Below are 72,089 nucleotides of genomic sequence, written 5' to 3' on the forward strand. Positions count from 1 at the left end.
GAGTCAGTCTTCTTAGAGAGATAGAGTCACTCAGTCAGTTTCCTAGTACTGTGATCATAACAAACAGCATCATCTGCATACATTCATGTTTGAACTTCAGGACCGGCTAAAGGCGTGTCATTTATGTAGGCATTAAACAGAAAGGAGCCTAATATGGAACCTTATTTGCAAAGTTTCGAGCATTTTCTTGAATTACAGGGAATGTGTTAGAAACGCTGAGAACAACAACGTCAGTTTTATCAATGTTAAGTTGCAGACTTTTGATGAGACATCTAACAATTAGTGGTGGAAAGTTAAAATGGTATAATCAATATTTCTGTAATTTGTATCAAATGCAATGTATAGTGTGACAGCCATGAACCTACAAGAGAAAATATTGTCCGACTGCAGCTCCCATCATGTCTAGAAAGTTTCAGCTCATCGTGTAGCTGCCTGGCTGCAACTTTACTTTCACTTTCACCACTCTCATAGTGCCATTTTCGGCCACAGTAGGCAGCTGTTTTCAGAGAAAAAGCTCACAAAATCCCAAGTAATCTACCTGCTCTGCACTAAACAGCAAACAGACACTGTTAGCAGCTAGCTTGTGAACGTAGTGGTGCATTTAGCAGCTAGAGCCAGATATTTCCCCTGGGAGTTAACAGACAAAATCAGAGCTAAAAGAGAATACATAATGGATTTACACTTATCAGGAGGACAGAAACATGACAAATAAATGATAATGTATATAAGACTGATAAGATGATAATGATAAGACTTTCAACATATCAACTTAAAGATAATATGATGATATGTAAATGTTCATACAACTTTTTTTCTCTGCCTTGAAGTGGCCAAAAAACAGAAACAACTCTGTGCCAGCCCATGATGGCGGGTCATTGTTTTCACGGAAGCGTCCTCCGGTTCCCCCCATGTCACCCAGTGAGTAAGCCTCTCAAGGTTGAGCTGCTACCCCCTCTCAAGCCCGCTGAAAGCCACCACTATTGCTATTCACCACTTATACTGCCTAGCCACTTCCATGTTTACATGTGATGTTGGAGGTGGGACCTGTGAGCCTTATTTGTCCATCCCTCTTGTACAGTATGTCTATCAGTGACAAGGGGGTTGGTGGAACTGCATCTGAATCCATCCTTCCAGCGAAAGGTCATCACCTCCTCATTCAAGTCAAGGGTCATTCGCCTGAGGGCTTTCCTCCCCCTCCTCACACTGACAGAGATGAGAAGCGCCTTCACAGTTCTCAGGAAGTCTGACTGGTTAGTCGTCTGCCATGGCGGTCAGGCTCAGGGGGCCACTCTGTCTGTGCAGTGGCTCACTCACTGGATTTGTTATACAATCTGCATAAATTATGAGGCGGTGGATCTCCCATTCCAAGAGGCTTCAGGGTGCACTCCACTATGGGCATTGCATCCTGTACGGCACTTTTCAGGGGTGTCTCAGCAGTCATACATCAGGGATTTATGACTGCTAGTTCAGTGTCCAATTCAGTATGTGGTACAGTACACTGTCTGGAGGGGCCCCGTCTGCAGAAGACCAATGTGTTAGTAAGAAACCAGCTTGCTGGTACAAATATCTTTTCTCAGGTACCAAGGCGGACACTCGTGGGGTAAACCAATAGCGAACTCTATGAGAGAGTTATATCCAGGTAACTACTATTTGTTACAGGTTTAAGCACATTTAACAAAAGTTTGTACATTTACCCAAGTACTGTACTTTCATGTTTCATAATTTTCTTCATTATTCTTTTTTTCCCTTCTACTTAATACTTGCACTGTTCTGTATTTCAGAGGGAAATATTTAACTTTTTACTTCAGTATACTAACTTGACAATTGCAGTTAGTCTTTGCAGATTTTATACACAAAATTATGAACTAAATAGGTAACTACCAGGTAACTACTATTTGTTACATGGTCTATTAATATAGATTATAATATAAAGACTGTCCAGCACTATTTAATATTGCATGAATTGTCCACATTTTGCCAAAAAAATAAAAAATAAAAAATAAATGCTTTGTTATCTTGATGAATGTGTAATGATAATCAAATCATATAATATACAGTTCTGCAAATTGAGATCTTTTTACTTTTGACACTAAATGCACATTTTAACAATATTCCTGCTATAAGGACTTTTACTTGTAGAAGAGTTTATTTATGATGTGGTACTGCTACCTTTACTTAAGAGAATAATCTGGCAATTTTTCCCATGACCAGCAAACAGCAAATGCCTACTAGAGGCTACTGCCGACTTTCACCAGCAAGTGTATCATCAGCAAATAGAGAGGAATGGGCCACAGTATTAATATCAATAAAAGAAAATTCACATGGAAAACAGAATTGATCTGCACATACAGTAATAGGCGTACTGGTCTGAATAGACCTTCATGAATACTAATGTCAGCAAGCACTAATGGAGGAGACGTCCTGGAGCCTCCAGACGCAGCGGGGAGAGCTCAGGGGAGGGATTGGCAGAGCTGAGCTTGCTCGATGCATGTGCACATGCCCACTGGGGATTTGCCTCCACCAGTGCACTTGGTGATAGCTGAGTTGATACACCCCTATAATGGTATTAAATAGATGCACATCCCTGGTGTCAGGGCCAGATGCCATGCCCAGTCATCCTCCAATCAAGACCAAAAGCAAACAGACAAAGTATGATAGAATGTGGAGGCTGCCAACTGAAAATAATTAGTGCTTATCAGTATTTGTAGGAAGAACATGTTATATCTCATCAAGAGTACAGTGAATACCCAGACCATTAATGAAAGAAATATCCTTTTCCCTAAAATTTGAATAACAATAGAGGCCATCTTTGCTGGGTGCTGCAGGCAGCTTGCATTGTGTCCTGTGTTTGATTTGGGACACAACCAGTGTATTTACATAATCTGAATTAAATGTAAATCAAGCTGTTTCATCTCTGTCTCCCTGGATTTGAGGGGTTAAAGCGTGTGCTCAAAAACAGCACCCCTCAGCAGGGGGAAAGAGTCTTCATTGTTGAAAAATCTGGAGTTAAAGGCCTGGAGCATCTTCTTTTCAGCAACCTCTGCGTTTTTCAAATTTAACCCTGATGCCCCCTGAAGGTAAAAGGAGTATCCAGTTTGTATTTACGATACGATTCACGTAAATGAGGCAGTTTGGCATTAATCCTTGCCTAATTAAATGCCAGTCTGCTGAGGCAGACTGCTAAGGGCCAAAGCGTAATACCTGTCGAATTATGGGAACAGCTGGAGCAGCCTGCCTGTCAGCAGATCAGCCACACATTATTATCCTGCTCATTTACAGAGAGGCTAAAAGGAGACTCCCAACTATTACATTAGCCATCTTTATTTCTGTTGCTATTCTTTCCCAATTAAGCTCTGCCGTATGTGAGGACTCGACATCCGTGTGTGACTCATAATTTTGTGACATATGAAGTCTGTTGCTGGGTGTTGTAATTGGAAACAGCAAGTTCACTGATGATGCTTGTCATTTCTTAAACAGTGTGGATCATGTTCAGCACACAGGACACTGCAGTCTGTCTGAAAGCCTCTCGTCCTGCCACAGCAGCCAGAAAATGGGGATACCTCTAATCGCTATGCATTCATTAAAGAAAACCTCATCAAATTAACATTGAAATCATTATGGAATGAATAATGAATAACGCAGAGCTGTTTGCCAGGGGGAATTTTCAAAAAATCAAAATTAAAAGGCTATACGTGGAGGTGAAAAAGAATGGAAACATATCACTGTGATGCTTTGCTTTTTTTCTCCCCTTTGATTTAACTTCAAAGATGCAGAGCCATACTGTAGCTTCATTCAGTTTCCAGCTTTGTAAATACGCAGCATCAAGCCAAAAGTGTTGTTATTCGTGAATGCTGTGACCTACATAGGAACATTTACAATTCTCCCCTCTGTGATCAGCAGCTAATCAAGCTTGCCCTAGTTAGGTCCTATTGCGGAGCGCTAGTGTGTTGGCAGGGAAAAATTCAGCCTCTGTAAGATTTTTTTAAAAAGGGGAAAAAAAGAAAATTTAAGAGGGAGAATATTATTGATATTGATAACTTCTTATAGAAAACATGTCAGCTCAAAACAACACACATTGAGTGAGTAAAGAATACTCTTTCTTGTTTCTTCTTTTTTAAACACTTATTTGTGTTCCTCAATAAACCTAAATTGCTTCTTCTATGTGATTCCTGTTAATTCTTCTATATTTTCAATTATGTTAGTGTGAACTGAGTCAGTCATCATAATAAGAAAGCTGTTAAAACTCATGAGTTATGTAATTTGCTCTATATTTTTTAAGTGAAACCCCTACTGGCTGCTATGTTGTTATATATTTACGACTGTGTGTTTGTATTGTTCTATTGTCTCTTTGTAATGTTTCCTATACATCAATAAAAATATGTATATAAAAAAAAATAAAAAACGGAGTCAGTCATCGGCATTTTAGACTTAGGTTTGCATGTAACGCCACCTGGTGGATAATTTGAGCTGGTGCATTTCGCCTGTGAGTCATATTTACATTAAACGACTTCTGTACAGATCTTCTATCAATTAAATGTTGGAGCAGCATTTGGGTTGTTTTTTTTGTAGGCTTTAAGTCTTTGAGCAGTTTATCCTAAAGAATTATTAATGTCCTCTAATAAACTTGTATTTTGTACAGCTAACTTGGTAGTAATCAACATAAAAACAATTTCCAGTTATAACATAACTCACAGCCACACTGTATTATAAACAGCCACTGAGTGATAAACACAACTGGAACACGAAAATGGCAGCAAGGAGGATCTTTCAGTCTGTTGCTACACTCACAATACTGTCGGAGGAGATTTTAAAGCATTTCCAGGCTTCATATTCTAATCAGTTAATTTGAATGAATACTGAAACCTGAGACTAATGCAGAGTCAACAAGTCAATGAAAGAGCCTTTCAGTTAGTGACTATAAAAGGCAGCAATTGTTAAGAGTGACTGACATAAACATCATGCACAGTGTGGCTGTGCATGATGTTTATTGCAGACTGATGTTTTACCAGCAGGATCAAAAGTGATCCATTTCAGTGGATACGAGCAGACAAATGGCAGCTCAGACAGTCATACAAGGCAATATATGAAAGAAACACAAGGCAATATAAAAAAAGAAACATAAAGAGGATTGTCAGAGGAATACAAATACATAAGATTACAGTTAAAGTATAAGATATGAATGCAGAGACCCAAATTTAATTTAATAAACAAACAGTGTTCTTGGATTTCATCCTTTGCAGCCTGCAGTGTGTCTGCCAATTTGTCTTTAATTGGTTCATACAGTCTTTTTCCAAGTGTTCTAGTTTACTTTCATAACACAGAAACATGCATATTTCATTTTGATATGCAAAAACAGTCATTACTTGTACTTGTTAAACTGGATACACAGATATTTCACTGGCAATGTGATCAACTCTTCCACAAGGTGGCAGAATACACCACAAAAAATGTTTTGTACCAGCAGCAGCAAAATCTCATTAGGCGACACACATCATGGCCTCAGCGCCTACCTTCATATAAATATACATGGTTTTTAGGTCAAATGTTTCATATGGAAGCTAAACTAAAGCAATGTCCTGTCCAAATAGCTGGTAAAACGTAGTGAAGACTTGAACTCATTTCAATAAATGCAACATAATAAAATATTGCATTGTTGTTTTCACTTAACATTCTTCACAGATTTGTGTTCATTTTCTGGTGAGGTCAGAATGGAGAATCGAAAGGAAGCAAAGATGGATTTTAAAGAGATATTAAAAGGTTTATTACAACAACTTATCAATTCAAATTTATACAGAACTTTCACAAGTAACAAGTACACATTCAACACAGTATCACACCCCTTTTAGCAATGAAACCAAGGTAAAACAAATAACCAAAGCTTTCATAAACTTAGAGCCACCACTCAAGTTGAAACAACTTGTTTAATGATATTTATCTGACTGAGACATTATCGAATTAACAGTTAAATTCTCGCAGAGAATTATTATCTCATGCAGATAGCACATAACAGTACATAAATAAAAAATATTTTAAGAAAACAATGTTAGCATCTTGTAAAACTACACAGTAGTAAGCCAGTACGGACTAAGAGAAAAGGCAAAATTGACTCCATGGCATGATTTGCTTCCTATGATTATTTCAATGAAGAAATGCTCACAATTCTTACAAGTAGTAGTGTTTACTCTAATATACAACCTCTTTAGGTTACTTGCTGAACAGCTGGGCAGCATGTGTCACATCTGAATGCTTTAATTTTACATGACATGTCACTGAGAGGACTATTGTAATGATTGGCCTTGTGATCAACAGGGCTCAGCTACAGGATCCAGACTATCCGATAAAAAAACAAAGTACATAACAACTAGAAAGATCACATACAATGTATCATTGATGTTATTTACAATGTTTTCTAAAAATGTCATCTAGAATTGCAATTGATGAAAACAGCATTATGTCCCTAAGTGTTCTGCATAAAGCCATAAACAGTCACTTATAAAAGCAAGACAGTACACAAAGCAAGATATTTCATCTACTGAGCAATTATGTTCATGAGACCCCTTAATCTGAGAAAACAGCGATCAAATCAAGCTAATCGGCATTAAAAATGTACGGAAGTAATTCATAGAAAAACATTAATGGCACTGAATTAAGTCAATGTCACCATGATTGAGTAATGGAAAAGGTACTGCAATCACTGCTTCAGGAACAATCAGACTACAGATGGAATGTTAATGAAATAACACGCATTTCTAAAACAGCCGACCTCCTTAAGACTATTTTACAGGCAGAGGTAAGCTCAAACATTCAAACTGCACAATGCAACTACAGCTGATCTCACTCACAGAAAAGTTGTCAAATTTAAAATCAGATTCAGCCATTTACATTTGTGTAATGTGACAGTATTCAAACCTACTTCTAAAAAGCTGCCAGTACTTTAACGTGTGGACTGTCGAACTCTAAACAGATAAATCAGTCCTCTCTCAAAAAATGTGCAAATTATTTTTAAAAAGTAACAGCTCTTTATGTCACGTCATCATAAAGATAGTGCTTCTTAAAAGTCATGAAAACAGAACAAGCAAAACAAATCACAAAATGCGCCACAACACACTTTGGTAAGATCTCTAAACAATTCACGGATCAACCTGCAGGCTGATCGCTGTCAAATAAAAAAATAAAAAGATTAATAAATAAGTCACAAATAAATACAAAAACATTTTGTGTTTTACATATTCACGTTACACTTAAAGTGCCTGTTTTTTTGTCTTCATCAATTTCAGAGAAAACATTGCATTTTTAAAAAGCATTGCCTTTGGAGGACAAAATGGACCAAACAAACGAAGCAATAAAGAATAAATTAAAAACGGTCTTAAGTGAAGCTGAGAGAATCCCTTTCCTCTGTCTGTGAGAGAGATTGAAGAGGCAACGGCGCTCCAGTGATGAAACCTCGGCACAGTTTGGGATGATCAACTCGAAGGCTGGGTGGCGCCCCTCCGTGGCAGGCTCTCCTCTGTGCTCTCGTTTGATGTGGTGGTGGCGGCTGCCGCGGCGCTGGACGGGGCGGAGACGGCCGGGATTGTGGAGGAGGAGCTGACCCCGTTGGAGGTGCTGATGGAGCTGTGCTGGATGGCCTCGCTCTGGGGGCTGCCGGGGACAGACATCTCCTCGCAGCTCTCCTCTTTGTCAGAAACTGTATTGGTAAAGAAGAGAAAAAAGCAGCTGTAACGTTTTCTGTTTCCTGCTGTTGTTTTAATTACCAGCATTTACCTGCTGTAATCCAGAAAAGCTCAGGAAATGGTTCGTCACGTAATCGAATGTAAAACAGCTATTTGCGTGTGGTGTGTGCAAACCATTTCATTAATCCCCATAATGCCACTTCTGCACCCCTTCCTTTAATTAAAGCTCCAATGTCAATTTAAACCCACATCATAAGGATACATTACATTCTGGGGCATGTGGCAGTGTTTCCCATCCCTAACTGCATTCTCATTTGTTTTTTGTTACCTTGCCAACTACTGCAGCGACAGATGATTACAGCACCTGATTTTAATGATGCTCACACTGGAGAGTAGGGAAGACTTGGAGTCGAAATGCCACCAGCTGTTAGGCAGTTGCATTGAATTAATTGGATCCTGATGGAAAAAAAAAAGACTCTACTCTCATGCTCTGTTTCATAAAGGAATAAGGAGCACAATGATAATTAATATTGCTAATGATATGAAGTCACTTGTTACGGCACTTTGTAATTAATGGTTGGGTTTTTGAGAAGGTAAAATATGGATTCCATAGCAATAAGATAAAACTGAAGTGTAATACAAATGTCTTCTTGACAAGATTTTGACCGTGTGATTTAGTGTAAGTGAATGTCAAAGCGCTAAACTCCCTTGCTGCTTTACTATGCAGAAGGTCAACCTCTGAATAAATCAGCTCGGTGGTTTTGTTCCATTTTTCAAGTAAGCATTATTACTCCTAACGACATTAGGGGCTGGCTGGCTTGTACATCACAATACTAAAAAATTCTGCTTCCCCGGGGCTGCCGGAGCTTCTTTCTGCTCTCATGGTTTCTGAATTCGGCGTTCGCTGCAAGCAGATGGACAGCTCAGTGTGCCAACTGAAAGCATGTCCTGGCTTGTTTGCGGGGCAGTCTGGATAATGTCCTCCCACCTGCCATGGCTACGCCTGGGCAGGACGATGAAGGGTATTACCAGGTCTGGAGGGCAGTGTAGCCTTACGGGACATGTTAACACTGAGAAGCTTGATGAGGCCGTTACAAGAGTGAGGGCTGTGGATCAGTCAGAGTTAAATAGTGTGCTTTACTAATTAGTAAAACAGATCATTTCATTCTCTTTTCACACCCACATTACCCATAAGTTTGCTTTCCTACCAAACCTGTCCTCGTGAGCTGAACTGATGTACTGGGGTATTTGGATGAGGTTATATATTTTTTTTCAAACAGGGTAAAAAATGCTGCCAATGTCTTTTTTTTTTTTTTTTTTTACAAAAGGTCTAGAAACACCAGAACAGAAATGAGAAAGATGACCCAATTCATCCACAGCTCCTGCTAAAAACAATTCAGACGACACCAAATGAGACTGGGCTCTGACAGCCCACTCTAGCCTGGAACCCATCAGTCCCATAATGCACATGACGTGTGTCAGTGGGCTGGTTAGTTATAAGGGATGCATAATGAACAGCCAAGCTTGGTGGACACCCCACAACGAGAACGCTCCACAGTCTTGTCAAGCTTGCTGCTTTAATGGACTCATTTCAGAGGCAATCATTGTCAATACAAGTCAGTGGAGGCATTTAGAAAACACAGTGGAGAAGTGGCTTGGAGCGCACTCGTTCTCATCACATACTGGCTCATCTGTGAGGGAAGGTGAGTTATGACCATAAAATCAAAATGACAGAACCTCAAGTCTTTGGAAACGAAGAAGTATGGGTGATATAATTCTAAACGAAATCATGTGACCAACAAGCAGCAGCATGGAGACGACACCAAACAGGCTGACAAGAGAAAATTTAAATAAAGTGGATGCAAATGGTTTCCTCTATTATATTAAAATATTCATAAAGACTACATTTTTGTATGTCTGTGTTACAAAATAACCCAAACATTTGGTTTCTGAGAATCCTTCCTGCAGCAAACAGCTGACATTTAGCATCATCTAACAAATGTTCATTTCGGTGTCAAATGAGGAGAAAACAATCGCTTGTTCGTGGATACCACCTGTGGCCCCTTGAAAGGATTCGGACATCACATCACACTGCCAGTGAGAATTTGTCTCAAACAACACCTGCTCATAAATATCTGAACTTTTGCAAAGTTTCTCAAAAACAAACAAAAACAAAAAATGAAAGAATGGGATCTCATATGTCAAAGGCTCTTTCTGTTTGGCCGTAAGTAAGACGTGCTTCTGGTGGTTAGCTGGAGCTCGTTTCCGAAGCGTTTCACTGGAAGCCTCGGGCTGAGAATAATGGAGCATTACTCACTGTGATAGCCAGATTTCTTCTGCATGGCGGTTACAGGGCAATCTTTATGAGCCAGAAGAAGCTGCTTCAGCTGAGCCACTTCGTTTCTCAGCAGGGTGACTTCATTCTTTGGGAGAGAGGAGACATACAACAGCACTCAATAAAATGGTCACTCTGGAGCATGCAGTTGTGTCAGATAGGAGGACAAAGAGACAGCATGTGCATATGGTTCAAATCTGACAAAATGATGTCCTCCAAGTCAGTTCAGTTAATTACAATAGGATTTAAATTATACTAAAATCTTATTGTTTAAACTAGAGCCTGACTGATAGTCGGTTTTCAAAAGGGACATCGGTATCAATATTTGAGAGTAACAAAAATCCAATAACGATATAATGGCCAGTATAATTTTTTAAAATTAAATAACACCAAACTCATATGTATGGAAACATTTCTGTTATGGATCCCCTTTTTCTCTTTAAAAGAAGTGGAACCAAAATATTACCTAAATGGGACACTAAACCGTTTAAATGAAATGTATCAGCGCTCTCTTGTGGACAAACTGTGCAAAGGCAATATCTCAAACACATCTTTACAATTTAAGCTAAAATCTGCAAGTGTCAGCTTCCTGATTTAATGGTCTAGCCCTAGCTTGAAGCCACAATTATAAATGTTCGCATGTCAGCACAACATCCCAAAAACCTGCATGTATACAGTAAATGCTCATTAACGTACATACATCCGAAGGGCTTGAATGTAGCTTTGTGCCCTCTCTACATGTACAGCTGTATCTTTTATCAGAAATGGGATTTCAAAGGTAATTATTAATGGTAAATAAGTAAGCCCACCTAACTGCAGAAAACCTCATATTTCCTCGCTGAAAAGTATCAACATAATGGATGTATTCAGAATAAAGTATGATGCACTTCATTTATTTACTTCATTTATTTTTTTCCTGCACAATAATTATAGACCTTCACTGGCTACTGACCAGCACATTTGTCAGAGGTGAGCTGTTCGGATTGTCACTGCAACTTTGTAGATGCTGCTGAGATTTACAATCTCGTGCCATCACAGCTCCCAGGGGAACTGAAGATTTCTGCATGTCGTAAAAGAGAGCCACATTACGCTGAAGGTGACTTTAAATGGATTTAGAGCGGCCGGGGGCCCGCAGAACACCCAATGGCAGATTTAAGCTCCTTCTCTTCTCCTTTAAAGGACTATGGGCGGCATAATCTATTAGTCTAAAAGCAGCCAATTTATTTGATTCCATCTGTTTAGTCTTGCTGGTGTTGGCAGGGCTGAGCAATTGTAAGACAGATTTAAACACAGCTGGAAGAAGCGTATGTATCATATGTAGCCAACGCGATTTTCACTTCACTTCCGCCATGACTGCTGCCATTTAAAGCAGATATAAACACAGGCGTTCCTTTAAAACGGTCTCTCCAATCCGCTCTATAGGGAAGCACCAAGTCAGAAATGCCAACACCTTTTACTAAATGCAGTTTCACTGATTAGATGTGAAAAAACAGGGAACTACATCTTGGTTGACTTCTAACCCCAACCCACAGAAGGAAAAATGCATTCCCCTTTTTACTATACTGTATGTCAGTGCTGTTACTGATACAAAAACATTTACTCATCACTCACGCAACAGTAACATTGAACTGAATCACACCTGGGATTTTATACAGGGCCAAAACTGGACTTTTGAGAATTAAACTTGTATGTAACTTTGTGAATTAATCGAAATTGAGCAAATGGGCAATGGGTGATGCTGGGAGCCCTGTGAGCTGCTTGGTCTGACACCTCATTAAAAAGCCAGTTACGGATATGATGTTAAAATAATTGTGCATCATTAGAAGCAGTTTCACTGATCAGCTGGGCCATGTCAGCATGGGGCTTTTTACAAAAACTACACTGCTGATTAATGCCTTCATATAAAGCGTCCTTTTATTCTCTGCCACATGTTGTTCCGTTCTTTGTAGTTAACTGCGATGCTCTTACTGTTTATAACCCCATTCACTCACCTATCCTTCCCCTTTCATCTACCTACATTTACATAAAATCACAGACAGCGCACCCGTGACAAGTGGTGATAACTTGTTTTTGAACCCGATATTAACGACATGAACCCATTTTCTTCCACCGCTGTCTATCCCCTCCTCCAGCCTCCACATCTTACTCTGCTTTTTACATAGAAAAATAAGACAGTGAGCAAATAAACACCACATCTCATTTAATTGTCTGGAACACCGATGTGCCGCACCCCCGGCTCACACTTATCAACAGAGACAGCAGATACATGAACTGTTTCGAACTTGTCAGCATCAGATCCTAATTGCTTCCAGCTAAATGAAGGTTCAAAAAGACACCTTTCCCTAGGAGATTTTTGAGGCCATTCAGTAAACTGCTGAGACAGAAGCGAAGACACGCTTGTGTGCGGCTGACATCTGGAGGATACATCTTTATTGACAGGGACATATCGATGTAAGGGGCTCACACACCGCTGCTGTCACACGGCATCTCTTCTTAATGGGCTTTAATGACTTCATCACCACAGAAGGGAAAAGTCTGCATACACAAGCTTACACCCACAGCACACGATGATAAACAGACATAGTCATGCATACATACACAAACTGACACATATGAGCACAAAACCAGAGATAGATGAAGTTATGGTTGTCACATGCAGCGGATGAGGGAAAGAGGTAAAGATCACCTGAAGCTGTCCGTTCATCGAGTTGAGGTCGTCAGCCTTCTTCTCCAAGGACTGGACCCACACTTTCCTCTTCTGCCTACAGCGAGATGCTGCAGCCCTGTTACGCTCCAGGAACTTGCGCCGCTTCTCATCGGGGTCTTCACTTGTGGTTCTGCGCCGTCGACCCCCTGTGCTTGGAGGGTTTGGGGCAGGGGGCACAGGGGAAGCCTGTAAGGCAATAATAATAATACAGGAAAATAACTAGCAGAACTAAAACCACCAATGCATCTGTAATCTACTGCTGACATCACTGTGCAGCACTGAGCTGTTGTGGTTACATACACACAATACTGCAGCTACAGTCACAAATCCCATTATTTTCTCAGTTTAGTTGCATTTACATGCAGAGCAGGAAAATACTTTCACCTACTGACCCATTTTTAAGTGTTTGTTTACACTTAACGTGAGGTCATCTTAATGTGTTAAAAACAACTCCCACATTATGCTGCTTTGCTTACAAAAGACTTCGATGAAAGCAGAAATTGTTCAGCTATTACTGAAAAAGCTAACTAGCACACTGATGTATCTACTCTATCGGACATTGTTTGAACAGTTTTATACAGCATAGCACTGAAATGATACATACATTTTTATTTTACCTTCCTTAGAAACAAAACCTTCTATGAAATCCTGTTTTCATTTTTAACAGATATTTAAATGTATCCAAACAGTATCTGATCAAATGATTAGTAATCACTTTCATCTCACCATTTAATGAAAGCTTTTTAGGACTTGATACTTTTTGATACTTGATATTGGTATGGCTACTAAAAGAGTACCAATGTTCAATACTGCTGTAAATAGGACACCAATTATTCTTCATGCACATGTAGCCACAGATTACAAACAAAAAAACACCTCTTCCATGGATTGCTGGTGGAATACTTGTCCGAACACTTGAATACTGTGAATACTTACAGGTGTCTCTGTGGTGGAGGTGGCTGGCTGCTGTAGAGAATGGGGAGAAGGTTCTTCAGTTGTGGGCAGGTGAGGAATTGGACCTGGACCTGGAGTCATAGCTGCAGCCACAGCTGGGGATGGAGTTGGGGTTGGGGTTGGGGTAGGGGTCGGGGTCAGGGTCAGGGCTGGAGAAGCAGGAGCTGCAGTGTGAGTTACAGCGGTGCTCTGGACTTCACCACCATCTCCATTGGTTACCTGAGGAAACTGCTGGCTTAACGTGGCTTTCAGTTTCTGGGAAGAAAATCACCATGAGGGAAAACAGTTGGGAAAATTAGATTCAAAATTCATATAGCACATACTTTACACTGTACTGTCAATTTGAAATGTTGTTATGATCTTGGAAGTAATAGTTGCTGTTGTTAACTGACACTAAAATCACAATAAAAGAACCAAAATAGTTTATTTACATTGATTACTAAAATCTTTTTCTAAAAGTACAAATAATCTAAAATTGAAATCAAGTCATCCAAAACTAATTTAAACAACACTTAAATTATACACAGGCCTACTCAGCCTACCTCTAGCACGTGCAACACAAGTATTACAGATTGTTAATGAGCGAGCAGTGTTTGACTTCATTTTACAAACAAATCATCAAGTAGCAGAAGTGCTTAGCATCTTTAAACAGCTGTGGGAATTTTAAATGAAATGAGAAACCCAACACATTTCAAAACACAACTCTACTGCCTATAAGAATACAAAGGAATAAGAAGAAAGAGGTGCCTAAAGATGGCTGACAACACCATACCTACTATGAGTAATCAGCAGTTAGTGAACAGACTGTAACATCTTGCTTCAATGAAACTACTGTTTAGCACAGCAGCGGATTACAAGAAAACAGAAGCAGTAATACTGATGTTTGCTAAGGACATATCCACCCTCTACGTGTACTGTGGCATTCCTTTTGTCCCACAATTTGAAATAAAACTCAAATACAATAGGATTCTAAAGTTAAAAAATTAAATTACCTGGAAAAAAAGAAATCCTGCAATAGCAAAGAAAGTTAAACAATTTTTTACAAATATAATTAAAATAAACAGGGCAAAAAAGGAACCGTCAACGCACTCCTCGGATTTATTTTGCATAAATTTAGGCTGAAATCTTATCTGATACCAAAGCCAAGGGACATCCACAGCACATGATGGAACCTAAACCATCCAAAAATGACTGTTTTGAACACTATGGCTCAATATGATATACAAATCCATTCAAAGAAACTACTTCTTTACAGATTGGTGTCCATGATTCACAGGCCAATTCCTCTAGCATCAAACACTGAGCAAACAAGGTTAAAGTGAATGAGCCTTTTCGAAGCAATAACAACGTGACAGGGAATACATTTACATGAGGAAACTGAGGACCGCGTTATTCTAACAACTACCTTTGCCAGACCAATCTATCTACCAAATTAGTTTATCGTGTAATACCCTTCCAGAAGCTCTTCTGGCAGAAACAAGATATTATTCTCTTGGAATGGCCCATAGAAAGAGGGAAAAGCCAGTCAGATTCATATTTCATCTCTGCCATGGAAACCTCATCAGTGTAATAACCCTCCATCTCATGGGTGTTATTCAACCATCTGCTACTATATTACTTATCTTTATTTTGCAACTAATTAACAGCATAATCTTCTAAATTCAGCAAGTTAATTATCATTATTGTGGTCTTTGCAGCATCATCAGTCCTTGTAAAGTGCCGTCTCTGTGCCCCCTGAGATCCAGGGTGGGGGCGGGGAGGAGGCAGGTTGAGTGGGGGTCTGTTTTCTTGACGCGGGCTCATTAGGTGTTTGCTGATGAGCTGAGTGCAGTGGGAGGCACCGGGAGTAAGAGGGGGGATGCAGGTCAGGCAGGATTCTGCTGAACAAAAGGTTCCATGCAGGGTGAGGCCGACTTAATGTGCCGCGCTGAGCGTGTGCCAGGATGCCCCCAGCTGGCTCTCGCTGGTAGCCCCCCTCTGGTTGGCCCCGGTGACAGCGTGCTGAGCACTGCGCTGTCTCCGTGTTTGTCATCTCCGTACCCCATGATCCCCAACAACAAACCCCCTCTCCCTCCTCCTTCTCCTCCTCCTCGCCAGTCAGGATCAATCCTTCCCTCCCAACACACACACCTCCTGTCCGCAGTTTATCTGTTAATTTCCTCAGGCGTAGCATGCTGCGAACACTTACAGGTTCTGTGGTCCGTGCTTCATCACGTTGCCACTGATCTCTCTCACAACAATTCATATCCCTGCCCTTCAACTATTGCTTTTTACACTGAAGGAATTTCTTACAAGACTGCTGTGATTGTGTTCTCACCACAGAAAATGTTGCAAAATTCTGCCTTAATAGCAGCAGGATTATTCTAAATAATCTAAAACAAATAGCTTTTCAGGCCTTTATATGGGAAAATATGGATGTAAAGTCCATTAATGAAGGGGTGATTAGCAATTAAAATCTAACAACACACCATACTGAATACTATACAGCTGGTCTTTTATATAGCGCCCTCATCTGGTCAAAGAAAGCAAATATTGTCAAACTCTCTCATTACTTTGGTTGTTATGATCTCCCTCAGATGGGGAATAACACACTCAACATGGAAACAACATTTTATGAAAAGAAGAGATAATAAATACCAGCTTTGCCTCTGATTGGGCGGGCTGTGGCTGTGGGGAGGGAGGTCCTGGGATCCCGGGGACATTAGGCACTACGGTGATGGGTCTGACAAGCTGACGGCAGAGACACAGAGACAGATCAGCACAGAGAAAATTAGTCGTCACCAGTAAAAAGGCAGGCAATACTCTCTGCAACACAAACATACACCCACGGCAGGCTCTCAGAGTCTCCTCATATCTCAGTCTCATTAGGCTGGATGGCCTGTTATTTTGTGGAAGCAGCGCCACATGGAGATGCAGTGTGCACGCTAATGAACCTCTGCCTGCCTGCGTGATAGCATATGGGAAGCTGAGGAGAGGATGGAGAGACACGAGTCTGAAGGCCAGAGCCAGGCCTCCTCTCACAGCCGACAATGAGACAGAGGGAGGTGGGGGAGAGCTAGAGAGGGAGGAAAAGAAAAAGGGGGGGTGATCGAGTGAAAGGGGGGCCCACTGGTGGCTTATGTTCTCATCTACTTTTGCCCTCCTTTACTTGTCAACGGCTTTCCCAATCCCCACAGACTGGGAAGATAGAGGCTTTCTCCCTGCTGTGCCGCTATCAGGAGATGATCATCGCCTGCTCAGTGTTCCACACTGACAATCAGGACTACAGTGAACAAGACAAGCTTCCACATCGGGGAGTTCAAAAGATATTGACAAGACCTTCACATATGTATTTACAATATGAGACACTGTCATGAGATGCATTTATAATTAGACAGCAAAACACATTAGTACTGTCATCCGTCTGCTCTGACAGAAATCAGGAGCGTTGATTCTAGCTGTACAAGGACAGATACGTTTTCCTTTTCTTTAAAAAAAAAAAAAAGATTTCTTTATTGCCAATTTTCAGCACACACATACACTGAAATGAAATTGCATTTGATCTGCAGTTGACCCATCCTATACACTAGGAGCAGTGGGCAGCCACAGTGCAGCACACATGGTACAAACCCCAGTTCTTTTGGTCAGAGGCTTAGACAGGAGTATTAACTCTAACAAACATGGCTTTGATGGTGGGAGGAACCCGGAGCATCCGGCAGAATCCAACACAAACAGAAGGAGAACATGCAAGCTGCACACAGAAAGGAGACCTGGGACGGCCGGGGTTTGAACCCAGGCAACAGTGCTCAACACTGAGCGTCCTTGATGCCCCTGATAGCAGTAAAGTATCCTGGACCGGATCCTGCTGTGCTTCAGCCAACTCCTGTGTCTTTGCCACAGAGACACACAGTTGTTCTCTAAAGTCTATTATTTCACTCAAGCTCTACAGATTTGAACTGACTGCCAAATCTGCAGTGCCAAAGTTGTAAATACTCCCTCTGTCCAAGTAGAGCAAAGAGAATATGTGGCATTAATGTATCACTATCGTCCGAATGTTACTTGAAAGGAACTTACCGATGTAAACAACTGTGTGTAAACTTGGATAATGCAAGTAAACAGCGTTCTTTCCATGGAAATAATGCACTGAGTGTTAAATGCATCATCTGTATGCATAGAGGCGATATTTCACACAAAAGTCACGTTATTTTGCACACAATGGACTAAAAAAGTAATCTAAAATTACTCACCTTGAGAAAACAACTGCTTTAGTTTCTTCAGATCCTTGAAAACAGCAGTTCAAACAAACAATTCAATCTCAAGGTCCATTTATTAGTTGTTCTGGAGCTTTCTGACACGATTGAAAGCTCCAGAACAGCTATTAAATGGACCTTGAGATTATTTTGTCAAATGCAGTTTTCAAGGTTAAGAACAAACCCTTAACAAACAAACTCTAATGTCAGCACGGACAATAAATCATTAAATCATAAAAGTACTAATAAAAAGGAAATCTAAACATTCATATGAAGATGTGTTATGATCAAAAGCCACAGAACAACTAATAAACTGACATTAAGGTGAGAAATACTTTGTTACTAATTTAGTTATTAATGACATCCCACATTTGTTAAGAGAGTAAAATGTGGCTGCATGTAATAATTCTCTGATCGTATCAATCAGTCACCAAAATATTAGAAAAAGCAACAATAAAAGGCTGATTTCAAATTTCAATGTATTTAAATTCAGCTTTAACTTTAACACACTGAGACACACTGATAACAACATACAACCAGAACACTCACAGGGATTGTAGTTGGAATATGTACACTTGAGCTTGTTATAGACGCAGGTATAGCGACTGGCATGGTCTGACCGTTAGGCAGCTGTAAGAGCACAGGGAAGGTGCCAGACATTGGGCTGAAGGAGGAAAGAAAGAAAACCAAGTAAGTAAAATATTGATCAATTGATGTGAATTGATATGATAAACACACAAAACAGAATCTGTTACAAACTGATGACAATGGTGGCAACTAATAAACAATATTTTGTCTTTTTCAGGCAACAACTGATGGGAGAAAAGCATTGAACCAAACAGATGCAACTCAAAAAGACTTAAAGCAAATAATACCCCAACAGGTTCGAGCAACATTATAAGAAGAACATGTTTCATTGTCACAGACCCCATAAGTGACATCAGTCTTGTCCACATATGAACCTTTGCTTCCCATATGATTCCTTCATTGGTTAAACACACCAAATCATCTCTGTCAGGATTCTAAAACAATTATTTAAACACTGGTTGTCTTCACTTACAGTGAGTGAACTTCTATTTCAAGTTGTGGTGGGTACATAACTTCTTCTAATTGTTTTCAAATTCAATCTGTGTTATTACTACTACAAAGTCTAAAAATGTAGATGTTGTACTTTAAAATAATAACTGTTGTTTCTGTTAAAATGACAAGGAGCTCAGGACTAAATATATTACAGTGTAAAGGCTCAATACAGCCTTTATAATCACTGAACACACTGTGACAGGGATGATTATGTGTAAATATTCATTTGTTTTTTCCACATCTCAGAAACATATTAGGAACTGTTTGAGCAATGCTGATGTCGTTTTTGAAGACGGGACTCATGAGATCTACAGCCAGAAACCAAAAAATCCCACAGAAAGCAAATAAATCAAAAACAAAACAAGCGCATGCCTCACGAAGACAAAACTGCACACAAATAATAATAATAATAATAATAATAATAATAATAATAATAATAATAAAAAAAGAAACTATGACTTGATAAAACTATGATTCTCAAAAATGGACGTTTGAGTTACTTACACTAGAGGCCTATTAGTGGATGGGACTTGCGTAATAACAGAGCTAGATGTTGGCGATGGGAGAGCTTGCTGTATTACAACATTAGCCTCTGAGGTTGCTAGAAGTACATTGGGAACTTGGAGGGATGCAGGATGGACTATAGTGGATGCTGGCAGTGAGGCTGGCTGCAAAGATAAGTCCTGAAAACATCATACAAGGTCTTAGCTGCATGAAGTGTTTAATGAACACTAGACTCTTAAGTAAATTACTTTGTATGATCAAATGTACCCAGATTTCACTCTTTATTTCTTCAATAGTAGAAATTAAAGAGCTACAGAAATAAAGAAAATTGGATTAGTTCAAATCAATTTAATATCACTCTACACAAGTATCATCTTTGGAAGTTGAGACAAAGTCAAACTGAAACAACCAAAGTAATCCAACCAGTTATTAAATGAATATTACATGTAATGGATTTACATATTCAAGAGTAAATTACCAATCATAGAAGCAGAAGAACACCCTTTATTCATTTTGATAACAACCCTGTGACCTCTGTGATAAGCACAAATACCAGAAACCAGAGTTTACCTTGTCGTCGTTTGTGGTTGATTCAGGGTGAGGCAGCGGGCTATCGCGATGCACCTCCATAGGTGTGCGTTCCTCTGTTTTGTTGCGTATGATAGGTGTCGCGAGAGGTGACAAATCCAGTGGTAACTACGAAAACATAAGAATAAATCAGCTTGTTAGAAGAAGTCAGGGACAGAAAAGCAGAAGTGAGATGATCTGCTAAAGGAGAGTTTACCAACAGGAACAACCTTTTTAATGTCCTCCTCAGCCGCTTTTTTGAAGTCATGGTCAAACGGGCTCGCAAGTTCATTGAAAAGTCCGACCTCCTCGCAGTTCTTCAAAAAGCGGGTGGGTGTAGGGGTTTGGTCTGCAATGAACAAAAAACCTCTAGCACACACACTGGTTGAAGAGTATCAATTATATCAAAATGTCTCAACTTCAAGAGCTCTTACCAGCGATAATGACACTGTCATTCCTCGCTGGGCCAAACTTCAGGGTCATCTCATGTTTGTGTTTGTGGACAGCCAAGTGGTCTTCATTTGTAAATCTCTATGCAAGGTCAAAAAAGAACATAGACATGATAATGGGTAAGTTTAATCATCTACACTGCTCCACTTATTCAATGAGAGTAGAGTAAATATTAGAAACACGTTTTGGTGTAACACAATATACCGGTACTTTAACAGTGCCGCAAACTACAGCCCTCTAAATAACATAAAATGTTAGCAAACACCTTAACACTATTTAGGGCAAGGACAATGATGAACAACATAAATGAATAAATACAATATGTCCCCACCAAAGTGCAGTTACTGGTAGAGAGGAGATAAACCTTTTAGAGCACCATGTTGAGAAAATTTGAGGCATACAACTGTTTTAAATAAATTATAAAATTGTCAAAAAAAATATAGTGGATGTACATAGAGCAGTTAAAATGGTAAAATATGAAAATTAACACTTTTCTTTCAGATTTTTTAAATGTCTCTTCAAAATGATCTTAGATGGTTGAGGGGTGGCTGTTTGGACTTATGTTCTTCAGTATATATAAATCCTGGTTTTGGGCTTGTCTGCAACTCTCCAGAGCCCCAAAAAGGTCCAATGTCTCAGTTGCTTTTTAGTAATTTGATCATTTGCATATTTGTTTGGGAATCTGCAACACCAAAATATAATATCAAATGGTGATGACAATATTACAATTAATCTTGTGGGCTTATTTGTGTCGAAAACTAGTTAACACCCTTACAGTTTTAGTTTATATTGTGCCCACATGGTGCATTTTCCTATATAAAGTTGTTTCATCACTTCATCAATTACATACCATGACACACTGAGAACCGGGAGCTAGGTAGTAAGGCTGGGCAATATATTGATATTATATTGATAAGACACTAGATATCATCTTAAATTTTGGATATCATAATATTGTGATATGGCATTACAGTACAGTAAAGTGATGTTATTTTCTGAACTTAGCAGACTATTGAACTTCTTCTATTATTTGCCTTTACCCACTTAGCCATTAGATCCACATTGCTGTTGATTATTTATCAAAAAGCTAATTGTGTAAATATTTTGCAAAAGCACCTATAGTCCTCTCAACAATATTGCCACAATATCAATATCAAGTTATTTAGTCAAAAATATTGTGACATTTGATTTTTTCCATATCGCCCAGCCCCACCAGTAGAGGGGTACTGGCTGGTAAAATACAATGAAGCTGCCACTTATAGTGTGCAGTGCACTGGACTGCAGGGCAGACTGATGCAACAGGGGACCCAAAACATGATCATCCAGCCATCAGCCTGTGTGTGCAGCTTGACATAGTAAATATTGAAATAATGGCATAACAAAGTGACATTTTTGGAGAGCAGAGTTGACTTACCTGTCCACACCCAGGAGCAGTGCATTGGAAAGGTTTATCATCACTCATATTAAGAAATTCCAGTAATGTCTCCCTGAAATTAAACAGAAAAAAAAGGTTAACAGTTGTACAAATAATGTCTTGGATCCTTTTTAAGATGTACAGTCAACATTGTGGCTATGGGTAAACTACATGTTAGGAAATGGACAGAGGTGTTGTCTAAAAATTTAAATATCTCTTGAGGTGAAAGTCCTAAAGAAAAACAACAAGAAATGTGGACAAAGCTTGTGGATGATGGGCGGCTGCTTTGGTTGTTTACACCTCAGTCCCCTCATAAAAGACGCTCAATTCTCTACTTATCTCTGTCCAAATACGCGACTGAAGTGAATATATCCCGAGGTATTAACTTCTACTGACTCTCTATGTTGTCAAGATAACCTCTCGTGAATAAAAAAGGGTATCACACAAAACCTAATAATGGTTTAAATTGCGGAGGGAGTGATCATCTGTTCCAGTCGTTTCCATGAAATAGCCTTAGCCCTGCGTTAACATACAACTCGTCGCCATGTTTGGACCTAAATATCACTGTCAACAGAGGCTAATTCAACATTTATTTCGAGTCCGTTTAATGGTAAAGGAGCACAAGTCCCTCACAGTGCCAGAAAATGTATTTTGCAGAAGCTTTGTACCCATTCGCACTCAGTTTAAGTGGACACTTACCCCTCAGCCACAACCCTTAATGTCCAAAATCTCACGTACGTAGCAAAGTATCACGAGAGTAGCGTGGCCCTTCCGTTAACGTCTCATTGTGACGCTGCTATGGTTTATTTTAATACATCTTTTTCTTATTGAAAGTCACTAATTCACAAGCAGTGTTGGGGAGTAACTAGTTACATGTAAATACATTTAACTGCAATCTGTTACAGTTACTGAGGGGGGAAAAACTGCAATTAAATTATAGTTACTTATGAAAATGTTGATGATTACAAAGGAGGTTACATCTGAAGTCAAACCTTTACAATTTAGCTCAGGAGGGTTTTTTCCTTATTTTTTAATATTTAACATGTTACATACATACATATATTGCTGTTTTTAATTCTTTGAAATCAATTTATTTTAATAGTTTGTACATAAATCATGATTTGGTTTTAAATGGTGTCACAGTACTAATTAAGCCCATGCCAAACTTTTGGCATTTTTCATAAAATATCTTTATTTTATATTCCAAAATCTACATGAACGAATGAATACATTTTCAAATGAGGGCTAAATCTTGCTTTATAAATAACGATCCATCGTATAAATCATGTCAGTATCCATGAAAATCACCTGAACTTTGATTTTACTTAATGGGTACACTTACCCTAACAGTTGAAAAAAGTGATCAAATGTAATGAGTTAGATTACTTTGATTAAGTGATTGAAATAGTTACATTCCGTATTACATTTTAAATAGGGTAACTAGTAATCTGTAAACTATAACATTTCCAAAGTAACATTCCCAACCCTGTTCAAGCATGAAGGCATAGAAACCATAACAGCAATAATATAATAACTAATATAATAACTAATAATAATAATAGAAAATAAATACGTTTTAAAAACAAATGAATTAAATTATAGTAATAACTCTGCACTTGCTCACGAGGTCATCCAATATTTTCACTTCTTCAAAAGCTCTGAGGAGAGAATTTGCTTTTTATTCATTAGTCTAAGAGCACTGATATGATTGTCCTCAAGGTCCCCTTTAAAACATGGGGGGAAACAGTGTTTCATTTTCCTCCATTTAGAGTATCAGGTTGTTCAGTATCAAGTCCTTCTTAATGTCCTTCATGTTAATACCAAACACATGTACTTTCTTTTGTGAGAGGAGTTTGCTCTCGTTTATTTACACTATGGATGTATGTTATCCAGTAGTGCTATAATAGTGATGTTTATATAGAATTATCTTAGTTTGGCTCAGTTATCCTTGTGTTGACTGCATCTTCCTGTTTATCTTCCTGAAGAGTTTTGTGTAAGCACATTGAGAGCCACTAGAAAATGAAGAGATAGGGATCAAAATTGACATTCTGTTGCAAACATGGCAAAATAAACTGCATATTTGAATGTAATATTTACTCTTAGAGTTTTTTTGGTATATTTCATAACATGAATAGTATATCACATACACAAAGCAAATATGTTCTTGTTATAAATGGCTTTCACTTGTCTTAAAACAAGTCAGGTGTCCATTGAACACTGAAACAGGTTTTCTTCGCTGTAATTATTCCTCCTGTTCATACTGGCTATTAAAAGATACCCCTCAAATGCACTTTCAATGTAAGTGATGGGGGCCAAAATCCAGTGTCCAGACTCATTTAGGGCAAAAATGAATTTAAAAGTTTATTTCTGCACATATAGAGGCTTGTGGATTTTGTCCATTACTTTCATTGTAAAAGCATTATGAAGGCATCTTCTAATGACAAGTATGAACAAGAAGAATGATCACAAGATAAACCTGTTTCAATGTTCATTTTGGCACCGAACTGTTGTTTTAAGACAGACTTGAAAAATGGTGAACCCATCCTTTGAGACTAACCACAAAAAAACATAGTTAACTTTATGAAGTTAAGTCCCCAATTTTTAAATATTTATCATCTGAATGTTTTTTGCACAATCATGATTCTTGTTAATAGTTTAGTGCACCTTGAATTTGCTGAATGACGAGCTGTAGATATTAACCTTCAATATTCATTGACTGAACCTACAACTTTTAGAGTAGATGTTTTCCTTTTATAATTTCAGTAGACTACAGCACATTTAAAAATTTAACCAGTACGAGTGCTGTAACACCCTCAACTAGTTTTCTATATTTAAATTTTTGTTATTTCTTTTAAAGGAGCAAGTGTAGGGCTGTTACTATTGCAAGTTCCAACGTGTACAAAAATGGCTGGTTTTGTCTAAAAAAAAAAAAGGAAATCTAAAGCTATTTAACTTGAAATACAGAACTGAGAAATCTATTAAAAACCACAAAAATCAATTTATTAACCAGTTTAGTCCAATTGATTATACCAAGTTAATTCCAAAGAGCCATAGTTCTGATTCATGACATTCAAAAAAGTCAAAATTCCTTTCTTTTTAGCTCAATTAAATTGTCTAGATTTATTCAACGCAATTTACAAAAGCAAGAACGCACTTGCTGCCTAATTACAGTACTATTTAACTGCAACTGAACCAGAAATTCCTTAAGGTGGACCCCAAAAAGCTTGCATGTGATGCTGAGAAAACAAGGCTAATTCATGGCAAGTCTGAGCAGCTGCTTCACAGAAAAGATGACATTCATGAAAACCGACTGATTCCTGTTGTGCTAGCATGATATTCCAGACATAAAAGTGGCTGCCATTGTTAAATAGTCAAATACATGTATTTTAATCACGTAATTTCTTACATTTGTACAATACATGCTTTGCTATTGACAGTGTCTGAAAGACTTGAAAATGTACATTTCCATGACACCAACACGGAACAATTTTGGTAGCCACAATAAAATATGTAGTCACATCTGTAATGAAAGTATTGTATGACAGCAGAGTTTTACATAGCAAACAGGATAAGGAAAGCGACCATCAAACAGAACAGTCCCATGGCTTCAGACAGGGCAAATCCCAGGATGGCATAAGAGAACAGCTGCTGCTTCAGAGATGGGTTCCTGCAAACAAAAGCAAACTGTCAGCACATTTATGAAAGGAGCAAAACACCAGAAGTATGTTAAACCAAGTATTTTTCTAATATTTCAATATACATGCAGGTATTGTGACAAAACTAAAGCGAACCTAGCATAGCCAATGATGAGACTGCCGAACACGGTCCCAATTCCGGCACCAGATCCAGCCACTCCGACCGTGGCGGCTCCAGCACCAATAAACTTGGCAGCGGTGTCAATGTCCCTGCTGACAGCGCTGGTCTGGAAACCCCTCAGTGCAACCTGGGTGAAGGGGCTCTGTGGCATCACAGCAACAGTGCTCTGTAACAAGAACAAACAAAGACTGAACATCCACCTTTTAAATCACTCAATTAGCCTAACGATGCAATTAACTGCCACACATAACAGTGCTGAAACAAACTGTTTCACTGACAAACAAACTTAAACACAATCGCCAAACATCAATTATTAATAATGTTGTCAAATAAAAAAGAAAAAAAAGATCATATTTTCATTTTCTTCATTTCAAATTCAAAACTTGAATTTCATACTCTTGAAATCAAGACAGGGCTAGATTTGTTTGTCTTCTGTTTCTGATTTGAAAGTGCCAATTATCCAACATAGATCTAAATAACCTGGTACAAAGGTATGTTGACATGTGCAGTTCCACTAGAAAGGCTTCTTACCTCTGTTTTGACATCAGGCCTGGACAGCACAGAGGCAGACAGGGGTCTGTAAAGAGCCCGGGAACCAGCACGGACCTGCAGCGACAGAACAGGCACAAAAGCAGTACAGATTTAGCTCCCTATAAGACACAAGCTCAATAAAAACATCTAACTTGTTGTTGGCAGCCATTTATTAATTGTTATTAGATGTAGTTGTATACAAATGGGATACAAGTAGCATACAGATGACACTCCCTTTTCCCTCCCTGCCTTCTAGTTTAAGCTTCAGGACTGCAATGGAAATAAATCATGTAACTATATTTTGATATCCTGATGAGTTTTAGCACTAGTATTTTAATTTATTGAATAAAGGAAATCAATAAACTCCAAGCAAGCGGCTGCACGCACAAGAGCAGGTGAAAGACACCTTCAGAGTCACTTTGACAATCACGGTGTCATTCACTGCAGTGTACACATTGTGTGACCTGTGGCATAGACTGACTATTGTCAAAACTCACTTGAGTTTAGCTAAAAGGTTTCCATTTAATAATATGCAGTACCAGCAAGCTACAGAATACCTTGATAAGAAGATTACTAATGAGCACATCTATTTGTTAAGAAATATGACCTTGGAAAATGACTGAGAGCTCAGCCTGCATGTATTAAGGCACTACCAATACCCTTATAAGCTTAATAATATTGTCTGTATTAATTGCACAGGCCTGCTTGAGAGTAAGAACTGAACTGAGCATTAACATCGGCTAACAGACACTTGAAATGACCTTAACTAATGGCTATCATTGGACATGTCCGCCAGCAGCTACAACATTGGCATACCAGCAGCTTCTTTAAGACATCTTTAAATGCATCGTGTAAATTTGCAGTAGAGCTGCAACATCAGCGTATAAATGCCTGCATGTTAGTGTGTGCTTTAGCATTAGCTGGGTAGCCTGTAGGCCTAGTCTGCAGATACCCTTGCCAGTCAGCAGCAGTCAAGTTCAACCAGAGGCCCACTCGGATTTAACAAAGATATTAAGAGAGCAGGACTAAAATTCACAGCACAGAAACAGCAGTAACAGGTCTACTCACCAGAGCCGGCGTGGAGACGAACTTTGCACAGGCGTACATTTTCTACTTTAGGTAGTTATAACCGGTTCGGTCAATTCTGGTTGAAGCCCGGGTCTCTCTCTGCGGAGGGAAGACCGTACAAAATTAAGGTCAAACGGGTGTTAAAACGCTCCACAGAGAAAATAAAGTCATTCACATGTACATTAACATCCACTCTGCACGCTGCCTTCACTTACGCGCTGCCAAAGTGAAGTTTAACAGAGGATGAAAAAGGATTTGTAGAGAAAGATGTCTCCTGGTATACTCACCGACTGTAGAGGTCGAACCACAGTGAACGAATGCGCATGCGCGATCTGATGAATGTAGACAGGCCCGGATGATGACAGCGGAAGGTCATTTCACATAAACTTTATTTAAAAAAACAACCAGAATTAGTTTTTAAATCAGGTCAAAATATACACAAGATAAACTAATACTTAATGTATTTATTTTTTAAAGCAAAAGAAAAAATATATGTAAAATGTATTCTAGGTGAAAAGAGCTGCTAGATTTAAATGTCAAATATTAAATAGAATAGAGTGAGATGTAATGTGCAAAACACTGACCAGTTAAATTAATGGTAAATGTTAAATTGAATAAAGTTATTAATAATTATAATGATACTAATACTACTACTACTACTACTATTAATAATAATAGTAATAAAAGTTGTGTTAATGTTGTGTGCCACCATCAAAGATCACAGATGCACAATTATGAGATTAATACATTAATAAAGAGTGTAATGTCCATGACGGGGGATAGAGTCTGTGTCAGTGGGATCTGAGGACAGTGGCAGGTGATAAGAAACAATTTTTGTGGTGTGACGTTTTGGTCCTCACAGACCTCAGCCTCTTGCTGGAGGGGAGCATTTCAAGAAGTTTATGTCCAGAGTGGAAGGGGTCCGCCTCAGTTGGACACTGCTTGCCTCAGTGTCTTGAAGGCATGCAGGTCTAGGAGGGACAGCGGATTGCAGCCGATCACCTTTTTGGCACAGTGGCTGATACACTACAGTCTGCCCTTGTACTTGGCAGTTGCAGAAGTGTGTTAGATGGTGATGGAGGAGGTGAGGATGAACTCGATGATTTTGGTGTAGAAGTGCACCATCACTGACTTTGGCAGGTTCAACTTCTTCAGCTGCCACAGTAAGTACATCCTCTGCTTATAGCTTTCTTAGTGAGGGAGCTGACTTTCTGCTCCCATTTAAAGTCCTGGCTGACGATGGTGCCTATAAAGCATAAGGACTCCACAGTGTTGACTGGCGAGTCACACATAGTGATGGGGGTGGGTGGGGCTGCGTTCCCTCAAAAACCCACAAGCATCTCCACTGTCTTTAAAGTGTTGAGCTCCAATATTAATAAAATATAAACCACCAAGCTCTGCACAAACACATTACAAACATTAACAAAATGTAACATTTCCATTTTGGTTATAAAACAGCAAACTTAACAAACTACTCAGTCCAGCACTAGGCATGATGGGAAATGAGAGCCATTGCTGCACTGCCCCCACCAGTGGGTTGCCTGGTCTTAATAACTCACCTGTTTAACAAAAAGTCTGCAATTCGATAAGGAGGCTGCCTCTGCTACCTCTGAGGCTGTGGGGTCTCTGCTCCCTGCCTGTCTTCATTATCCTCCCCATCCATAACAATCTGTGGTGGGGTTGTCAGTGGAGTGGTATTGGGTGAGATGGGATGGTCTGCTGTTCCCCTCTGTTGGGCCAGCGGCAGTAGGTTGCCAAACAGTCTCCATCATCCGCCACCGGAACACACAACTTCACCTGGTATACAGACAACTGCTCCAACACTTCACAAGGGCCCATCGTGGTGAGCTTAGGTGAGGTGCCCTTCATTCTGGCTTGACAGTAGACCCACATCTTCTTTCCTGCCAAAAAGGAGAGACAGCAGGTATTGAATGCCCACTTTCTGCCGTCCCCATGCATCCACCTGATGCCATCTAGCAAAGTAATTTGCTTCAACCAGATGATGACGGAGGTCCAGCAGGTACTCATGCCAAAGCCCCTGGGGCAGCTCGGCGCTGGGGGGCAGAGGTGTCCTCAGCTTCCGTCCAAACATAAGAGCAGCTGGTATATATCTGGTACTCTCCTGCACTGCTGACTGGTACACCCACAGCACCATGGGCATGTGGTGGTCCAAATCGCACTGGTGTTGCGAGATAACAATCGCTAGATGGGTGATGAGCATTCAATCACCCTTACCATGGAGGGGTGTTCTCCCCCCCGCCCCCCCTTCAGCAAACAACAGTGCCTTGACATTCTGCCCCTGGTCACTGTGCAGCTCCTCAGGAGCCCCAAAACGGAAGCTGCTCAGCTTTTGTTATTGCACTCAGGTACAGCACACAACTCAGGTCACTAAGTCAAGTAGTTTCAACAACATAGCAGTTCCTGGAATTGTTGGTAGAGAATTGCCTGAGAATGTCCACCCTGACCTGCACCATGGGAGCCCCCACTTGGTACTGCTGCAGCGGGGGCACAGGAGCATCTGGTCAGTCTTTTACGGACAGTGCAGGCATCACTGAAGTGCACAAACAGTTCAGTGTCCTGTGTGCAACCTGGTTAGTAGAACCACTGGCATAGTCTGTTCAGGGTCTTAGCCACTAGTTAGAATATATGGTCCCACTCTTCCTGGCGTTGATAGTGTCTGCAGTCCACCCCCTCACAGGGGTGTCAAGGGCATCAGCATTGGTGTGAAGTTGCTGTGCCTGGTGCTGGTTCTTAAAATCATAGCTCTGCAGGGCTTTGATACACCTCACCACCTGGTCTGCCAGGCTCCTTAAAGCTGAGCAGCCAGGTGAGGGAGGCGTGCTCATTCCAGAGGAGAAAACATTGGCTGTAGAGATAGGGGCAGAAGTGGTGGAGTGCCAGGACCACTGCCAAGAACTTGTGACGAGTCACACAGTGACATCAGCTGCTGCTGCTACATTTCTTTTAACATTGTTATGCCACCTATGGGAGAAATTTTACAGAGGTTTTGTGTAAAAGTACGCTGCAAGTGAATAACATGCATATGTCTTAATTTTGATCAGAATGAAAACCATGACATGACAAAACCTCTGACATGTTTAAAAAGACACATAATGGCAAAATGGCACAATGCCTCAGTCTCAATCAGGAGATTGGGAGCAACTGTAAGCAATTGCATTTTTGTCATCTTCTACTGACTATACTTGGGACCGCCCTTAACTGGGACTGAACTCACAACCTTTGGATTTAAAAGGGGCACTAAAGTAGCAACATCCTTAAACACTGGATTATGTGACTATACTACCTGATGACAAAAGATGACTCTTTTTTAATGTGCATATCTATTTACATCATGTGAAACATATAAGTGTGATAAGTTAACACGGTTTCTAGACAACTTAATTTGAAGAAAAAGGTTTTTTTTTAATGTACAATGACAATAAAAGTATCTATCGATCTATATCTTATGCATGTGTTTCTGCATGTCAGTATGTTATGCTGTTTTGTTTGTGAGACAGAGCCAGTGTTGATAGTGTTCAATCAGCCTCAATCAGGAGATAGGGAGCACATTTATTTTTGTCTGGGTTTGTGTCATCTTCAACTCTACTAAGTGCTGCCCTTAACAGGGATAAACCCATAGCTTTCAAAAAGGGACATTTATTAGGCATTATCATAAACCACTGGACTACATGGGTAAATTACTATCTTTAGGCAAAACGTTACTGTTTCTGCAAGGAGAAACTGGTTCACCCCTTTATGATAGTTCATAGTATTTGTATGTCTGACATGTGGCACAGCAGTAACAGTAAACTCAGAAGATAAGATCAGATTTTTATAATTAGACGTTTAATTGCATAAGGATTGCAGCTCTGACATTCTTTTAAAAAGGGCACTGGAGTCGCCCTGCATGATGGTACATAATGATGATGTTAACCAACTTTACAGGGCAGAGTTATGAGGAGCACAGCCCTGATTGCTTTCAGCAATCACACAATAATAAAAAAGTGAGAAGAACAAAGTGTTCTGTACCTGCAGCAATCACACAATAAGTGGAAGAGCTAATAATAAAATAGATAGGTTCATGACCAGAGTCACCCACTGGGGGCCTTGGGGCAAAAATATGTTAGCGCCTATTGATCCCTGGTGGTAATAGTCTGCACTTTAATATAAAACTATTTTGACGGTGATAACTGGGATGGAAATCAATTCACTAATACTGATAATCTAGAACTAGAAAGCTTGCACAACTGGGTGATCAAGAGAGAGGGAGCATTCATATTGAGAGAAAAAGGTAAAACAAACTAAGCCTTCTGGCAATCATTCAGTGTATTTCTGTTTAAATACACTGGTGACTGCAGCTTCTGCTAACAGTGAGACACAGCTGTAACCCTGTGTCCAACATAGTAACAAGCAGTAGTACAGTATTAAGTAATAATCAAGAGAACGGGGCATTATTTCACAACAAATAATGATGCACAATGAATCTGGGGCCCTTAGGGTCCTGTGAGGGACTTACTCACTTTGCCCAGTCTCTGTTCAAATCTGCAGAAATTGTGGTGGGGACCCCAAAGTTTCCAAAGATTTTAAACATGTCAGTCTTGGGTTTGAATACATCACAACTTTAATTAAGAGCTGGGACAACCAAATGCAGAATGTATGATAGTAATGATATGCAATATAAAGATTTTCTTTAATATCAAAACTTAAAAACTATTAATGCTAAATATCTAAACAATTCTAATTAGCAATGGCATGGGAATAATCTATTGTCTTGTTTCTCTTAAGCATAAGGATGCCTTTAGAGAAGTTCAGTATTTAAAATTATAATTATTTGAGTACAAAAGAACTGTTGAAAAGTTGTCATCTCAGCATTAAGATTAAGATATGTTGCTACTCAGCAACATCAGACCTTGCTAACTGTGTAAAATAGGGGTCTCTTCCCACATCACCTTCACGAATGCACATTCTTGGCTGTAACATTCCTGTATATTATGGAAAACCAGGACATAATGGATATTTAGAGAATTGTCCAGGTCTGTCTTGAAATAACACTCAGGTACCCAAATGAACATTGAAACAGGTTTTGTTGTTCTTGCTGTAATCATTCCTCCTGTTCATTCTGACCATTAGAAGATGCCTTCATAATACACTTACAATGTAAGTGATCAGGGACAAAATCCAGTCCTCCTTCTGTACACAAATCTATTTAAAAGTGTGTCTGAAGCTAATATGAAGCTTCTGATAAATTAATTAAATCAACGTTAAAGTCTGCTAATGTCTAAGATCATAGCATTGCTTTAAAACATCAAATTTTAAATGCTAATAAGGACTGTATAGCAAATACACAGCATCTAATAACCCAATTTTTTTATTTATTAGTCTAGAACTTATGGTTGCAGACAGCATTAGTTTTCTCCCTCACTGTAACAAAGCTTCCTGCTGCTGTCCACTACCATCACCTGTTGTGGTGTGAATTTAACACTCTGTCCAGAGGGACTGATGGCTCAGGGCCCTGTCTGTGCATCTCGGAGGCTGATGGTGGAGCTGTAGGCTACCGACACCAGGCGGATTTGTAATCGTGATGAATGACTCCACAGCAGCTGGTCTGTGATGGAAAGGTAATGAGCACAGGGAGTCTGTCTTTGCTGCAGGCTGGCTTTAAGGGAAGAATTTCCCAGTGGCTCCTCAGGTATGATCTTTTCAGTTTTACAGCGAACATGAAGCCAGAGATTCCTGACCTCATGAGCATTGAGTAGAATCAGCTGGTAGATCAAAAATGTCCCAGAAATGTTGAAGAGCTGTTCGGTTTTTTATACTATCTGTTTTATCCATTTATTTTCTGTTCCGGTTTCTTTTTTGTTCAATTCCAGTCTGATTCTATTCAAATTTGGTCATATTCTATCCTATTCTGTTTAACTCTGTAGTATTCTCTTATGTTTTATTGTATTCTGTTGTATTCTATCATGTTATGTTCTATTCTACTATTTTTGCCCTGGTCTATCATATTCTACAATGTTCTGTACTATTCTTTCCTGTTCTCTTTTATTTCATGATGTTCTGTTCACTGTTCTTGTTCTATTCTAACCTGCTCAAATTCTATGTGTTTGGAAATATTGTATCCTGTTCTGTTTAACTCTGCTCTTTTCTATTCTCCTATGTTTTATTCTATCATGTTCTATTCTGTTTTCTTTTCTATTCTGTGATATTCTATCCTGACCTGTTCTATTCTATTTTGTTGTGTCACTTTTTCTCCATTCTGTTCTTTTCCATGAACACAATCTGTTCTATGTTTGAGCTTCTTCACTTTACGGGGTTGTGTATAGTTTCCTTTCAAAGGCCCATATCTCTTGCTCACATTTATAATAATGTGTTAACAATAACCTAAAAAATTATCAAAAATCAAACATTTGCATCATAAAATATTCAACATAATCTGTTTAGACTGTCTTGTGAAATGTAATTATCGTCTGATTCGGTCACATCCGGGTTATTGCACAATTCATGCACAGCCTGAGACTCACTGTACAAGTCAAATGTTTGAACACACCTTTCCCTTCACTTGAATGAGATAGGAGTGTCCAAATTTTTGACTGGTACTCTAAATGGCTGGAGCATCACTTGCAAACAGGTTGCAACCAAAAGGTAATTCCTATAAAACACCAGTAGAGGGTGCAATAAGGTCTAATGTGATTGCTGCCTTTTGTTGCAGGGGTCGTGGTAACTCCACAAAAGAAATGAGAAGCAGATTTTTCACTACAACATTGTTTTAAAATGATTAATCAGAACAATACAGATTTTTCTTCTTCAAAAACACATCATCCTATAGATACTTAGAATACTTTTATCCCATAACTGTACCTCATTTCTAAACTTCTTAATCCTCTTTTTAATTACGTACATGCAGAAGCAAAAGCAAAGCAAATATGACATAACTCTCTTTAAATGCGTGCTGCTAATATTATATTTCTGTAAATTCAAATCTACAATGTAGAAATGTAGTGTAAAGCCCAAGTAATGCAGCCACTTATAGGTCAGAGCTAACCATATGATAAAACATGAAGATTTACAATGAATTAATTGCAAGACAGCACATATCAAAGTGGCCGTTAACTACCTGGGGTCAATGTCATACTGTGTAATTAATCGGGCAGCGGCTGTGTGGTCCTACATGGCTGTGGAAGGTGGAGAGAGCAGCCGATCTCACGCACCACCACCCCCCTTTACCCACCTTTTACTTCCTCCCATTCAGAGGACGCACGCACTCGCTGTCTGAGTTCTTGCATAGAACACTCTGAGACATTCCATTTGCATGCCCGCCCCATCAAGCTGGATGCACTCAGACTGGTAATAAAAGGCATTGACCCCCTTAACCTTTATGAATTACAATTTGTGCCTGCAGCACGTCCTGTCAGAGGCCTCAGAAAAGCAGGCACCTCAGCCGGGGTGTGTGCGTGTTGTTTTGCAGTTGTTAAGGAGAGGGGAAAAGGTTTTTACAGCTCCTCGTCGGAGCTCCTGACAAGCAGGGAGGAGGCGGTCTGACAGCAGAAGCAGGGTAGGGAGGGACTGCAGCGCTGCTGATGGCTCCATGCTAATCTCCATCCCTGGATGCTGCACGAAACTACTGAGGCTCTTTTCTTTGTCAAGACCAGGGATACATAGCCTGTAGGGCTGCAGTTCACCTGTGTTATACCTCTGATTTCTTACTTTCCCGTACATCATGAAGTCCCTTCTTTTTTAGGTATTAACTGAAGCAAATAATAGATTAAACCACAAAGCCTCTAATGGAAACATCTGGTTGGTTTATATTACAAGTCATTTGTATAATAGATTGAAACTTGTCTGAATCTGTTAGCAGAGAAGAATAATCAGGAAAATGACACTAACTACAAGGTTAAAACACTTGTTAATTGTTTTTAGAAAGATAAATGTCAAGGACTGAACAATGGGACATTATTGTTATCCACATTATTCTTTTTTTTTGTAGTTGCAGAGTCAATTTCGCTATTCTATCTTTACATGCATGCCAGCAAAGATTGGCCATCTTTTGATCTTTCCATTTACTTATTTAGTCGGTTCAGATTCAATTATTCAGAAAGTCTCAAATTAAATATATGCAGCATCACCACAAGACAATTCAGTGACACAAAGCGGACACAGACACACCAATTAAACATAGAATTCAAAATCCATCAAACGAATGAGTGTCACAGGCATCAGTTTGGTTTGCAGTTCATGCGAGTGGTTTTATGCATAGTACTGGATACCATCCTATCCATAATAAGAGCTGTATATAAATTAGTTGGAACTTAAACAATCTTTTCTGTAGCTCCAGCAGCTACATTTTCAGCTTCATGGATGAACAAATCCTGGTTAACACATTACCTTCCGACTACAAAAACCAGACTGTTGACGCAGTGGTAGTTGTGGTTCTTATGAGAGTTAAAAGTTTGAGCCCACACTTGAATATATATCACAGTAGATTCAGAGGTGACTTTTTGGTGCTCTGCCAATTAATGGCGGTACTTAAGTTCATTGTTGTTGTTGTTATAACGTACCAAGATATGTACAGTGGACTTAAAACTTGTGGGAGTTTTCCACATCCTTTTTTTATACGGTAAAACAAAAAAAAAATTCTTATGATGATGGTTTTAAGTAATGTTTTCTTTCTTTGTAAAAGATCTTAGTAAAATAAATCATAATATCAACTTAAATTGAAACTGAATCCAGGTAGTTGTTTTATGGAGTCGTACACAAACTAAAGCCCTGCGAAGATTCAGCTTTTACAAGTCTAAAGAAAAACACAATTCTTTAGCGTCTGTGGGTCACACAGAGAACCTGAGAACACTTTTCATTTAGTGTGTCGACAGCCTTCAAGCCTCCGGTCCAATAATCCACACTAGGAGTCGACAGGCACTTCTCTCTTCCTTCTTACCGCACAAAATCATCCCCTAGAAATGCACTGCGTGTTCTTCATCTCTGAAAGATTTAAAGGACATTAGCATTCACAAAATTGATTTTTCAACAAATCCATAATAACACTGATCTTTGTACTGCTGGTGAGCAGAGCAGCTGGAAGTGGAGAAGAAATGCTGAGAGTTGCAGTATTATTAGTCTTTATTCTGACTTTTTAGATAAATCTGCAGCCCCTCTTTATCCACTGGATGCCCTATATGCTTTGAAATACTCAAGTGAACAGATTTTTATTAAATAATTCCGTATCAGGAGTACTATAATGCCAAGATTGTCTGCTTTAAAAATAAAATAAAACTGACATTGTGTTCTCACAAACACTGGCATGAACTGAGCTTTATTCCTCTTTCCTTCCTCTGTTTAACATCAGGAAATTCAGGCAGTGACTGTGTGAACAGGAGCGTGGCTGACAGGGGCAGCCGTGCGATGATTGGTTTACGGATCTACGCTTTCTCTAGTGACTTCAAGGTCACTAAGATTTACAATCAAATGGCTTATGACACTTTAGTAAAAGCCAGCGAAAGCTGATGACAGAATAAGAAAACAAGCCGGGCCACTTTAGAGGAATCTGCTTGACCTCATACTTTGCTCCATTACTAGGATGTGCTGTTGTCAGTTTTTTTTTACAACACCTAACAAAGATATGCACGTTAGTTTTAGCAGACAGAAGGTTGTTAAGGACGGCATATGGAGAACGGATTTGATAGACAGACAGTATATGGTGCACATTGTACTGTAGATTAGAAGAACAGTGCGTTTCAAGCTCCAGTCAAACTACAGTTACAGTCTACTACACAAAAGAGCAATTAAATATGATTTAAAGGCCAATCTGTAATGGCAGTGTGCTGCCCCCTATTGAAATATTATTGCCCTACTACTTACTGTTTTAGATGGTGTTTAGTGTGGTGTTCTGTCTAGTTTAGCTTATTTCAGCCATAGGTGTGAAATATACTGCCTGAACTTTTTATTCAAAGAGTAACAGCTGATGTGTATACTTGAATTTGGAGGCTGTCAGAGCTTTTTCTTCTTTTGTACAACAAGTCAAATCTGTATTTTAAAATAATGATAACATTTAACTGATATTATTTTCCATCTATACTGTATGTCACTCTTCAGCTAATTTAAATACTTAATAAAATTAAAAATTAGTGTACAAGCAAAAAATAAATGCAAGCTTTGTTTTCAATCATTAACACAATTACATTACCAACACTGAATGTGAAACCTGTTACAACATAAGCTGATATTCAAGGCATGTTTATTTAGCACTCATATGGAACGCTGTTGATTCTTTATGGGACGCATATGGCTGCTTTTATTGTGCTCAATTAAATTGCTTTAAACTAGAATTAACTTTTTTGGAGAGGCAATCCATTACACAACATCTCCTTACTTAGAGCTGTTCACTGCACGGCTGCTGCAACCCGCCTCCTGTGCACGGCTCACCGATCAGGTTGTCAAATATGAGGCTGTCACAACAATATTTAGTGAAAGAGCCCTTCCTGCTTTTAATGGCCTGACCTACATCCCAGTTCAGAGAGCTAATACAGGCAGTCTGTTGGAGGTCCTGGAGCTGCACAATGTCACTCACAGATGCCCAACTCAGCAAGATCCGGAATGCTCAATTAGTTGCTTTTATAGGCCCCATTAATATGCATTAACTCTCTTTCCAATTCACAAGAACAGACACACAGTCGCTGCTGGTGACTTATCAGCCAGGTAGCACAGATTTTTTTTAACTCTTTTCAGAACATAATGAATTTTGGCATCATAAAAACCAATTGAAGAAGTAAACAAAGAGCAGAATCAAAAAGATTACTTAGATACATAGAACTTGTACTTTTCTACTTGATGCTACTTTGTTCTAGTCTGCTACATTTCAGGGGGAAATATTGTAACATTAACTCCTTTACATTTATCTGACAGGTTTATTTACTACTTGACTTTGTCGATTAAGAATTTTAAGAACAAAACATGAAGATCATGTAACATTTGTACAGTTTAAACTACCTAATAGTGTATAAACTTGTTAAAATTAGCTCCACCTCAACAAACCACAACATAAAAATGCTACTTATACATTAACATCAGCAATAATAATCTAATAAATTGATATTCACAGAGGCCATTTTTTCTGCATTGAATACTTTTCCTTATGATATTTTAAGTACATTTTGCTAGTAATACTGCTGGACTTTCACTAAAAGGTTACATTTTCAGTGGGTTTCTTAAGTAAAAGTATTGAATACTTACTTCACCACTGTGAGAGTATGGGTTACAAAATACAAATATGATGAGGATGTAGACCTTTAGATTTAGTGAAAAAACAACAGGACACAGCAGTCACAAAGATCATCACATTTACATATAATCCCTCAGCCAGTCTCAGCTCTGCTCTCAAACCAAGACAACAGATAGCTCACCACGGAAACCTACACAATCTGGTACCACTCCTCCCACACAATAAACCAATCTGGCACACAGCAAGCCGAATCAATCATGGCACTTTATTATCCTGTCACTAGTCTGCTTCCTGCAAGTGTGTTTACCCTGTCCATGGCCCTGCGATTGTGGCTGTTCAGTGTACATTAAGACAGACATAATTGAGATTGTGGGCGGCCGAAAGTGCAGGGCTCAACCTGTTGTCGTTAATCTGTCATATTGTCAGGAGTCACGGCAGCGGTGACCTATAGGAGGCTCCACCTTGAAGCCACGGCTGATGGCGCTTTGTTCTTCATGGCATAGGCCCTCACCTATTTTAAGTTTATTGGTTTGCCACCAAAGGAGAACTCAAAGAAAGTGTGATGTGTTACCCCACCTCTGACTTCAATTTCTCTGCTCTGGTTCTAATCCACGCAAGGTACTTTATGATTAGGAGTGACTCTCTTAAAACTCATCACCTCTATGTTATTTGCAGGTATTCATGATTTGAGTGATTAAAGATCAGGTTTATTATGTGAAAGTGTTATCAGGAAAATTAAGTTGGAAAAACTCAAAGGAGCTAACCGTCATGACCAGCATAATGAAAGCTTAATACTTCTCTTTGTAATATGCTAAATTATACAGGCAATCAATTTGAATTAATTGGTAACCCTTCAGATTGCAGCAGTTTCTCTTTAAATTAGATTACTGATAGTTGTGCTGAAAATTCGCTATCACTTTGTATAAATTAAAGCTCTGGAAAAGCATTTACAAAATAACAAGATATAAATGAATGCAATCGTACTGTTGGAAAAGGTGCTTTTTACAATCACACAACATATTAGAAATAATAGCTAAATCTTGCCTCAGAGGCCTGTTATTAATTACCTGGCAAATAGGACCTGTCTGTTTTCAAACTGAGTTATAGTGGTGGCGAGAGATCACCAAAGAAAATTAAATAGCAATCAAAGTACATTTCTATCATCATAATTCTGATTGTCAGGATCACCTTTCCCAGGATGGCTCACAGCAGAATAACAAATCCTACTTTTTATTAAGTGGCTCCATTTGCTACTGTTCATGTTTCATATTTATGTTCTATTACAATTGTGTCATACATGCATGCTACATTCTAGTTATTTCTGGTCTACAAACATGATTTATTACACATAGAAATATGAGAATGCTGCTATGGAACTGAATTTAATTGATAGTTGGCAAACACGTAGCTTCTAAAGAGTAATCAGAGGCATCCCCTGTGCAGAGCAGGATGGTATGTTTACGCCACGCTGACACAAAAACAGCAGCAATAACACGGAGCCCCTGGAAGGTTTTTATCACATCAAATGTGCCTTTTTATCCAGCCTTGATGCTGCACTGCAAAATTTCACAAAGTGATGACTTAAATCTAAAAGAGGATGTAAGTATCTGGCTCTGTGTCTTCAGAACGTGGCTTCTTTTATAGCAGGAGGGGGGGTTATATCAGCCTGGAGACCCATAAGTTATGAAATGTCAGGATCCTATGCATTCTAATTGAGTGTGGAACAGTTAATGGCTGTGGAAATTCAGCCGCTTGACGTCTTATTCCCCTGTGTGCTGTTCCACAGCCAAGCCCATGAGCCTCAATTAAATGACAAAATGGGCCCATTCTTGAAAATAACAACAATAAAAACACAGGCCTGTATGGCAGTAATATCGGGTCTCACCTTGAATCAACAATGGTCACAGCTTGCAAATGGCTTAACAGAGACATGATGAGGAGGAGTGGGGGGGTAAGCTATGTGAAATGTTTCTTGGAAGTCGAATATTGAATGAAGTAGTAAAGTGTACATATATTATGTAGGCAGTGTGTTATAATATATTTTAGAATTAGCGAGAAATAGTTTAATTACTCAAACCTCAAACTGACGAAAGCAGGTAAAACTCGATCGGCCCACTGTACCCACAGGACTTTCACAAGTTTTTCTCAGGCTCAGGCCTAGTTTTTCTACCAAACTAGATCATGTCCCAAAATACAGTATATCATATATACAAAAGTTAAAGTCACCTATGTGTTACTGAGTAAAACTTTTAAAATCCAGAATCAATAACGCTTAAACCTTTTCCCCATTTTCAGCAGATGTCTGCAATCTATAAATACACATGGAGCATGTCCTATTAAATCCTGTGATATGGTGAGGGGCTAAATATTGACCCAATCCTGATTGGAGTAGATTTTTTTCACACCCTTGCTTATTGTTTTTATGACTCTTTGACTTTAACCCCTTTACTGCTTCACCGATTTCATGCAACAAACAATAGCTTTTCAATAATTCAATTTATAGCGCGCCATAAATGGAATTCAAAGGACAATGCTGTTGAAAATGAACCCGGACGATGCTTTTGGCTCCAGCAACACCCTGGTTGCCAGAGGAAAGAGAGAATATTTATTTTACGGTTGCCTCACATTCCTATTAAAACGAGGAAGCTCCATTTCCAAGCGTGTGGTGTAAATGTAATATACAGAGTTGAAAGAGACAGATGGTGGAGTGAAACTCTCAGGTGGCAACACTGTGCAATGGTACCACTGCAGCCAGTGCCAATGAAGAAATCCTCCCAACACCATCCCAGGCCAGATTACATCTATTAATACATGTTCATGTGCATCTATAATGCGCTTGTTCACATACATGTTCATACAGACAGTCTGATTCTGACACACAAGTGGCCACATCTCGTTCATCATGAATTGTTTACGCCAAAACACTGAGAAGTGATATGTGGAATAGATCTAAGACACGAGCACAGGGATGAATTACCATCCTATTTATTTATCCAGGCCTTTCTGTCAATCACAGCAATAATCAGTATAACTCATTCAGATTTTGAGAAAATGAAGGACGCTTTCCCTCCAATTTTCAATTTGGAAGTGGCAACTATGGCCATGATGAATGTCTGAATAGTCCATCTTCTTCCTCTCATTTCTACTAACCTTTCCTGACAGCTTAGATATTGCCTACCTGGTAATTTGCTCTACAATAATTGTTACTGTGATTTTTCCCCCAGCTTTTAACAAGGACTCTTAACACCCTCTGTAGGTGACAAAATGCAATTACAAACACAAGCGCCCTATCGTGACTGGTCATCAGCAGCTGCCACCTCAATTCCCCAGCACCAACTGGTTTCATTAATGGAAAAAAACAAACATGCAGACAGATTCAAACATTTGCGGCAAATAAAACTTTAATTAAAATATATGAAGTTGTTTTATTGATTAACAACGTCAGTGATTAAAGTGTACGGCTGACACTCTCTTCCAGGCTTGCCGTTTTGTTCCCTCTCAGAGATTGTTTATTGTTGCGCGTCCCTGTTTATTGATAAGTGTGTTTGATGAATGCAGATGCGGCTGTTTGGAGAGCAGGCTTGCTGATGGAGCGATCATATTGTGCGAAACACCAGGCTCAAGCAAGAACAGCTGTTGCGGCTCGATCCGCTGGGACGCCATGTTTCACCACCACCCAGAGTGCACATGCAGGCGTGCTGCTGTAAAGCTGCAACAAAACACATTCACACCGCCCTAACAACTCTATGAATTTTATGACACATCACGAGAGCTCTCTCATCTCTGTCCAGCCCTAAAACCTTAATTATTGGACTAATTGCTATGGCTATGTTCATCTCTCTAGTAATCCTTTGGTGATTACATTTTGTGTTCAATACCAGGCTTATCCTTTAATTAAAAGGATTATTAACCTTTAAAGTGGAGCCATGAGGGATTAAACCCTTGAATGTTGGCGTCAAAAGCAATTGCTTTACAAAACAAGCTGAGAATGAGGTAAAAAAATGCATCATTTCAATCATAATCAGGAGACCCTTGGCTAGTCAGATGGCTCATACAGTAGCTCGGCTACACGTTAGCCTTTTCAAGGAGCTGACTTACAACAGCAATAAGCCATCATCCATATCTCCTCCCAATTAAAGTCCACAGAATGCTGACACATCACGCCTGGTGGGCTAACAATCAGTGCAAATAGATGGATAATGATACAGTTCGGACCAGAGAGAAACTAAACATGCTGAGAACAAGGTGAAAGGGCCAAAGAGTCAATGGTAAAAAACTAATTATAACACAGACAGTGAAATCTTTGCCATGGCAAGTCTTCAAGGCCTTTCATCTCAGGAGCAGGTGAGTTCAAAGTTCAAAGTCAGCCTAAGTGGAGCGTGATTGAAAATCATTGGGAATCTTAGACAAATAAGGGTGCGCTTCAGACTATGAAGGGGTAGGAGGGATGATGACACCTCATTGATCTATCATGAAGCCTCATCATGAACACCTGTGTGAGAACCAGTACGGAGGAACACAGGCTCTGATTAGTACATGAATACATGAATATAAAAGATGGATACCATCAGTGTCGCTGCTGCTGCCGTGGTCGTCCAATGCGGCATACTTTTTGTCTTCATCAGTAATGTAACTGAACTATTTAACACCAACGAGGTAAACATGAAGCTCAAGCAAGACACCGTGATGCTGAACCCCCCTCGGCAGAGTCGAGCATTTAGAATCAAGATTTGTTTGCCCATGCCAAAGCCACGCTGCATTATCCAGAGCAAGTCTTCATTTGAATGTCCTAATTAGTTAATTAGTTGGTGGTTAAGGATGATATGAGCATCTCATCAATCTCTCTATCTCTAAAAATAAACACCCTGGGATGGTGGCGGTGAGTCATTAGAATACTGATGACTGTGGGAAGTGTCTGTGAGGATGAGGAGTCTGGTTGTGACACTCCATATTTCCACAAACCACCCGGCTCCATAGAGAAGACCAAGAGCCAGTGCTGCGAGCATTGTATGGATGGCAAACCAAGCATGACATAATGAGTTTACAGAAACTCTGAGGAGCTCAATTAATGTTTTTTCATGCGTAGCTTTTGGTATCCATTTACTTGTTTATCATTGATGAAGGGAAAATGATAATTAGACATGAGAATTAAAGTTGTTTTCATAATGCGCAGCTCTCAAATAAATAAAACAAGCTGGTTTTAAGACGGTGTTGGTTATGACTTTTGCATTTTAGCTTTTGTTGAAGTGGCTGTTTCAGCCTCCTTAGTTGTCGTGTGAACTTTTAACAGTTACTTTGGGCAGAGTAACAGCAGTGAGACAGTTTGTTCTTCATTTCTGCAGTGGAGTATGTGAAGAAAAGAGCAGAAGACAGCGGAGAAGAGGAGGGAAGAATAGGTTAAAAATAGTTAGCATATGGCAGCACATGATTGAGTTTCCAGGGCTCTGAAAATTCACTCTAATTATTCAACGGTATCCCTCTGTCATCCTTCCCTATATGCATTCCTTTGCATGGAAGTACAAGTGACTCCAACTAATATACATAATTCTGCTACTTAATTGGCACGGATCGGGTGAAAGTGGGCTAGGAAAACTCCTTAGAGACTAATAGGGGCACATATCATTGGCTCCATCAGAACAGTAGTCCCATAGGTGATAGAAGTCAGCAAATATTTCATGAGCTGTACTATCAAAGTACCTCACCTCTCGAGTCCTGTGCACTATCCTGCAAAGAACACTTCCGAAACAGTTCTGCTGTCAGGTGTATTTATAGCAGGCGGGCCGATGACTGATGCTAATGCCATGGAAATTATGCAGTGCACTATTGCTGTCATAACAATATGTTAGACTTTAAACAGGAAGGTTAACTAAACTAGTCATTTAAGTTATAAGTGGGCCACTGGTGTATGTCTGCAGCCTTAGATATGGATTAAACCTGGTGCTGCAGTATCTCCAATTGGTGTTCATAGACGTGGTCTTGGATTTAGCTTAGTGTTGATTTAAATAAGAGGGGGAGATCTAGTTCAGGGCTAAATGGGTGATTAAATTAAATCACCATTGAGGTGGAGCCATAGGTTACCCCTGTACAGAAGGTGGATGAAATAATTAAAAGTGCCCCTAGCAAGGTAAATAGTCACAGAAATCATGATGAAATGTGTTAAAGCTGCTTCATCCAGGAGGAAAAGCACACATTAAAGCTACTGACAGGGATGTATAGACAATAATAAGAATGCTTAAATAAAATCAAGATCTCTGTGACACCATTGCAACTAAATTATAATTGCACAGAGCCTTAACCATAAAGTTGGCAGATCTGGCTGGGGTACTTCAGGTTTACAGAGATGTTCAAAAGATGTTTGCACCCGCAAACACTTAAACATGGAGGTAGATCTGTGATGGTGAGAGCAGCTTTTTTGTGGGAGTCATTAGCACTGATAATTAGCTCTGTATGGTCAGGGAATAGGAGGATATTTTGTAGGACTAGGTGCACCCTGGGGTGTCAGCACTGTTCACTAAAGATGCTTCCGTATGTAATTACAGGAGGAAAATGCCGCCATACATACTAAAGAAATTTCAAGAATTCCTTCCGAATCGACAGAATGAGCAGTCCTGTAGCCCAGTACAGGTTTCTATGACCACAATATAAAACCAACTGTTCATAAAGGGCTTGATATTCATATTTGATTAGGTGGTTCCATTATTTGTCTGCCTTACTGTGGTAGCACAGTGTTTGTGTTGGTCTTGTTGATAAAGGCACAATCATTTTGCTTTGAGTTTGATCTGAGGATATGGTCAGTTTTGCATTTTCTTACTGTTTCACATCACTTATTTTTCTATTATTTTTATTTATTGTTTTTAAAGTAACATGTTTGAAATGAACACTCCAAATACTGCAGCATTACTGGCTCTTCAAGAAAATAGCAGTTTTTAGCTCTTTATCTGTGGGCTGGAATGAGCAGAGGGGCAGAACTGAATGTATTAATTATTGATACAGCTGGTACCACACGTGTTCACGTGTGCATCTTGATTGTTGTTAAAATTAGCTTATTTAAGCAAGTTTTGGGAAAGGTTGTCTGACTAGTATGATTGACAGGAACATACTATAGACCCTAACCTTAACCCTAACCAGAATTGTTTCCAGTTTTGCTCCATGCTGACTCTTTAATATATATATTTATGTTAAATAGTTCTCTGTATTTAACATGGCTGCCTCTTGTTGAATAAATAGTTCAGTATTTTAAAAGTTATTTGTGTTTTTAATCTTGTGGGGAAGTCATTTGTATATTCTAAAAACTAAAAAGCACAGCCAGCGATGCTAATGAAACTATTTTAGATGAGGGTTTTTTGTTTTTAGCTGTGTACAGTTTCCAGTGTGAGTAACTAATCATATTTACTGTGAAAAAAATTCATTAAATAAATTGATTGTATTGAGTAGAAGTGAAATAACATCACTCTACTGGCAGAGAGGCACTTTCACTGCCAAACTTGTCAAATATCGTACACATTTAGATTATTTACTGTACTTTCATTTAGTATCTGCACTTTGAGGTGTAGTTTTGCTATAGTCACTATCTCTGAAGTGTTTGCAGCACGCTATAATGGAGCACACAAATGCACAGATCATTTAATCAACATCAGCTTGGTGTATTCCTTTAACTTTTATAAAAATGAATTTAGACTGCCAGAAAATCTAAATAATTGGTCACTTCCTCCTCTCTGCTTGAACAAGCTAATCAGTAAGTTCAGCAACATTTTGAAACCAAAACCTAAACACTAAATATTAAAACAGCACCACAATAAAAGGTTTGTACTATATCATAACAAATAGTGGCCACTAAAGGAATCAATTTTTGACATTTCACCTCTATCTATACAGGGAGTTCAGTGACCCTGGCTTTTAAATTTACAGCTACGTACAGCCTCAATCAAAGTGTTTGTCAGCAACACATTTTGCTGAAAGTTTTAGTGTAACACATTGCAGATCATGACATATATGGATTTAATGGGCCCTTGAGCCACCCTTATATATCTCATGTCATTCACACAGGATAAACATCTTAGCTCTGAGTGTAATAACATGGGAGGAGATTTGTGGATCAGACCCCACATTTCTAATCTTAGATCTATTAAAGCACTTCTGAATGAATCATCAAAGCTATTGATGTCACTGTGGGCTTGTTAGCTGGATCCTGGAGTCAATAACAATTTCTGATAGGAATGGTCACAAACAGTAACTTTTTATGAACTGTTGGAATGTTGTCTATTGAAAAATATATATTCAGTGAACACGTGCTTTTTGTATTAACATTTTGGTTTTTAAAAGATTATGACATTTTAGCTTCCAGACACTCACACTTTTAAATGGAGACTGATAGTCAAATGATATTTTAAGCTTTAGTTGAGTATCTTTTGTGTTGAGGTGAGCTCTTAGAAGGCATGTCAGCATTCAGGAAACAGATAGGACAACAACAAAGCTCAAAAAACAGCAAATATAATCCCAAGCTCGCTGTCTTTTTTCTTTTCCAGGAACAAACGCAACCCTCTGGCCAGGTTTCATCGGAGAATCAGAGAGACGAGAACTACTCAAGCTGAAGATTCCCTCTAAGCAGCAGAGATGACTTTCTCCATCGCAGTGAGAGGCTGTTCTGTTAGCCCGGGGAGAGGGATCATGAGTACAATATTGACTTTAAATTACAGCAATAGCCGCTGCTCATGCTGTCTCAGGACCATGCTGCGGATCAAACACAAAGATCAGGCCTGGATTAGGAGAAAGCCACTGACAAGCACTGAGCCGCCTCTCTGCTGCGGCAGCACGTACACTAAAACAGCACCTCCCAAATCTCACACTAAGCTCTCCACCGCCTCCCGACATGTAACACACAGACCTTACAGTCATCTCATTTGGATTTCAAAGCCCTAATTGATTACAAACAAAATTATCTTAACACGAGGGTTAAGGCAGCTTGCTCGTGTGTGCAGACTTTGTTGGGACAGATCTATTCTGAGGAGGATGGCAGCATTTCCTCCCTGATGGTGAACACTAACGTTTGCTCACAGGATACAGCAGTGTTCTTGCAATGCCTTGTAACTGGGCTTTTATTTTCCTTTTCCTGGCAGTTAAACACAAATAACAGCATGGATGATGTGCTGGGATTCATTGTCTGTGCTCAGGGAGGAGTGCAGGATATGACTGGTGTGATAAATGATCATGCCTTGTGCCTGGCGTGACAAAGGAACTGCGGCACAATCTGCATGTGCTCCATCCTTTCGCCATCATTAGGTGTAATTGGGACTCATGGCGAGGCATGTTCTTTTTCCACTGTGGAAGTATCTGGGAATAAAGCAGCTACTCCTAATAGGACAAGCAACAGAAGGGAGACAACGTCCAGGCCACTGCTACAGCACTCATACGGTGTCCTAATATCACAGTGCTGGCCTAAATGGAAGCTCAACAGATATGTGCATGTGTCAAATCTCAGCTAAACTCTAATGTCAGACCAGCTCTATTGTCATGTCAAACTACCCTTTCTGATGCTGACCTTCAAGTGAGCATTCACGGGGTTCATTATTGGCATCTGTCTGAGGAAGCCGGAGCATGTTCCATCACTGTAACGCAGCACAGAGGCAATAGAACAAAGCAAAAGATAAAAACATAACACCCAGTCAAGCGTTGATTACGGTGCTGCTCATTAGGTGTAATGGGGATGCATGTGGAATTCACAGCGTTGTGTAACGAGGTTAAAAACAGACTCATGAATCCTAGTATTCATGCAACCTTTTTTCCTGCAGCACTATTATTCATCATTAAGACAAGAATATCCAAACACAGCTGAGAGAATATACAGCAAGGAGAACTAAACTGATTGAGTAATAATGAATATGGAGGGGTTAAGGAGCTAGCAAGTTGCCTCTGTTTGTCAGCCAAATACTACAGAAAATATCCTACAGAATGTGTACTCTTTAAACTCAGCAGAGTGAGTTCAAGCAGCAGCAGCAGAAACACAAAGTCTTTGTTCATGACCTCAGTCTGTGTATCCTTTCCCCTCCTTTGAATCAAAGCCCCCCACACCATCTTTAGCATTTAGAATTAATTGCACAGTTATCCTCAAATTAATTCCTAACTGTTTTACAACACACAGAGAGAAAAGGGCAAACCAATTATTATTCTGTTTTCACCTTACAGAGGGGGATATTATGCAAATGATCTTCTCTACATGAGAAGGAAAAGGGGCTTTATTTTCCTCAGCAGATGCTGCCTAGACAGTCTAGCATTCTGTGGGGGACAGGAAGTGGGGATGCTGGGAAGATCTGATCGCTCCACCTGGCTTCCTACTGACTCCATATCCAAGCAATAATAGAAAACACACTGATTAATTATTTATTTTTTTTAAAATCACTTTTTTTTCGACATTTTGTCCTGGACATCTAAGGTTAAAAGGAATGTTCCAAGTGCTGTCTGGAACTATTTTACAACTTCTGCACTTACGAGCTAGAGGTGTTTCTTGATGGAAGACAAAGTCCCTTGGCTTTGCAGACCTGCAAAATGTTTTATTTGCTACTTTCCCAGGCAGAGAATGCATACTAAGTCCGAGTAAGTAAGCCTGTGAGCCAGACATCAAGATGTGGCTGACAGGATGGCAATGGGCAACGCCGGGTTTCAGAGAGGACAGGGGGCATCTCACCTCCCTCAGCTGCTCCGCACTTCTGACCACAGCGAGTGTTTATTAATCTGAGACCTTGAGACCTCGGAGAAGTTGCTAAATGAAAACTAAACCACAGATGCGCAGCATTCCAAACTTCTTAACAGTCAAGAGCCATAATGCTTTGCAACGAGCTGATTCAAACCATCCTCTTCCAAGGTGGAACAAACAAACGCTTTAATGAGCTGTAATGATGAGTTAAGGTCAAAGCGCTTATCATCTTTACAAATCAGGAGAAGATGTGCTCATGGAAATAAGCTCCCATGAGTATCCATCATCACCTCAAAAAACTGCATGCGGCTCCAGGTGCTCGAGCAAATTGGGCTTTCGTTGTGGAATGGATCAAGCAGCGGCTCAATATTTATTATTCTCTCTGACTGGGATATGCAGCAGTCCTTTGAATGGGTGAGGGTAATTGTGTACCTCATTGTGAGCGTGTTTGGGCCAAACTTAATCATGATGTCAGGTTGTTAATAAAAGGTTATTAAAGGAACAAAGATCCAGGTTTTACATATGTTAGGCAGGGGAGGTCTCGGGAACTCCTGTCTCTGAGGTAAACATGGGCCTTCATGACAAATGATGCTCATGCTGAGATCAGATAGTTAACAAGAGATCCCCTTATTAACCAGGTCTGCATAGATAATTGGCGCTTGAGCCTCACATTTTGAATCTGGCTTGAGCAGTGTCATTTATCAAGGGCCCAAGCACGCTGTCAGTGCTCCATAATAAGCTTCAGTAACTGATGAATCAAGATTAAGCAGATAGATGGAGGATGAAGGAGGAGAAAATGGGACACAGCCACATTGCAGGGGGCTTAGCTTGACATTCATAACATTAAAGTGGCGTTATTCCTTACAGAGAAGGATCCAGGGTGCATTAGAAGCTGTAGTTGTAAAATAGTTCTAACATTATGATGAAGAGTCTTACTGTAGATTGCAACACTTTGCTCTAATCTGCATATAGTGCGCAAACTGTTCGACCTGAAGAAGAAGAATTTGTCATTTGTTGGAGTGGTAGAACATTTCGTTAAGACATTTTTCCTTCTGAGCTTTTAAAATATGTTATAGTGTTACAAAAAAATCACCACAAAGCTGTCAGTGTTTAATAATCACGTTTAAGTCTTTTTTCAAGCAAAAATGACAAATATCTCAGATTTTATTTTTGTGTGAGTAAAACTGAGGTAAACTGAAGATTTGGGGTTGTGTTCTGTTGGCCAGCACTTTGAAAACTTCACTTTGGGCTCTGGGAAGTTACAATGGACATTTTCACTATCATCGGATCTTTTGTTTTTTCAATACAAAACGATTACCTGGTTAGTCAATTCATCAAGATAAAATAATAATCCTTAATAATAATCCTTGGTTGCAGCCCTAAATAAAGATTGCTTTAATTTGTAAAACATAAATATGATTCATAAGAGACACTAATAAATCTCATGTTTAGCTTGGTTTAGTAATAACTATTGTTCATAGTTTGAGTAAATTGTTGCAGTTATATAATGTAATTGGCATTAACTAAACAATGGATAAGCGTATTATGCTTATCACTGCTATACAAGTATATTAATCAAAAGAATAATAGCAGATACCACTTCCTCATCAGAGGAGCATAATTAGGTGAATTTTCAAATTCAATGATAAACAGTTTGTTTTTGTTTCTTTTTCAGTTTTCATAGCCTATTAATATGATTATAATGTGTGTGTGTGTGTGTGTGTGTGTGTGTGTGTGTGTGTGTGTGTGTGTGTGTTCACCGTCTTCCCTTGAATCTCACTGGTATATAAGTGTAGATAATTACAGATGATGGGCCGGTGATCAGCTGCAGGTATGGGAGCCACCTCAGGCCTCGCCCAGCCTTGCACCTCCAGCACTCCCCTGCTCTGTCAGGCATGTTTGGCAGCGACTCCTTTCCCCAAGTCTCCAGCTGTCCAGTGGGGTGCGCCAAGTCACAGCAGGAGTGCCTGCCTCTCCATCTATGGCCCATCTCGTTCTAGGAGTGTGAGATATGTGTGTGTGTGTGTGTGTGTGTGTGTGTGTGTGTGTGTGTATTTGGGGGGCGGGTGGGGGGGGTCGTCTGTTCTCGCATTACTCACTAGCAGACGGAGCACGCTGCCAGCACCCAGCATGTCCGCCCACACGCCCCTGCCCTGCCGGTTAGACCTCACGGTTGGAGGAGATGATGGAGAGAATCTGGGATCCAGGAGGGGGGTGGATCCAGAGGAATCTGAGAGACAGAGAAAAGACAGAGAGAAGCCTAGAAGCTTACCTCCATCCCACAGGCCGATCCTCGGACGCCCGACCTGATATGGTAGTCTGAAGTCTCCTTGTTGGGGTTCTTTGGGGGGAAGCAGGAGGGATGTTTCTGTGAAATGACAGCTAAATGATTTTTTTGCTTTTTGTTTTATCACTTCCCCTTATTACTGACTGTCGTACTACGAATTCTACAGGCATGTTTCTTTGCACAGTAGCTTTATGTGGATTTGGATGCTGACAGTAATATTTCAGTTCATTACTGTTTATAATACCTCTGATGAATTTAGATTTAGCAGTCTGACTGACTTTTCAATAGTAATTAATGCAACATATTTACAAAGCCTATTAACAAATTGGACTAATAAAAATGGATTAATTATTGGATTATTGGATTAATAAAAATTATAAGAAAAAAAACTGGATTGTTGGAAGCATCACTGTGTGCTTAGTCTTTGTCTGCAGCATTAGCAGAATAAGGACTTGCAGGATACAACGAAAACAAGACTGAATTTATCTCCATATGTTTTATTCAGAAAAAATAATAATAAATTAAATGCAGATAAGAACAAAAATTGGGGCTCAACAGTGGCTAAACATTCCTAAAAAAGTGTTCACAAACAATCAAAATTAGAATTCAGATAATCAACATTTGGACAATTCTCAACAAACCCTTGTCCAAATATAAATAAGCAGGGCTCATTACAACCAGCTGGCATTACCTTCATGTGCCCACAGGGGGCTCTAGTGTACCACAGATTTTACTGCCCAGAGTCTGTTAGCTGCTGTTTAGAGACCAAGGCGCTGATTGTGTTGAGAGTAGACCTTTTGAACTGCCATGCTGTACGATTGATATAAACATTAACTAAGCTTATGCACAAATCAGAACATAAGCGTGCTGTAATAGTGCAAATGAAACGCAAAACAGGGCAAAAACAGTTAAAACAAAAGAGGACTGTAATCACGATGTGATGTAGGACTGCTTTAAAGTGGTACTAAGAACTGTGAAAACCTGAAAACCTGAGTGAATACACACCTTATCTGGATTCTGATATTTCTGACTCTATGTGTGTGTGTGTGTGTGTGTGTGTGTGTGTGTGTGTGTGTGTGTGTGTGTGTGTGTGTGTGTGTGTGTGTTAGTGTGAGTGAAATTCCAAGGTGGTGAACAGTACTTGATGAGCTAGCTCTGGAGACCTCTGAATTTTAATGATGTTGGAGATGATATTGTGTGTCCTTCAGCTTGTTATACTGACACAAGCACTCCATAAATCATCATACCTAGCTATCGTAAAATCAATACCAAACTGCTACCTCAGCGCTAACCCGTAATAAGTTTTTCAGCCATCTAACAGCTTAAACTTTGCTGTAATGCCGTTCGACCTATAGGTTAAGATCAGAGCATGCTTAATTTGTTTTGTAATAGAGACTTTCTAATCCTTAATGAAGCGCCTATTAGGGAGGCTTTTGTTGGCACATTGGTGATCAGTTGGTGGAACAGCCACTGCAATTAAGTTTGAATCTTTGTCCTGGAGCGAAAAAGGAAAAAAGAAAATAAAAAAGGAGGTGAAAAAAAAGGAAAGCTTGAACGGTCAATAAATGTTAATCCAGTCAGAACTCGTCTGTGCCTTTGAACAGGACTCACGCTGGGGTTTTTTCACATGCACTTGTTTCATCCTTCCCTAAGAGAGGCCATCCCTTAAGGATACTGCCACTGATCCTGAGACCAGACTTCCACTCACTAATAAGAGCCCATGTGTAAGCAATATTGTCTACATTAAACACATTATTACCAGGCTTTGTGTAAAACACAAGCCATAAATGCATTCACAGAAATTGCTCATTTAAAAAAAAAAGAAGGCTGTAGTTCCTCTATAAAATTTGAGAAACAACTGCTATTAATTGTAATGAAGTTCAAATAAATCAAAAGTATCAGTGCAATTAGTTTCACTTCATGACTTGGCTGATGTAAGAATTCATTGCTAACTTCCTTTTCGTGTTCTTTTTGCATTAAAGTATCCCTTTTTTGCTTTATCCAAAGATCAAACAAGATGCTAAAGATGCAAATCAAAAAGCATAAAATGACAAGCCTCATGTAACCTTGTGGGGTTGTTTTTCTCTTTTTTTTCTCCCTTTTTTTCCAGAATGATAGCTATAACTGGGGCAGCAATTCTGAGACACACAACATATGTAAAAGCCTTTGCACAAGAGAGAAGCCATTGCCGCAATTTCTGAAGCGTAAACAGCTTATGAAAGTCAAATGGATATGTGGCATAATCTGACACGGAGACTCGCAGCTTCAAAAACATCCCTAACAAACCGCGATGACAGACAACAGCGACAATAGTTGCATGTTTTTTTTAATGCTCCACAGGTGATCGTGCAATAATACCAACGAATCACAAATCAAACAAATGAAATGATTTAAAGTATTTAACATGAAACAAGTATATCAAAGTTTCTCTTAAATAAAAAGTGATAATGAACAGGATTAGACCAAATGTTGTATATTTTATGAGGGCCGGCTTTCAGTTTTACACTCCAGTGAACAAAGTATTTACCAAAAAAAAAAAGCTGACATGAGTTAAACCCTAAAATTTCAAGTTCCAAAGATAAGTATTAAGGAACTGAAAAAACTCATGTTTTTTTGGCAGGGGGAACACCCACATACCCATGGTTTGGGGGGGACACTGAGGCTGGCTGTGATTTAAACACAGTAAGAGGTGGTGACCAGTTGTCAGAGGTTTTGCTGGCTGACCCTGAAACATCTGTCTTTAGGGTCTGTTGCTTATTAGACAGAAGAGCAGACAAGGCAGCTAAAAAGGCGATATTACACTGGAAATACTACGGCCTGAACAATATTCAATTGACAAATAGTTTTTCTGGGTTTTTTTTAGTACTTTTGTGGCAAATATTAACACTAAATAATTTTTACAAAAAGACTTAAAATGGTTGGGAATTATATTATATTGTCTACTGCTGGATCTGTAGGTCTAGTCAAATATCGCTTTGCAAATATGAATCATTATTGATAAATCTTTATGCCTGAAGGTGAACTTCCCTGTCCTTCGACTTTTTCTGATACTGATATAAAGATATAGATCACTAAGCCAGCACTGCCATGTTTAATTTACTGACTAAAGGAGAAAATTTGCAGAACAGAATTTTAACTAACGTTTCATTTTTGTTGATTAAATGTAGAGAAGTATTTCTAAGAGTTTTAAGTGAGAGACAATGAGAGAAAAAAAAGTGATTTCATCAATTTAAGGAAACATTTTGCAGTTGACAATTTGACGCAGCTGTTATGATTCATGGATTATTTTAGTGAAAAACTTTTATTCCAAGCAGCTGTAATCAGCAGTGTCTACATACAGAATTCTTTGCGAAAATGCAGTTTCACCATTTGTTTACACATTATCTTGCCATCTTCAAAATCATACATATAATGTCAAGTTTCTAAAACACATTATTTTCCCCCTGAAATAATAATAAATTATTTCATTATTTCTCAAAAATGGCGATTCTTGCCACTGTCTACAAAACTGCTTGTAGTCACAAGTTCTCTGTGACAAAGTTTGAATTTTGCTTTTCTGAAAAAACAAAATAAACTAAACCAAGATTCACCAATAAAACAAACAATTAGGTGTAAATCTCTTTTTTTCACAAGATTATAGTTGGTCTGTTTTTCAAACCAAATTTTGACCAAATTGTTAGCTCTGTATTTTGTTGAGGCTTTTTACGCCCCCATTTTTTTTTAACTTAGTGATATTTTTTTCCCATTCACACATGTAAGATAAATAGCACAAGATCAAAGGAATGGCCCCTATACATGATCTCTATCTTGAGTAAAATTTTAGGCTTGTTGTTTAGGCTTGTTTTTAGCTGATAGAGCAGCCATAAAAACCAAGAACATATGTTGCACCGATAAATCCTCAACGCTAGTTTCTAAAAAGGAGTCAATACTGCATCGGGATGATACACGTCTTTGGTGCAATTTAGATTTAGTAACATCAGTGTTATGTATACTCGTAGGTTATGGCAACAGGCGTGAACTTACAAAATATGTTGACATGGTGACTTTGCAGAGAAGTCTTTTTTTTATTTTTTTTATTGGAGCAGCCTGGTATCTTGCGTGTCTGTCACAGGCCTCCCATGTGGCTCTGATGGGGCTGTTAGGGACTGGCGAGGCCAAACTGGGGCAGGGAGTGAGGGGGAGGGGAGGATTTACTGTGAAGGCCAGAGCTGGGAACCGTCAGTGTGGGCGGATCGGGTCGTCTTCATCGTGACCTGCCACCTCTGACGGAGCTCTGAAAAGTGCAATCTGACCCTAATGCTGAGCAGTCGTCCCTCACTGTCACAAGCGTGCGTCATCTGAATGAAGAACACATACTGTAGTGCAACACTCATCTAGTTATACTGTTTTGTGCAATATGTCAATTAAAGTCTTGAAAATGCTGCGGTTGCATGAAATTAAATACAATCACGCAATAATGCAAACAAAGACATTTATGGATAAGTATCCATTTTAAAATACCACTCCCTTACCTGCATGAAAAACAAACAATTAAACCCACACAGCAGCAGCAACCACGTTAGAGCACATAGATGTAGTTTTTCACAATTGTATGATCTGACAAAAAGTATAGTCTCGCCCTTTGTTGAGCATCTACAGAGGAAGAAACACGGATAATAAAGGTCTCTTTATGATGAGGCTCCTGCACACAGAGCCACAAAAAAACTTAAGAAAAAAGATCTATCAAGAGGTGAGAATTACATTGCCCTGTGCCGGGGAGGGAAAAATGAAGCAGGCATTTCTGAGCTAGCTGGCAACATAACCTTCAGAAACATCCTATTTTTCATTAGAGTTGTGTCAGACAGCTATGCCTTTAATAACATTCATCCCCGTACCAAGGAGAGGATAACTCAAGCTTTAGGCACATAATGAATGGGAGAATGGGCCCTGGCGCTGTTAAGAACAGGAGGGCTTGCCAAACAGGCAGAGCTGCACTGCTGCACTCATGGCAAGCCTTTCACTGCACGGCGTCCTCCTGTAATAACGCAATGCAAATGAACAGTCAAGACACTTCCTGAGGTGGCTCTCTAATGTGGCCCTGTTAATTACTGTCATTAGAGCGGGGGACTAGGAGAGAGGACTAACAAGCCAACGTCCTCATGATCTCTGCATTTGAAAGTCATCTTCGACGATAAAAACATGTCAGAACCCCAGTAAGAAAATTGCAAATTGCCAAATTTGCTGACATAGTGGAAAAAATTCTGCTGACTCCGAGCAGCTCGCCTGTGATGGATGCATTCTTGACACAGTCTTGGTGTTTAGACTTAAGAAATAATGAGTATCAATGTCCCAGCCGTGGAATATGCAAAGATGAAAGAGCGCTATGTGGGTTTAATTAATGGAAGGAAAGGCAGGAGCTGCTTTCAAACAGAGTGACCCAACATGATCAGGTTCTTATTGCTGTCATTTTTGTGCTGAAATATGGCCAATAAGGTACAGGCGCTGCTTTAATAAGACCAACGTAATGTCATATCAAGTGAGCCCGAGGCTGCTCGTGCATTATAAATGTCGTCCACAGATATTTCTGTGCAACACGTCTTGGTTCCAGAAACACAGGTTGTAGAACAAAACGCGTCGTATTCAAATAAGTGAGTGAATGCACTGAATCAGTGCAGTTTTGTTTTAAGAACAGTTGAATTGGTTTTCACTGCATCATTACAACCACGGGGGGTGTGGGCACTCTTTGTTTCCACAGTCAAGTAAAGTATTTTGTTTTACAAATGCCCTCCGGCAGTTCACACTCCCTACATCGTTGGTGGGGGAGTGATTCTCATACTTCAAAGAGCAAACGAAAATATCCCCTATTATGTCTGTGATGCATCAAATCCCTGTTGTGGCCTTGAATCTAGTTTCTTCCCCAAAAACTGGAGGGTACACGGTCAATATATTCAACACACGAGGCCACGTCGAGGCTAATATACAGTAGAGGATTTTTCTCTGTTCTTTCTTTGTTTTCCTCTTTCAGTGTCCTTCACTTTCCTTGAGCTCATTCCCTTCTCTGTTTTTCAAATGTCTGTGCTGTTGAGGACAAATCAAAGGCTCTATCTTACTAATGTAACACTGAGCAGACTGTGAGGTGGCTGTGGGGATAATGAGGGACTGCAGAGATGTGAAACAGACAGGCTGAAATGGATAATTAGGACAGAAAGTTTCTGCGATGGCAATGACACTCTACAGGAAATAGGATCATTAAGTTCTATATAAAATCTCTCTATGTGCAGCGTACCTATATGAAGTAGCTCGTCCTCCTCATCCTTTTCATTACAACTTTTCATGTCATTACAACAGAGCTCTGCTTAAGGTGCAGCCCTTACTTCTGTTTAAGAGAAATGTCAGAATGTAGCCACTTTAACTATCTTTACACCAAGAGAATATATTTAGCATAATTACTTCTTTGACCTGCTGAAGAAATACATGAATACTTCGCTGCTGCCCACTTTTAGTTCTTCTGCAAATGCAATAGTCTTGTTGTGAAATGTAAGTGGAGTGTTTGATTGTTAGGACAACGTGTGAATGGAAAGGACACGCTGACAGTGCTCAGGAGTATTTCACACTGTACCGGAAGGTCTGGTGCAGGCAAACTGGATAATGAGCTGCAATAGCTGTTAAAAGGCATTTGAGGGAGATATCATGCTATGTTGCTCTATTATGATTAGATTTCTCCTTGACAATATGAAAAGATCAAATCAATATCTACTGAGATTTTGATGATCCACAAGCCATCCCATCCGGTGCCTACTCCCCAGGCTCTATTGAGAGAGCATGATCTGACATCACCACAGAAACCATCAGGCTTTTCTCTGCTACTGTGAAAATATGTAACTTCGATTAGTGAAATGCTGAATAAAATGACCCACGTTTTGGATTTTCTCCCAAATGTTGCTGTTTAGGTACTGATGACAGGACCTATTGTGTTTCACTTTAGAGCAATTCAATTAGAAGTCATTAGTCCTCTGAGTGATTACCAGTGGCCTATCGATAGAGAGGAAGGACACACTAATTAAAGGGCATTTAAATGTTTCTCAGCGCACGATGGAGAGAAACGTAGCATTTAAAACGCAGTTTGGAGGAAAATATCCTTGCACAGCAAATGACCGACATAACATGCTCACTTTGCTCTCTGCAAATTCCCTTTATAGACGCATATACGGGAATGGATCCCAGGGGAATACTAAAATGTGGTCATACAACAGTCACCAAGAAGCTAGCAGCCTTGCTGAAACGCAGGTAAATATTCAGATGTAATGCTATTCCATTTTAGACGACAGATAAATGGTGAAACTGATGTAAAATCATGGCAGGTATTTATAGAGCATATGTGAAATTGAATATAAGCATTCCACTAAAAGCAAGGAGTGGATTATCTTTCATTTTTAATTGACTGTCTGTGTTGTGCATCTTTGAATTCGTTGTATCAGAGATGGATAGCTACTTTCACTGCCTATCATGAAGTTAATTCCATTCTTAGATGAGTGGTAGTGATTATGCTGAAGGAAGGTGACTTATTCTAAATCTGCTTCCCTTTTCTATAACAAGTTGCTGCTTTTTTGAGCGTAATCACATTGTATACTGGAGAAATCATCAGAGGTGATATATATTCTGTATTTCAACAAGATAAATATGCATAATAATAATGCATAATACAGACTGAATATAATTATACATTATTTGCTGTATATAGAATAAAACAGCACTCCCACAGGTAAAAAAAAAAATCATATTTCTCATCCATTTAATGTATTTGCCTACGCTGATCATCCATAGCACAAGAACACTACACCTCAGTGTTGAGACGGCTGCTTTGTGTTAACATAGTGAGAGAGATATTGATTAAAGTATGATAAGAAGAAGCTCCAGTCCCAGAGCTGAGCCTCTACAGCTATGATTAAATACGCTACACAGAGGTAGGACCTATATCTCAAAGCCAAACAAACCCTGTGCATCTATGTATGGCAATTATCTTTACCACTAATACAGAATCAAAGAGTATGAGAGCTCTAAAATCCTAATTATCGATCTTCTGATGTCAAAGTACATAAAGGCTGTGACTCCATCCTACCTTTGAGAATCCCTGTTTGTCCCAAATCATTCAAACTTAATCACATGTTTTGGATTACAGCACTACTTCTCTCATGACACATGTCAAAAACTTAAAATAGTGAAAAACAAACCCTGTAAGAAAAATGAATGATAGCAAATATAGTATCAAAAATACAGTATAATACTTTTTGAGACCTGAACAGTGTTTTTTGCAGTGTGATCATTCTGAATGCTGTGTGCTTAGGTACAGTGTATTAAGGATCCCCTTCAGACATGTTTTAAGAGATATACAAATATTTAGTTATGGATATCATAACATCATAATCTAATTTGAGTGTGTTTTCCAAAAAAATATTCAACTACCTCATTGAAAATTCATAAAATTACATCTTCTTTCTAATTCAACAAATCTATGGCTATGCAAATGTAATCCATTTTAGTCCATCCTCAGTGTTTGTGCACTGGAGGTTTCAAGTTTCTAGATCACACGTACATGTTGTTCCAGGATTGGATTTCAAACTAGGCGTGATGTCACAAATTCATCTTGTATGTGTTTGAATCAGATTTAAGCTGAACACAGATAAACTTTCCCCCATCAGCAGATGAATGTGAAAACAGCCACCATGACTCAAATCATTCAGCATAGTGAAAGTCAAAAATCAACATCAAGTAACAATGAGCAAAACATATTTTGGACTAGAGGGGACTTTAAGCTCATTAGATTACTATGTAAACACAGTTAGAAGGAGAGAAAAACACTATTTCAACAGGGGGAGCAATACAAAAAAAAGAAAATAACAATAATAATAATATTAATAATGATAATGCAACCAGAATCTAATTTTGTGTTGTGATTTATGAGATGTTAAAATAACACAAAGATTTTCTATACATAAAATTATAACTAAATAAGGGTTAGGGTAAGGTTTATGCCAGCATAATCTCCAGTGGTTTGTTGTTGTCTAAGAATGAACTCCAACATAAAATATGATACTGTCATATATTATGAAGTGGTGAAAATATTTCTATTTTTATCCTCTACAAGTGATTAGGGATAGGGTTTTCCCTATATTGTTAAGAAACAATTGCAGTGGTTTAAAGAATCAGACATGATTATGTGCAGTGAAACACAACTAAAGCTCACAACAGACCAGTTTAGTCTAAACAACTAAAAAATACAAATTTTGATTGTTTAAACACATCACACTGCACTAATAATTCACTTATAAAGGTTTTTTTTATTTGTTTGGTTTGTTTTTGCATCACCAAATTTTGATTGTACCTCCAGAGATGCCTAAAAGGAATATTTCCACATTTACAGCTAAAAATGTAAAAGGTGTCAGTAATTATCCATATATGCAGCTGAAATACTGATGTGATCAGGCTGGACATACAGGTGGATGGACTTCCATTGTTTAATGAAACTTGATAAGAGTGTTGTGTATAAGGTATGCCACACGAGTCACACTCTGTTATGTTGCTTTATGCTTCTTCTTATCTTCTCAACTCACTGTTCTTCCCATAATCACAATAAAGTATTAGTCCCGGAGTTAAAAACCTGCTGGGATCCTAATACAGTTAAAATGTCAATATGTGAGTCAAACAAACCAGTTTCTTGATTTTTGCATTAAGGTAGGAAGCCCTGCTGTTTTTGTGTTAAAATCATTAGTTATAATATTTGTCTTTAAAAACTGGATGATCCAATTTTGCATGCCAACTGCATTCCTCAGTTTTAGCTACACAGCTGTAATATCAGTGAGAAATGTCCCCTTGGTCTGACTTTTATTCCTCACCTTATTCCCAATGTCATTCATTTGCGACTGAAGGTAACAAGCCTTTTCCACTCGGTGCTCTGTAACGGCAGACCTTTAATAGCCATTTCCCGGTGTGGCGAGGGGAGAGAGGGGGAACATGTTTATTTGTGTGTCTGCACGTGCCTCTCCAGCGATTCTCTCTGCTCCACTCACCCAGCTGCTGGCTGGAGGAGTGATTCATGGGCCTGACAGATGCCTGGTGCAGCTGGATCTGTCCTTGATCATCCCAAAAGCCTGGACAGCACTGTCATTCACCATTGCCCAAATTATCTCTGTATTGACTGCAGAACCCTCTGTGACAGCGCCGTAATGGCTAATTACCCAGGATGCTTTGGGTACTTTTAAACCCCAGAGTGTTCTCTCTTGCTGTCTTGCCATGCGGCTGCTGCTGCTGCTACCGTGTGTCGGTGTGAGGGCCACCGTTTTGTCTAGCCCACCTGAGCACCACAGCCTAAGGATCCTAGAGCAAGACGTCCATGCAACAAAAAAAGAAGGCATACTACACTCTTTTCCAGAAATTATGCAGAGATGCCAAAGTAACACAACAAGTTTCTTGTGGTCTCAGAAGCGTTCGGTAGGGAGTTGTTTGTGACATCTCATAGGAATGAAGTGTGCACATAAATTACCATTTACGCTCTATCTGTTCCTCTATCCTTCCCTGGATGTCTGGGGAATTATTTAGTTAAACTCACACAGGCATACACACAGTTAATTATCAAAATCAGCCTAATCATATTAGAAAAAATTGCTAATTGAAAAACTGTTATTAAACCGTTTCTTTATCATTAAACCATGGTTTAAGGGGGGGAAATGATCAACACAAATAGCTGTTGAAAGTTTTCAATTACTGTCTGTCATCAGCAAACTCATCTACAATTTAATGCCGAAATGTTATTTTAGACTTTGAGATGCATTTCAGGAAGAGGGTGACAGAGGGAAGTGAAAGGAAATGAGAAGAGAGACAGAAAGAGGGAAGAAGAAGGTGAGGGAATAGAGGGTACAAAATCCCATCCTGACTGTTAGAGAAGATGATGAGGTCCCCTGAGAATGGACAGAGCAGAGAGGGAGCAGCTTTTCCTCACAAAGACTCCAGTAATTTGCCACATCCTGTCCGCACACCCGGTGTGGAAGCCACTCTGTCCTTAATTACCAGGATAACAAACCCATCCCCTCTCTGCTCCTCCGGTCCTGTTCCCCTCATGTTACTTTCCCCTCATCCAACGTCGTCACCACCACCCAGGCTTTCTGCGCTCCTCCTTCCCATCAGTGTCGGGCTAGAAATGGATGGCCTCTAGCGCTGTCTGCAGACAGTGGAAGGATGAACACCAAATAAAGTGATAAAAGCTGAGAGAATGGCCCTGCCTTGGTTAGCAGCTCTGATCTTGATGGACAGGGGCACTATAATGACATGGAGGCCTCACCTGGATAAACTAGACGTTCTGACAGCCCTGTTAGCCATATACACAAGGGAAACCCTTTTGACAAGCCCACTTCCAATGATGGTCTCCAGCTAATGACACAATTACTGGTAAAATATGGATAACAATTACATATTTTATCACTGATATATGTTCTTAGGATAAAATCTACATGCTATCTAATCTATAAATTGTTTTCCAGAAATTAAGTTTAGTAAAAATATAAATATACATCATCAGACATAGCAAAGCCTGTGGCATGTAATGTCATTATTGTTGTGAGTAAATCCGAGTGTAGGGGCCATGGCCTTTTCGTCTGGCCGTTGTCTGTCATCTCCAAGATGGCGCTGTGTGTGCCTCAGCTTTATTTGCATTGGCTTTTGCATACGTTGCTACACACACAACCTGATTCCACAGAATCAAAACAAAAGAGGCGAGCCGGCAGTGACACCACAGTCCTGCATTACTACAGTTCACACAGATACATTCAGCTCAAAGGGAATGATGAGGTTGAATTAGTGCAGTGTTTGTATGCCTTTTTCACAGCGCAGGCAGTGGGAGGGTCTGATATTCCTGGGGGTGAAGGGGTTAGAGGGGTGTGTGTGTGTGTGTGGGTGTGTGTTACCAGTCACCTGCTGCTAAATCCTATTAGCAAGGCCTGGGGGTTAAACCAACCATCACCATTAAAGGCCTGTCAGGGGAAAGCCCACAAAGGGCTGATCGCTACAACTCACAAATAATAAGGTGCTTTGATAGAGGATAATCAATTAGTGATAATAGGAAGAGGCTTGACATTCTGGAGATACATCTGAAGGAGGGGAGGAGTGAGATAATAACTACAACAAAATGTTTGAGAGATATAAGAATTTAGACCTTTATTAAGAGCTTAAACCTTATTTTCATACGAGCAACATCTAAACTGTACATTTTTGTCTGTGTTTGCAAACAATATCATAACGATTCCATTCCATATATTACATTTATTTTGACCTGTATGTTTAATTCTACAGCCATTAATGATTATGTATTTTTCATTGATAATATTTGAGTTTTAAAAGGTAAAATGAGGTCACACGTTAGTTCAACTGAAACGCAAGTGGCCATATTTAGTATCTAATATTAATGCTCTGTTGCACATTCACATTAAATGAGGAAAGTTTTTTTTTTTTTTTTTACAGAATGGTTTCAAGTGTAACTGATCACAGCTGTCTCCAGGCTGCATGTCATTGAGCAGACAGTAGAAGTGACTGGCTTGACTTTTCAACTAAACCAAGGACAAAGTTCTTCGGCCTGATCGCCTCTAGCAGAGAACAACTGCAGCTAAGTCACAAAGCAGATATTGTTAAGTCAAGGATTAGACTGTCAGCCTAAACATTTCCATATGTTTCCTAAAGCGAGGAAAACGATGTGAGAAAAAATTGGCAAACCAAGTGTTAAATGAGATGAGAAGTGACAGTTTACATCTCCAGCCACAATTAACACGTTGATGGCGTTTTTCGCCAGGCCCCTCACAGTGATAATGCCTGTTGTCAAATCTGTTTAGCACGCCAAATCTCCTGGAGCCTTCAGCTAGGCAGCAAGCTTTTGACAGATTGAAGGTTCAGAGATAGGCTATCATGACAGATGGAAGCTGGCATCGATGTTCAGCTCTCGCCAATCACAGGGGACCTGCCCCCCTTATTCTGCGGGGCGCAGCTCCGCAACCTTCCCCCCTCTGATGGGAGCAGGGGATGGCATTGTTAAGCAGTGCATCTGTGAGACTCAGTCTCCTCTGATGGAAGCATAAGGCAAAGAGCTCTCAAGCAAAAGACGGCCACTGCTGTAAGCGCATTTCAGATATGATGGGAGGCTAGCTCGGGGGAATTGTGGAAGAGAAAAAGTTTGAAACATTTTGAGGAGCAGAGGAAGACCCAGGAGAGAAAAGAACGATTGCAGCAAGCCTCAGTTATTCAGTAATGCCATCATTAAATTTGATTACTACCTAAATGCTAGCAAATGCTCTGTACAGTCACAGCACAGTGGAGTCTGACAGAAACATTTACTCCATCACTCTTTATATCTGATTAGCAGAATGACATTTTTCCTCTGACCAACAGAATTTCACCTGTTAAATACTCAATACTGAGAAGAAAAATCAATTTATATAGCCTTGGCTTGTGCATAAAGTCCTCCTTAGAACTCATACTACAGTATGATTACCCTTAATGAGATCCATCTGAAACAGTGGCACAGGAGAAACTCATTAAACTGAGCTTGTTCTAATCAGACAGGCTTATATGGATTTTGCAGACATCAGAAATTGTTATGAAAAAGAAAAATACACCAGGGCCTCTGAAACAGAAGAAGGGATCCGATAATTAAGTATCTGCCATGCGCTGATGATATCACGAGTGTTAATGATCACTATAATGACAGTTCACACAGCACCCGGTTGATTTACAATACACCTACTGTGAGGCACCACTGCGACAAACACTGCAGCAAACATACACAAGCGAAAACAGTTTAGTATAGATTAAAAAGCCACAAGTTAGACCCCATAGGCACTTTTAGGGAAAGGAATTAAATGCTTACTTGCACTATAAAATTTCCGCAGGTAGATAACTTTGAGATGCAGCGTTGTTGGTTTACTTGCTGGCAGGCAGCCCTCTAAGTTGTTTGGTCTCTCCCTCCCTGTTTAGGCGAACACATTGTTGATTCAGACCCATCATGTTGAGGTTTGAGGTCACCCTGTCTCAGGCTTGGCTAGTTAGCAGCAGCCCACCTGATGGCCCAGAGGAAATCACAGCAGCCGCACTCACAGGAGAGGGCCTGACAGCCAGGCCCCGCACCAGAGAGAGGGGTCCAGCCAGGGGGGTGGAGAGAGGAGGGTCAGTATGGGGGGAGGGAGGAGAGAAAGGGAGAAGGATTTAGAGAGAGAGAGAGGGGGGGGGGGTGTTGTTCAAATGCAAGGAGTACAGAAGGCTAAAGAGGACGCTATGGTGTGTTGTGTAATGGTCACGGCTGTATTAAGTGAGAAAGGATCAAGTAAATAAAAACTAGAAAGGCCTGAGTGACGAAAGAAGGAGGCAAGATAAGAAACAGGGTTGGGGAAGTGAGCGATGCTAACTTACTGGGTGGTATGCTAGAGAGCAAAAAGACATGAGAAATGATGAAAACAGTTCCTGTATTAAGCAGTGGAAAAACAGAGAGAATGGGAAGGTTCAGACAGCGTAACAGAGTGATGAGGACCTTCATTCAGACACATGGAGGCTTGAAATTTGGGGGTTTCTGTGTGGATCTATACAGGGGGCTGGTCTAGTGGTCTAGTTGTCTAGTTTTTCCAACACCTAACAGCAGTTTCTGTTCAAGCAGAAGCAAAACTGCACTGTGTAAATGAAGTGAGGCATCAGTGTAAGTTATCCTAGGGCAGTGATGCTGCTCTTGCCTGGAAAACGTTGGCTGTAAAGTGCTGTGATGAACAGCAGACATTTCCAGTTCACAAGTCTCCCAGTCTCTCCTGAGAGTCTGCTTCATCCCTATTAGAGCCAATAATAGCCCATTGTAGTCAAATGCTCTTTCTCTTCACTGTGACTGAATGAGGACACATTATTTACTGAGAGGAGACAATGCTAATACACCACAGTAGAAAACTGCTGACAGGAAGAGGGCAAAAATCATAGGTTTTCCCTCCTAGAGGACGTTACACTTCTTTATATTTATAGTTATGTTTAATAACATCTGCCCACAATCTGCCAATATACCTCGAGACAACCTCCACAGTCGCTCTCACAGCAGGTTTAACTACAAAGTGGTAGACAGAAGAGACAGAAATCAATGTTTTTTTCCACTTTCCACAGTAAGCGTGTAATGACGCTGATAAGGTCACTTATGTGTTAAATGAAAGTAGCGTAAAAGGATTGTTTACAAAAATCCTACATACTAGACAATATTAAGAAATGTTAATTTTGAAGTTGTATACGTGTATATATGTATTGCACAGGGACACTTTGTTAATTTATGATTACGTTTTGTACAGAGCATGAGCAATGCACAAATTAAAATGTAAAAAAGTAATTAATTAAATGAGTGCTTTAATACTCGTTAATCTCGGTAGATAAAGGTCCTCTCTTCTGGAGTATTTCAACAGGCATTAACTGCAAAATGCAGATCAAAACCTCACTGTGCCCACGTGCCACTGAACACAGTTTCTTTAGGTTTCCATGTTGTGTTTATGTCCAAAGGCATCCAGAGACAAATGCCTCACCACAAAGTCATACACCATTAATGCAGTCAGTTGTGCTGCAGCCTCAGAATCTTATTATCTTAGTTGGTTCAGCCTCATTAGCTGTTCTATGCATATTAATGGATGGGAAATGGAAAACTATACCCCATTTAAGAACAAAACATGCTCAAAGTACTTGCTGCTTCGAGGTTATAGGACATAACTCACTCTGCAAATTGCTATCATCGGGCTCCTGGCAGAACCCTGCTGTTTTCTTTACCCAAAAGCCCCTGGTTCCCTGGAAGAGACCGAGTTTCATTAACCCGGACTGCATTCAGATGCCATTATGGCTCTAATTATGGTACATGCTCTTGTGAGGAACTACCTGGGTTCTCAAAGACTTTTATGTCCAACTGTCCTGTCGCCAAGGCCGGGGTCGTCCCCGCTGCTGCCGGAGTTCCAGATAGAGGAGATGTGCTAATCTCAGATGCATTGAAGCTGGCTTTGTAGACTTATGCAGGCTTATCTATCATGGTCACGACTGCATTAGATATAAGACCTTAAGTTTGTAGGCACTGAAGTAGAAAGGAGAGCAAATTAAATTCTTCTCATCTACCTCCTCAGCTGTGTCCAGATTGCATCAGTCAAAAAAAGAGAAAAAGAAACTTGTACTCTGGAGGATATTACTGGCAGCTAGCAGTGCAGAGGTAAGACTTTATGTTCCACTTGTTCTCCACAATAGAAAGACGTTGCTGTTATATACTGTACCAGCAGTTACTGATTAGAAAAGCAAGATAATGACAGTGTGTTTGCCATTCTAGGCTCACAGCACATCTGCCAACAGACCAATGGAGACCTTAGCTTGGGAAACAAATAAAACCTCTGTCCAGTGTCTCATTATCTATGAAAGTATCTCCTTGGCTTCCTCTGTCTAATCAAAGAGGAAGGAAACATAGGAACAAGCTGAAAAATTCCAGGATGAGGGAGACTGAAACAGTTCCCTCAGTGTTGAGTGTTGCTCACTCACAGCAGATAGTGAAGGTAAGAAGATCTTTTGGCAGGTGCTGCGGGCTGTCAGAGCTGTAGATGAGCTCTGCTGCTGGATAACATCTTGCCAAATGCTCGAAGCTTGTCAGTTAACAGTCTTCCAGAAAAAGGTGGACAGCTACTAACCTCTCTGAGAAAAGACAAAGACCAACAGTAAGTTCAAGGCCATAAAAAGAAAAGTTTAGAGTTCCCTGAGTGCAATTACCAGTATTGTCACCCTGATGATGGTAAGACATTTTGAAATGCAATTTGTTTCTATGCATTTTATGTAAATGCTACACAGACAGTGCATTTCTGATGTTGCCTGTCAGATAGGCTACATGGAAAAAAAGTAGACTAACAATAATACATTTTGGGTTTATTCATTCTTAATTTTGTTCCTATTTCTTTATTTTGAAGACTACATCGGTTATACATCAGACTGCATGTACTGTTCATGTGTGTTGGACTTTGGTTTCATGCTGCCAAACCAAGGAGAAGGTGGACTCTGATCTGTGATAAGCTGCGTGACTGAACTCTGAGTGAGTGGCCTGAGGTGCCATGCTGGGATCAGCTGGTAGCTTGGGTGGACAGTATCAGACTATCTTTGACAATCCATCTTTGTAAAGAGATGTGTGTGTTGCTGTACAATATAAATAAAAGCTAAGAAAGAGAGGCAGTAATCTCAGTTTCTTTTGTTTTCTGTCCAATTGTAATGTATATTGTATTTTGTAATTATGTTTCAGTCTCGTCAAAATGCTCTGAGTGTGTTTGGGTGTTTGTTTTCTGACAGTCCAGAGTGCTTACAAGCAAATATCCAGGACAAGAACCACAGCATTTCCTACATGGTAAGATTTTATTCAAACATTTTCTGGCCAGTTTGGAGAGTTTCCTAACAATGCATTTAACAGTCAATCATTTAACTTGTGAAAATTATAATCAAAAAAGTTTACTTACTAAAAAGTGTGCATGTTACTGTGTGTGTGTCTGTGTGTGTGTTACTGTGTCACCGGACCACATCAATTGCACCCCTAAGGGTCTGCTAAGATATTCACTCATTAATATATTCTTTCTTTCTTTTCTACTTTGGTTTAACTTGTGCTTTCTGTTTGTTAATGACTTAAATAGGGATGTCCCGATCCAGCTTTTTGCACTTCCGATCCGATACCGATATTGTAGCTTTTAGCATCGGCCGATACCGATACCGGCCGATCCAAGCATGTATTAAAGATTAAAGATATTTACTTATTTTGTTGTTATACTCATGTTGAAAAGGGTTTTACTCTTAAGAACAACTAGCCAACTTAATTAGGTTAGTTTGAATAATCCACAATGGTTGGTAATAAGAAGCTGACCTGTTTATTCTTAACAGGGTTAAATAAACACAAAATAGACAAAATAATAAATAGTCAATTAACCACACAAACTGAATTGGCATCAGTGCTCTGCTCTTGAACAACAAGAGTGTAAACCAAGGCTTAAAAAGCCATCAGTGCAAACAATATTGTAAACTGTATGAAAAAAGCAAAACACACAAAAAAGCTGAGTAGAAAATAAATAGTGGGATGCTGGACAGGTCGCTAGGTGTGCTGAAAAACGCGGACCGGATTTGGGGGGAAAAGCTTAAAAAAACTGGAATGGATTACCTACATCGGTGCGCTGGAAAACACGGACCGGAGTTTTGAAAACAAACTGGATCGGGAGTCCGGATCGGGATTTTCCCGTGCAGGCCGATCCGATATTGATATGCATTTTTTTGCTAATATCGGTGGCCGATCCGATCCAAATATCGGATCGGGACATCCCTAGACTTAAATCATTCAAAGTCATTCTCTCAACACTAAATTGTGTGAATTACAATTGAAAACTGACTAGGCAAGTGTAGTATAGCTCCAACATCTGTGCTGATCAACATCAGTGCCAATGTTGGAGAAGAGACAGTTAGAGCAGGGATTTTATTAAGGGGTAGTTGAGGGTCTGAAAAATGAAGCCAATATGGAAGTGCTTTAAATCTGCATTCTCTCTCATGGCCACCAGGGGGCGACACCATTGACTGAAGATTATGGTCCCAAAAAAACAAGGGTAGGCTCTAGAGCGTGGATAAGTTGTGATTGACAAGTAGTTACCATGGTGACAACATTGGTGAGTTAACATAAACAATGCGTAACCCTAGATTCCCAAAGAATATGTATAAATGCATCTTGCTAACCAAGCTAGCAGTTAGTAGTAGGTTTCACTGCATCCTCTCGTCCAAATATGGTCACTTCTCATCACTTCTGACTCCAAAAAATCCAAGATGGAAACAGTCAAAATGTCAAACTCGAGTCTTCAAAACACGAGCCTACAAACCCATGGTCGTTGTCACGGTGGCTATGTCCATTTTTATACAGTCTTACTGTTAGTATTTTGTTTGTATGACAAAAAGGTAAAGTTAGTTTACCACTACAATATACAGTGTTGTCCGCTATACTGGTGCACTATATTCATGTAACTTATTTCTATAGTGACTCCTGTTCCTCCTTTCAATTTCCGCTTCCTATCTGTCTCATCCCATCTTAATACAATTTCTGCACTGTCACAACAGTTCCATAACATTGAGAGATTAGAGGAGCTTGTCAGTTATTCCTCAACCTGCCAGGCAGTTTGATAATTACGAGAATAATGCTAGTTAATAAAGCTGCATGAAGCCATATTTTTAATATTAAAAGCATATTCCACAATCCAAATGTAAACAAAATGTAGCTCCATCACCAAAATTCAAAACACAAGACTACTATCCTTGCTGAAAAGATTGACAGGTCTTTAATTAAAAAGATGGACACTGTACAACAGTAAAATGAGTTAGTCTTTAAAGAGTAACTTGGAATGCCGATGTTCACCAGATTTAATATAGACCAATATGATTGGACTAATATAAGGTTTTAGTTTTTAAATAAAAATATTAACTTTCTTTGGTTGTTATGAACTTTGTTTTTTCTGATAGCAGCAGTAATCAAGACAACATCAATTGTCAGTGATTTCCAAAACTGTTACAAATACATTATGATATGAAAAAGCTGTGGGTACAGTCTGGTTAGGTTTAGGCACAAAAAACGTTTTTTAGTATTGTTCAAGTATCAAGTTTGTTTGGGTTAAAAGTATTTTGCTACGGTTTGCGAAAAACGTTTTTACTACTTCCTTAAGGTTAGGAGACCTTCATCATCACAGTTACAATAATAACAACGTGGTTAAAATTATGGGATGATCGTGGTCAACATAGTTGACTCATGGTTATAAAGAGGAAATGAACAGTGGTTTTCTTGACGCATTATTTCACCTACCACTTCCCTGCTACATTGTCTTCGTCACTTTAAAATAAAATAATAATAATAAAATAACTTTTTCTAAAGCTGGTAGAAGGCTTTTGTCACTTGAACATAAATATACGTATGGCATTTGGGGGCACTTGCATGAAGGATTTATTCTTTTGTTTTTCGCGGCAGGAGAGTCTTGTTTTTATTCAGTGTAGTTTGATTTTTAAGTCATCAAAATCTGATAAATACTATTCAAGTGTTATGGCTTTGACTTAAAAGGGTGTCCCAACCTTTTCTAGTATTAGAGGATGTTAAAAGATTGTGAGGAAACTTCTGATATATGTTTACCAGGAGAAAAAAAACCCTGCATGGCACTCGCAGGCAGCAGAAAAGAAAGAAACAACCGAAAGACACAAAGGCAGAGTTACAGACTCAATTACAGTATAGGAAAAGTTATGCTTGAAAATGATCCCAGTGATTGTAGCATACATTATAGATTATTTTTCTGATTCAAGTTTGGAGGTGGAATGAGTGAGCGACTTGTCACCTTTTAAAATAGTGGGTGTGGATTCAATACAAACCATCATTATTTTTAAGTTTTTAACTGTCTCTGACATTCAACTTGTTCCATAAGATTCGAAAGGTGAATTAATCTGTAAAAGTGGAGTACAATCATTAATTCCTCTCAGGTGACCCTGCTCTCTCTCCCTCTCTTACTTATAGCATATAACCGATAAT

The 72,089-nt window shown here is 39.4% G+C and overlaps 3 protein-coding genes across 5 annotated transcripts; all 3 read right to left on the reverse strand.

Annotated features, from left to right (window-relative positions):
* Positions 1–7,701: 7,701 nt before the first annotated feature.
* On the reverse strand, positions 7,702–18,558 carry atf2 (activating transcription factor 2). The gene is made up of 5 exons (XM_062431237.1): positions 18,448–18,558; positions 16,307–16,399; positions 13,652–13,924; positions 12,695–12,901; positions 7,702–10,096 (listed from the first exon to the last, which is right to left on the reverse strand). The coding sequence occupies exons 1-5, from the start codon at positions 18,556–18,558 to the stop codon at positions 9,983–9,985; spliced, it is 798 nt and encodes a 265-aa protein (XP_062287221.1). The 3' UTR covers positions 7,702–9,982.
* A 920-nt stretch (positions 18,559–19,478) lies between these two features.
* Positions 19,479–22,645, reverse strand: LOC133992569 (cyclic AMP-dependent transcription factor ATF-2-like). The gene is made up of 6 exons (XM_062431236.1): positions 22,613–22,645; positions 21,914–21,986; positions 20,484–20,580; positions 20,280–20,398; positions 20,053–20,178; positions 19,479–19,661 (listed from the first exon to the last, which is right to left on the reverse strand). Exons 2-6 carry the CDS (start codon positions 21,959–21,961, stop codon positions 19,479–19,481), a joined length of 573 nt encoding a protein of 190 aa, XP_062287220.1. The 5' UTR covers positions 21,962–21,986; positions 22,613–22,645.
* A 1,616-nt stretch (positions 22,646–24,261) lies between these two features.
* Positions 24,262–57,663, reverse strand: atp5mc3a (ATP synthase membrane subunit c locus 3a). Of its 3 annotated transcripts, none has more exons than XM_062431240.1 (5): positions 57,654–57,663; positions 27,329–27,428; positions 26,261–26,335; positions 25,705–25,895; positions 24,262–25,580 (listed from the first exon to the last, which is right to left on the reverse strand). In XM_062431240.1, the coding sequence occupies exons 2-5, from the start codon at positions 27,365–27,367 to the stop codon at positions 25,466–25,468; spliced, it is 420 nt and encodes a 139-aa protein (XP_062287224.1). In that variant the 5' UTR covers positions 27,368–27,428; positions 57,654–57,663; the 3' UTR covers positions 24,262–25,465. The 3 variants fall into 3 exon arrangements, with proteins under 3 accessions (XP_062287224.1, XP_062287222.1, XP_062287223.1); XM_062431238.1 differs by lacking the exon at positions 57,654–57,663 and adding an exon at positions 27,616–27,666 and having other exon boundaries at positions 27,329–27,427; XM_062431239.1 differs by lacking the exon at positions 57,654–57,663 and adding an exon at positions 27,544–27,638 and having other exon boundaries at positions 27,329–27,427.
* Positions 57,664–72,089: the final 14,426 nt, after the last annotated feature.

Source organism: Scomber scombrus, chromosome 13, assembly GCF_963691925.1.
Source record: "Scomber scombrus chromosome 13, fScoSco1.1, whole genome shotgun sequence".
Classification (NCBI taxonomy): Eukaryota; Metazoa; Chordata; class Actinopteri; order Scombriformes; family Scombridae; genus Scomber; species Scomber scombrus.

Bases quoted from the DNA above. Each gene is read 5' to 3' on its own strand.
- atf2 (XM_062431237.1), bottom strand. From the start codon at position 18,558: ATGTCTGGCACCTTCCCTGTGCTCTTACAGCTGCCTAACGGTCAGACC. The intron at 16,400-18,447 runs GTGAGTGTTCTG...CTCTGCCGTCAG, and splicing joins ATATTCCAACTACAATCCCT to CTTGTCAGACCCATCACCGT. The intron at 13,925-16,306 runs GTATTTATTATC...TTTTCTTCCCAG, and splicing joins CCCAATCAGAGGCAAAGCTG to AAACTGAAAGCCACGTTAAG.
- atp5mc3a (XM_062431240.1), bottom strand. From the start codon at position 27,367: ATGTACGCCTGTGCAAAGTTCGTCTCCACGCCGGCTCTG. The intron at 26,336-27,328 runs GTGAGTAGACCT...CTGTCGCTGCAG, and splicing joins TCGTCTCCACGCCGGCTCTG to GTCCGTGCTGGTTCCCGGGC. The intron at 25,581-25,704 runs GTTCGCTTTAGT...TTTTGTTTGCAG, and splicing joins CTCATCATTGGCTATGCTAG to GAACCCATCTCTGAAGCAGC.
- LOC133992569 (XM_062431236.1), bottom strand. From the start codon at position 21,961: ATGAGTGATGATAAACCTTTCCAATGCACTGCTCCTGGGTGTGGACAG. The intron at 20,399-20,483 runs GTAAGAGCTCTT...TGTTCATTGCAG, and splicing joins TGACAGTGTCATTATCGCTG to ACCAAACCCCTACACCCACC. The intron at 19,662-20,052 runs GTAAACTCTGGT...TGATGTTTTCAG, and splicing joins CAACCACAAACGACGACAAG to GACTTATCTTTGCAGCCAGC.